Source organism: Chiloscyllium punctatum, chromosome 35, assembly GCF_047496795.1.
Source record: "Chiloscyllium punctatum isolate Juve2018m chromosome 35, sChiPun1.3, whole genome shotgun sequence".
Classification (NCBI taxonomy): domain Eukaryota; kingdom Metazoa; phylum Chordata; class Chondrichthyes; order Orectolobiformes; family Hemiscylliidae; genus Chiloscyllium; species Chiloscyllium punctatum.
Window position 1 is genome coordinate 8,229,024 of NC_092773.1, and position 55,599 is coordinate 8,284,622.

The window sequence follows — 55,599 nt, forward strand, 5'->3', positions numbered from 1 at the left end:
TCCTGGACCACTCTCCCAAACTGTCTAGATCCTTCTGCAGCCTCCCCACTTTCTCAGTACGACCTGCCTGTCCACCTAATTTCGTATCATCGGCAAACTTCGCTAGAGTGCCCCCAGTCCCTTCATCCAGATCATTAATATATAACGTGAACAGCTGCGGCCCCAACACTGAACCCTGCGGGACACCACTTGTCACCGGCTGCCATTCTGAAGAAGAACCTTTTATCCCAACTCTCTGCCTTCTGTCAGACAGCCAATCCTCAATCCATACCAGTAGCTCCCCTCGTACACCATGGGCCCTCACCTTGCTCAGCAGCCTCCCGTGTGGCACCTTATCAAAGGCGTTTTGGAAGTCTAGATAGACCACATCCACTGGGTTTCCCTCGTCTAACCTATTTGTCACCTCCTCAAAGAACTCCAACAGGTTTGTCAGACACGACCTCCCCTTACTAAATCCATGTTGACTTGTTCTAATCCGACCCTGCTCTTCCAAGAATTTAGAAACCTCATCCTTAACGATGGATTCTAGAATTTTACCAACAACCGAGGTTAGGCTAATTGGCCTATAATTTTCCAGCTTTTGTCTTGATCCTTTCTTGAACAATGGGGTTACAACAACAATCTTCCAATCATCCGGGACTTTCCCTGACTCCAGTGACTTTTGAAAGATCTCAACCAACGCCTCCGCTATTTCCTCAGCCACCTCCCTCAGAACTCTAGGATGTAGCCCATCAGGGCCAGGAGATTTGTCAATTTTAAGACCTTTTAGCTTTTCTAGCACTTTCTCTTTTGTAATGGCAACCATACTCAACTCAGCCCCTTGACTCCCTTTAATTGTTGGGATATTACTCATGTCTTCCACTGTGAAGACTGATGCAAAGTACTTAAGTTCTCCAGCTATTTCCTTATCTCCCATCACTAGCTTTCCAGCATCAGTTTGAAGTGGCCCAATGTCTACTTTTGCTTGTTGTTTATGTATTGAAAGAAACTTTTACTATCACTTCTAATATTACTGGCTAGCCTACCTTCATATTTGATCCTCTCCTTCCTTATTTCTCTCTTTGTTACCCTCTTTGTTTTTGTAGCCTTCCCAATCTTCTGATTTCCCAGTGCTCTTGGCATTTTATAGGATCTCTCTTTTTCTTTGATACATTTCCTGACTTCCTTTGTCAGCCATGGCTGTCTAATCCATCCCCGGATAACCTTTCTTTTCTTGGGGATGAACCTCTGTACTGTGTCCTCAATTATACCCACAAACTCCTGCCATTTTTGCTCTACTGTCTTCCCTGCTAGGCTCTGCTTCCAGTCGATTTTCGTCAGTTCCTCTCTCATGCCCTCATAATTACCTTTGTTTAACTGTAACACCATTACATCCGATTTTGCCTTCTCTCTTTCAAACTGCAGACTGAACTCTAGCATATTATGATCATTGCTTCCTAAGTGTTCTCTTACTTTAAGATCTTTTATCAAGTCTGGTTCATTACATAGCATAGGTCCAAAATAGCCTGCACCCTTGTGGGCTCCATGACAAGCTGTTCCAAAAAGCCATCCTGTAAGCATTCCAAGAATTCCCTTTCTTAGGATCCACTGGCAACATTATTTACCCAGTCCACCTGCATATTGAAGTCTCCCATGATCACCGTGACCTTGCCTTTCTGACATGCCTTTTTTATTTCCCGGTACATGTTGCGCCCCTGGTCCTGGCCACTGTTAGGAGGTCTGTACGTAACTCCCATTATGGTTTTTTTTGCCTTTGTGGTTCCTCAATTCCACCCACACAAACTCCACATCATCCAACCCTCTGTCATTCAGTGCCACGGATTTAATTTGTTCTTAACTAACAAGGCCACCCCACCCCCCTCTGCCCACTTCCCTGTCTTTTCAATAAATTGTAAATCCTTGGATGTTTAACTGCCAGTCCTGAACACCCTGCAACCATGTCTCTGTGATGCCTACCACATCATAATCATTCACGATGATCTGTGCCGTTAGTTCATCTACTTTGTTACGAATGCTACGAGCATTCAGGTAAAGTGCCTTAATGCTAACATTCTTATCATTAGAGATATTGGAAGTCATAAGATGTCCTAAGCTATCCTTTTTGTTGCATTCCTCATCTGCCTCAAGGTTAAATCCACCTGAATACATGCTGTCCTGCTTAGCTTTCCATTTAACTCCATACTCCCTGTCGCTTTCACTTTCCCTTCCCCCCCCAACTCAGAAATTTAAAGTCCTACTAACCACCCTCTTCGCGAGAACATTGGTACCAGATCAGTTCAGGTAGAGACCGTCCCAACGGTACAGATTCCCCCCAGTTCCAAAACTGATGCCAATGCCCCATGAAATGGAATCCCTCTTTCCCACACCAGTCCCTTAGCCACGTGTTTACTTCCCTAATTTTCTTCTCCCTATGCCAATTGGCACGTGGCTCGGGCAGTAATCCGGAGATTATGACCCTTGAGGACCTGTACTTCAATTTCCTTTCTAGTGCTTGGTAATTCCCAAACAGGTTCTCCACCCTAGCTTTGCCTATGTTGTTAGTCCCAACGTGGACCACAATAACTGGATCCTCCCTCTCCCGCTCCAATATCCTTTCAAGCTGGTCGGAGATGACCCGCACCCTGGCACCGGGCAGGCAACACACCAAGCGAGACTCCCGATCCGGCTTGCAAAGGATACTATCTGTCCCCCTAATTATAGAATCCCCTATAACAACTCCTTGTCTTTTTGCTCCCCCCTCTTGAATGGCCTTCTGCACCATGGTGCTGTGGTCAGCTGGCTCATCCTATCCAGAGCCCTTTTCCTCATCCGTATTGGGTGCAAGAATCTCATACCTGTTGAACAAGGCTGAGGCTCCTGCACTCCTGAACTCAAGTTCCCCCTGCCTGCCTCACTTCGAGTCACATTCTGATGTCCCTGATCACTAACTGAATGTGAATTACTTAATCTCCCAGGTGTGACTGCCTCCTGAAACAAAACGTCCAGGTAACTCTCCCCCTCCCCAATGTGCTGCAGTGTTTGAAGCTCAGATTCCAGATCATCAACTCTGAGCTGGAGTTCTTCCAGCAACCAACACTTGCTGCAGATGTGGTCACTGCCATTCACAATGGGATCAGCCAGCTTCCACATCATACAGCTACAGCACATCTCTCTCTCTCTCTCTCTCTCTCTCTTGCCCCCCCCCCCCCCCCCCCCGCCACCGACCCTTTGCCTGTGGGAGAAGCAATATGGTCCTTGGGGACAAGGGTGCGTTGATGTTCCTCTGTTCCAGTACAGCTCAGATGGGCTGACTGGCCTCCCAGGTGCAGGTCTGTGTCAGTGTCTCTGGGACCTGGATCAGTGATTGTGCTGAGGAAGCTTCTGCTGGCCTGTACTGCCACCTTGTGGCGAAAAGAGTCCTGCTTTGGGAGTATTCCCAGGACCATGCCCCTCACACACCACACCACCCCCCTGCCCCCACCATCCCCCCTCCCCCATCTCCCTGCAATGGGGCACAGGCTGCAAAACTTCTGACACAGAGACAAACCTGAGCTCTTGGTCAGAGGCTCTGGTGCGTGGGAATCCCCCTGTTAGAAACCCAGGGCTGCTCTCTGGGATTTACAAATATGCCAGTGTCGAATGAGGTGAAGGGCTGATCAAGTTCACTCTGGGAGGTGACCCCCCCCCCCCCGACTGCGGTTATCGCTTCCTTATTAACCCAGAGATTCCAGGTTGTGAGCTGGAAACCTGGGTATAAATCCCAACACAGCAGATGGTGGGACATCAACTCAATAAAATCCAGAATAAAGAGTCTGACTATGACCAGGAATCCATTGTCGATTCTCCGAGAAACCCATCTGATTCAGTCATGTCCTTTGGAGAAGGCAAGTGCCATCCTTCCCTGGTCTGGCCCTACATGTGACTCCAGACCTACAGCAATCGGGTTGACTCTGAACTGCCCCCTGAGCAATTCGGGACGGGTAATAAATGCTGGCCTGGTCAGTGACTCCCTTATTTTGAGTGAAACAGAGAGAGTGTGCAATGGTGAATCTCTGAGTGCACCCTGTTGTGGAAGCACTTGCTGTATTTTCTGGTGCATCTGTGTTCAATACGGCCAGCCCCGCATCCCAGAAGGATGTGTCAGGAGGGGAAGGGTGCCGACTGTAGCCTGGGTCTCGGGATATTCCCATCTGTGAGTACGTGATGGTGGAGACAGGGGAAGACAAAATCATTTCAGATCAGCCAACATCCCACCTAAGGAGCGAACACCTTCTCTAGGTCCAGATTCATTCCTGCAACCGCAGTGGAAGTCTGCAGCGTGGAGTGGGAACAGTTCCAACTGTGGACCCTCCGTCCCTTGTTGGACAGACACGTGTGTGTGTGTGTGTGTGTGTGTGTGTGCCTTCTCTGGTACACACTGGAATAGGTGAAAACTGCAGGGGCTGAGCTCTGGACTTGCTGTGGTCCCCACCCCCAGCCCCCATCATGGACTCTGCTGTTCCTCCTGACTGCAGTTGGCTCCCCCACAGCAGACTGGAGCCTCTCTCTAAATCTCCCTGTGTTTTATTCACATTCAAATTTTACACAGGAAACTGGACCCCTCGTGACAAACCTGCCCCCTTGTTGCACTGCACGGGGAACAGGAAGTGAGGGATAGGGGCTGCCGGACGGGCAGAGCGGCCTGCAGTTACAGCTCTGCTGGCTGCGCTGTCTCGGAGGTTGCGAGACCTGACTGAACAGCCTCACTGATGCACCGGGCTACGTAGGAGAGGTTCTGGCTGTTCATCAGGCTCATGTTGATCTGGCCAATGGACGTCAGGTAAATATGTCTCCTCTTCTTCAAGTACATGATCTCGGAATCTATTGGGAAGACACAAAGAACTGAGTGAGTGACAGCTGGGATCTCATGCGTGCTCTCTCTCTCTCTCTTCTCTCTCTCACACATACACAGACTCACACACACCTGGAGGGGCTCGCTTTGGGGGAGCTGGGCAAGTATAGCTCGTGGGGAAAGTAGCCATGGTGATCAATGGTTCAGGCAGAGTGAGAGCTAGAGCAGTGAGGCTGGGCAGTCTGTAGAACCGAGGAGCTGGGGTGGGGGAGATGGGAGCGTCAGCCTTTCAGGAGAGGGCTGAAGAGGTGTGTCTTTGTCGAGATCGAGAATCATGTTGGCACAGTCTGAGGCCCGTCAGCCCTTCACATTGCTGCCGGCTCGCTGCCAGTCCGCTGTCGACCGAGGCTGACAAATTGAGTTGAGGACTGTGAAGGATTAAAACAAAAAGCATAAAGTTGGCAGAGATAATGGTTGACCTGAAGATTGGGATGCTTTTAGAATGCAGGCGAGTCGGACCAGGGCACTGGGGAAAGAAAGTGACGATACAACAAGAATGCAACTGAGCAAAAGGAAACATCAAAACAGACTGTAAAAGCTTCTGCAGGTACAGAGAAGGGACACGTTAACATTAATTGTGCATGTTCATTTATCTTAATAGGAACTTATGACAGGGACAGAGGAATGGGATAGAAGCTTTGTCTGTCACTGAAGGATAGACAAAGCATCTCCCAGGTCGAGAGATCCAAGTGGCTGTGAAGAATGAGTTGTTGAAGGAAATTAGCAGGAGTCAGCAGGTTGTACCGAAGAAATGTTTGGGAGTGAAAGTTGCAGATTTCTCAGGAATTGATGGTCTACACAAACGTGGTATATATCGCCCCACTCTTTAATAAAGAGAGTGAGTGAGTGTGAGAGAGAGAGAGAGAGAGAGAGAGAGAGAGAGAGAGAGAGAGAGAAACCCTGGACCTTCTGATTGGTTCGCCAAATATCAGTCGCCAAACAAATGCAGGAGGTTACTGTTAAGGATGTGATGATCAGACACTCAGGTGTCAATGAGGTGGTAAGGCACAGTCAGCACAGATGTGGGTCACTTTGGAAGGAGCTCGGACAGACCACACTGAGAGCACCGTCTGCAGTTCTGGTTTCCTTCTCTTGGAGATCTCAGCTAAGGTGGGCATCTGGAACCCAAAGGAAGGTCAGGGGAGCGGTCCTGAGTCTGAGAAGAAGAGACAGGTTTGTTGATGGGACGGTTGTAAACTTTTAAAGTCTCTCTGGTGGAGGGCTGGGGAAACTCGCTGTGTTTAAGGTTGAGATTGTTAGATTTCTGATTGTCAGGATTGGTGTAGGGGGATGGAGAAGATGCATTGTACTGTCCCACCGGTCAGGACCATGTTCGCTGTCCAGACACACTCAATGGGCTGAATGGCCAGCACCTCTTCATTAATAAAGAACCTGCTTGATGGATCTTGCTGTTTTCAAATGGAGGGTCAGCAAGTGATTGGCCGTATTGGGAACGGAGTTTTATTTTTAAAAAGCCTTCCCTCACGGGATGTTGGCATCGCTGGTTGGGTCAGCATTTATTACCCATCCCTAATTACTCAGGGGGCAGCTGAGCATCAACCCCATTGCTATGGGTCTGGAGTCACGTGTAGGACTGACCAGGTCAGGATGGCAGTTTCCTTCCCTGAGGGACATTCGTGATTCAGATGGGGATTTCCCAGTAAGGGAATCACGGTCATCTTTGGATGAGTTTTTGTTGGTGTTGAATTAAGATTTCGCCAGGTGCTGGGGTGGGATTCAAACCCAGACTCCGAGAACACGAGCCTGGGCCAGTGCCTCCCAATGTGACCCATTGGTGTGGGACAGCGAGATGCTCTGATCTGCTGAGGCTTTCCATCCCGGATCCCGAGGGCTGTTCCCACTGGCTTCCTGATCCCTGTGGTGATCCGAAAGCCACGGCTTGGAAATTACCGGCAACCCCTGGTCCAGCCAGTGCCCCATCAATCCCCTGAATGGCACCCCCTGGGGTCCACTTGCCGCAGCTGCTTGGGAGGGAGGGCCTTGTGGGATCTTGCCATGCCAGGAGCCTCACCTTTGAAGTCGGCGAACATGTAGAGTCCGATCTGGCGTCTGATGTGGTTCAGTGGCCTGAGGGTCCCCAGAGTGCGCAGCTCCTCTGCCAACTTCTCCCTCACCAACATCAACCGCTCTGCCATGCTCCTCAGATTTGCCTGCCTGGGGGTGGACACAGAGGGAGGAAGGAAGGAAGAGCCTCTTGTTACCTGGAGGAACCACTCCCTCTTGTCATGCCCCCCACAGTCCACCCCTGCACAAACACATTGTCTCCATTTCTCAGGCTGTTGAAAAAGGATCAGAGTTCGACTCCGGTGACACACACCTATTCAGGGATTTTGTTTATGTCTCAGCTTGGGGGCAGTTTTGGAAAGGTCCCTGGACGAGAGAGGACAGACAAACAGTGGTCCTGAGAAAAAGGGGGAAAGGTTCAAGCAAGTAGTTGAGGGGCAATTGCAGTTTCGAACCGATGGAATAAAGCCCTGAACAGGCTATTTGAAGCTGAGTGTTTAAACTCCAGGGTCTGCAAGCTTGAGGAAATGTCAATGTTTCTGGCATAAGCCCTTCATCGAGACTGACATCATTCCTGATGATGAGCTTATGCCCAAAGTGTCAACTCTCCTGCTCGTGGGGTGCTGCCTGACCTGCTGTGCTTTTCCAGCATCATACTTTTTGACTCTATCACCAGCATCTGTAGTGCTCACTTACTCCTGGTTAAATGAAACGTGTTGCAGTGTTTAAGAGAGTGTGCACACACTCAAGGGGCAGTTTGTGACGAGCCTACACAATTGTTTCTGGGATCCTTAAAGGAATGTTTTGGATGAATGGGATGATATTTTACGATGTGTTTCACAACCCATTAAGTTGGGTAAATAGTTTGGCTTCTTGTATTTTATCTCTAGTGCTTTGCGTAAGAAGCTCCTGTTTTGTTGTTTAAAAGCGGGACTGTGTGTCCATCTCTCAGGGAGAGAGCATCGGTCCAAAACAAAAAAGAACGCACGATCTATCAAGCCAGATGTTTGGGTGAGCTCTGCCTTCGTGGGTGATCATATCAGCTCAGGTTACAACACTCTGTCCATTAAACAGTTCTTGTTCAACCCCTCTTCGTGAGATCTTGTTCAAACTGAGAAAATTCTCCAAGGCCAGGCGAAGGTAAATCGAGGAAGGGGTGTCCTGTGATGGGCAGGAAGTTGTGATGAGGGCAGCAGCCTGAGGGTACGGAGTAGCTCATCTCAGACTGAGGCGAGGAGAAATCTCTTCACCGAGAGAGTGAAGACCCTCAGCCATCCACCCCAAACACTGACACAAGTTGCTGGAAAAGCTCAGCAGGTCTCGCAGCATCGATGGAGAGAATTCAGTGTTAAGGTTTCAGGGCCAAGGACCCTTCGTGTGAACGGAGAACTGCACCCACAATTCTTTGGGGTTCTATTAAAGCCAAACATTGAAGGTTGCGAGGAGTCGGGTACAGATCTTAGAGCGATGGGGGATTGAAGGATCTGGGGGAGCAGGTGGGAACAGACGGGGTTGGATGGTCAACCAGGGTCATGTTGAAGGGCTGAATGGCCTTTTGCTGCTGTCAGTCTTTACCCATCACAGTAATGGCGGTGTGGGGGTGCAGGGGGAGGAGGTGGGGAGGGGGAGGACCCAGCCTGATGCAGCAGCGCCTGGACGGTGTGCGCACAGGAAGATCCCAGAGTGAGAGACAGGGAGCAGGGCAGTACTCACCACTCAGCGAAGAAGGCGGGGTTATTGAGGATGGTCGCCACAATGCGAGCACCCAGGTGGGGGGGAGTTGACCAAGTGCACCTTGCTGCTAACATCAACTGTGAACGGATCCGTATGAGGCTTGGATTATCCCGGGATACGATAGTCAGGCTTCCCACTCGTTCACCTGGGAACAGGGGCGAAGAGACCCGGTGAAATGGCTCACCCCCATCCCAATAATTCATCGGTTACTGTCTGCCCCCCCTCCCCCAGAGGATCTCTGAGAGCAGCTTTCCAGAATGTTCTCCACTCCCAGAGAGCATTCTCTCTCTCTCTCTCTCTCTCTCTCTCTCTCTCTCTCTCTCTCTCTCTCTCTCTCTCTCTCTCTCTCTGCTGATAGTTGCTCTGTGCCCCTGCTCAGGGGGGCCTCCAGGTCAGAAGGGGACACGTAATCTTCCCCAATCCAGAGAGCGCTTCCCAGGGCCCCACCTGATTCCATCGCTCGCTGACCTTCCGGAAAGTTCAGCTCATCAAACGTTCAGGGGCCTGCGCTTGACCTTGTACCAAGTCCAGTTACCACAGGCCCATCTGCACACCCCCCTTCCCCCTTCCCCCCCCCCCCCCCCCCCACCCACCCACCCACCCCCAATCTCCCTGGGGTTGGGGAAAGTCTCAGTCCTGGGAGGCCGCTCCCTGCCCACTCACCGCACAGCCCAAAGTTCTTGGAGTAGGACTGGGCACAGAGAAGCTCAAAGCGTTCAGTCACAAAGTGCCGGACGGGAAATGCATCCTTATTCAGGTCTCCAGTTGCGAGGCCTTGGGCCGTTACAAAGAAGAAAGGGAACAGTCTCTTTCTCTGCAAACAGAAGGAGATACTCATTCAGTGACGGTCGATGGAGGTGAATCCTCCTCCAATCCTACCTGGAAAATCCTGTCACCTGGAAACAGGGGGGCCGGCATTCCCGTTCCAGAGGGACAGGGGACTGTCTTGGTGCACTGGAAGGGTTTCTCCGTCAGCCTGCCTCACACACCATCCCGCCTCCGAGAGACCGGGCAGTGAACGTCTCCCTTTGTCCCTCTATACATCAACCCGGCCATGCCTGCTCCAACCGCCCCGCCCCGCCCCCCCCCCCCCCCCCCTTTCTCACACCCCGTGGCCTCTGAATCCAGCATCATCTCCAATTCCACAACCGTCCCCCATTCCTCATCCCTCTTGGATGTGGGGGATCAAATTTCAAACATAGAGAATCCTGAATGGCCTGGACAAAGTGGATGTTGGGAAGATGTTTCCGTTGGTGGGAGAGACTCTGACATGAGGGCACAGCCTTAGCGGAAAGGGAAGACTCTTTAGAACAGAGATAAGGAGAAACTTCTTCAGCCAGAGAGTGGGGGATCGATGGGATTCACTGTCACAGAAGGCTGTGGAGGGCCAGGTCATTGAGTATATTTAAGACGGAGATCAATCGGTGATAGGGGATGAAGGGTTAATGGAGAGAAAGGGCTTGAGAAACTTATCAGCCATGATTGAATGGTGGAGCAGAGTCAGTGGGCTGAATGGCCTCATTTCTGCTCCTTTGTCTTCTGGTCTTATGGAGGGGGCTTGGGGAGTATTCACTCTTCAAGAAGTAACTACAATACAACTGGAACAAAGCAAACGGGTTATTGTGGTAACGGTGAGGTAACTGCTTAGCTCAGTGAGTGACCTGGACTGAGTGTGGAGAGAGTAGAGACCAGGAGCCTGTGAATTCCAGGGGCAGGGACAGTCCTTGGGAACTGAGGTGTGGAGGAATTCCTTCAACCACCAGCTGGGTTCCATCTCTGGAACTCAGCACCACAGAAGGCCTGGAGGTCACTGCCTGTGTTTGAGAGAGAGGGAGGGTTCGAGGGTTCCAGGGGGAAGGCCAGAGAACAGGCCTGGGAAACAATACCAGCCATGATCGGATGGCCTCATTTTCCTGTGCTGTCTGTGGGTGCAATGGTCTGGAGGTTAAAGGTCCTGCTATCCCCTCAGGAACAGCCACTCGGTCTGGGCTGTAGTCAAACACGCTGACTTCACACTAACCAGCTCCTCCAACAGACAGTTCATGCTAAATCTCTGAGAGGAGGTACTGTAAAGCTGCTGAGGGAACCCCTTCACAGCAAGGCTTGGAGAACAACTGAACATTTGTGTGTATTAGATGGATGAGAGACGAGGGGACCTGTGTATCGTGTCTTTTCCGTGACCGTCTGGTACCCTCTCTCTTTCCCCTTTGTTCACTGGAGGTGGGTGTCACTGACGGGGCGAGCATTTACTGGCCATTCATCACCCAGATCGACACACACCAGGCTCAAGGTGGGCTTTAACCTCGGAGGGGAGGGGACTTGAACCTAAAAGCAGGGATTTACTTCTGAGGCGGTGTAAAGTCAGACCACAATTGGAGTATTGTGCACAGTTTTGGGCCCTGTTGGAGAGCTGAACACGTTGCTGTGGGTCTGGAGTTACATGGAGGCCATTCCCGTTCAGGATAGTTGTCCCCTTTCCCGGGGGGGGGGGGGGAGACAATAGTGAACCTGATGGTGGTTCTTCTACCATGGTCATCATGGGATTTTCCATGGAATTCCTATCCCACCATCGGCTGGGTTGGGATTCCATCCTAGCTCCACTGGGTCTCCGCTCATGATAATGCCCCCTGCCCCCACCTTGGCCATGCCCTCCCTGTTGGCATCTCCCCACCCTCCCGTGGTTGAGTGGGAGCCGGAGGGTGGCTTTGGAAGGGGGTGTCACCCCTGACCCCTGGTCCCTCACCTTCATGACCTCTGCGATCTGCCTCCACTCGGCGGGGGTTGGATCCATGGCTGTCGGCCAATGAGCTGCCACTTGCAGCACGATGATGGAATATTCCGGAGCGTTCTGGAAGGAGCACAGAGACAGAGAGAGAGATGTCGACTAAATCACCACCACTCTCCCCTCCCTGAATTAACGTCTCGGGACGGGTCACCCATCTTCCTTCCTGCACCCGTCTCCCCCTCCCCCACCCTCATCAGAATGGGGAAAGGAAGGGGGTTCATCTCCTCTCCCATCCCCCTCCTCCCAGCATCTCCCACCCAAAACCTTGAGCCTTTCCCCCTCCTGGTCACCGGCCTTTCCCGATGCCTTGCGGCCAGTCCACGCTGAGTTGGGGTTGTGTTGGGTGGGGGCTGGTCCACGCTGGGTTGGGTTGGGTTGGGGTGGGTAGGGGGAAGGCCCTGAGGTGGGAACACGAGGTTGACAGGCCGTGGAGGGAGATGCTGACGCTGCACTGGGGCGGGGGTGGGGGAAAGAGGGTGAGGGGGCTGGGGAAGTGGGCCAGGGTGGGCAGCGAGTTGATGGAAGGTGCCGGAAGCAGCGTGGTCAGGGGCGTCGAGGAAGTGCCCACTGCCTCATGGGTCCAGGGGGGCTGACTCGCCAGTTAGGGCTGGTATTTAACATCGTAAGGAGGCACTGACCAGGTTTGTCACACACTAAGGGAGCCATTAAACGCTGCCTGTGATGAGGGTTTCGGTTTTAACAGGGAAACCTTCTTACATCTCTGTCTTACTGCTCCTTTCCTGACCCACTCTCTGCACTCCCTGGTTGTTGGGATGTTATGGTGAGTTTGTACAGGAGGTTAATAAGGTCTCGACTGGAGAACTGGGTGCAGTCACCCTGCTTTGGGAAGGATATTATTCAACTGGAGAGGGTTCAGAAGAGAGAGACCAGGATATTGCCAGGGATTGAGCTGTAAGAAGAGGCAGAATAGGCTGGGACATTTTTCACTGGAGGGTCAGATGTTGAGGGGTGACCCTCGGGGTTGGGGGGGGGTTGGTAAAAGCGAGAGGAGTACAGGTAGAGTTTGAAAATAGGTTTCTTTTCACCATCATGTGGGATTGGAAGACAAGGGGGGCATATTTTGAAGGTGAGAGGACAGACATTTAAAAAAAGACAAGGGGGGAGAGTGTTTGAGACCAAGGCTGGATCACGTGTGTACTGAACTACCTGAGGACGTGCTGGATGTGGTTATAATTACAACGTTGAAAAGACATTTGGATCAGGACATGAATGGGAAGGGTTTAGAGGAATATTGGTCAGATGAAGTTAGTTTGGGATTATGTTCGAATGGTCTGTTTCCGTGTTGTGTGACTTTGTGTTCTCTGTTTGATTAAATGTCCCATTCTCCAGCCTTGTTGCCTGTCATTGGGTCTGTGTGTGTGTGTGTGTGTGTGTGTGTGTGGTCACCAGTCTGCCCCATCTCCCCAGCCTCCCATCTCGGTGACCGGCCCGAGCAGGAATCTGGTACCTCCATGTCCTCCAGCCACTGTGGGATGGCCAGGCACAGCTTTTCGTGATCCCAGTAAAGATAACGGCGGATATCACTGAAGCCAGCTCCTTGGAAGGTGAACACGTGTGTCTCTGCCAGGGAACACGAGCAGACAGACAGAGAGAGAGAGGTTATTCCCACCTGGGGACCACTGATCCTGAAGGGGTCTCTGTCTGGTCAGCCCCCACCACAGGAACACCCCTCTCTGGGCACCAGCCTACCATGACCCTGGGACCACTCTCCACAGGCCAGAGTACCACTGTTTGGTTTGGGAGTGGGATTGTTGTGGGAGATGTTATGTGTGGGGTGTGTGCACAGCAAGACTCCAGTGGGGGCAGAAATGTGTCTGTGTCTGTGCAGGATCGGGTGCGACTCAGTGTGTTACCCTGTTATGGGAAGGATGTTATTAAACTGCGAAAAGTGCAGAGGAAATTTCCCCGGATGTTGCCTGGACTCAAGGGTCTGAGTTGTCGGAAGAGGTTGAACAAGCTCGGACATTTTTATTCAGAGACTGAGGGGGGAAGACCTTTATAGAGGTGTAGAAGATTGTGAGAGGCATGGATAGGGTGAATGCACTCAGTGTTTTCCCCGGGGTTGGGGGGTATGGGTATTGAGGACTAGAGGAGGTCAGTTTGAGGTTAGAGGGGAAAGAATAAAAAGGGAACCTGAGGGGTAATGCTTTTACACAGAGGATGGTACGGATATGGAATGAGCTGCCAGTGGAAGTGGTTGAGGTGGGCACATTGACAATGTGCACAGCAGTTGGCGGCGGAGGTGGGAGGTGGGGGGGACAGGATGACTCACCCCAGCAGGGCTCCGAGATGTAGACAGCAGGAGATGAGGGGTCAGTAATGGTGAACCATCGCTTGAGAAACTGCGCGGCCATGAACAGAGCTCCGTTTCCTCCGGGGACCTGGATACTGTCGGCCTGGGGGTGGGGGAGAGAGAGAGAGAGAGAGAGAGAGAGGGTGGGGGGGTGGGGATTGGCATCGGTCAGCAGAGGACTCTTCGTATATCCCAGAGCGACACTCCCTCCCTCCCCCACAACCTTCCCCCAACCCCTATTTAAGAAAAAGTTGGATAGAGCTCTCAAGGATAGTGGAGTCAAGGGTTATGGAGATAAGACAGGAACAGGATACTGATTAAGGATGATCAGCCACGATCATATTGAATGGTGGTGCTGGCTCGAAGGGCAGAATGGCCTACTCCTGCACCTATTGTCTATTGTCTTCCCCATCATGGAGGTCCATGTGCCCTGCAGGGGCTGGGGAGGGCCAAGGGGTGAGCACTGTGCCCCCACCCTCCATCCCACTCTACCCCCCCCCTCCACCCCACCCTACCCCCCCCCCCCCCCCCGCCCCCGCCTCTGCCCAGTGTGGATGAGGTGCTTCCACACTGAGCCCTGTTTACCCGTGCCCCAGGGGCAGACCGTGTGAAGTAGTGAGAACACCCCAGCAGTGCCCACCACACCTGCACTGGAATGGCGCCCAGATGTGGTCCCTCCAGCAGAGTCCCTGACCCGTAGCTGCTGATGGTGTGGAACACTGGGACACAGGGTGACCTGTTTTGACCTCTGTGCTGACCCCCATGCCGTGCGAAGCAGATTGAGAACCCAGTCAGGATCCCCCTGCGGGTGGGAGAGCAGTGAGGTGACCCATATCTCTGGGACGTTGGGCATGGGTCCATGTTCAGTATGGCCTCACCCAGAGCCAGGGAGACCAGCCCTGCTCATGCCCACCACAGTGACTGCCGATGGGGTTGAAACCCACCAGCACCCCTCTTCCCCCACCCTACCCCCCCATCCCCCAAAGACTCACCCTCTTCTCCACGATAGCAATGCTCTCACTGCCCAGGATGAGGGCTGTCGATGCCCTGTTAAACTCCGACTGCCCCAGCACTGATGTGTCATCATGGCAGAGTGTCGGGTCGTTTAGGATCTGCCTGTGAACCTTCCTGACCACGGGCAGCGTCCACACCTCTCCGTCCTCGGCAAAGTACTCTGCAAACAACAGCCACAGTGTGGAGTCAGTCTCTCCACCTGACTGCCACTCCTCCAGCTCTGAGTAAGACGCACTGTGCTCTCTGGGCATACAGTGGTCAAGTCACCCCATTGGTGTAGTGGCTGGCTGGGAGGGGGGGCAACTATCACACAATGGTTGTCCTGCTCAATGTCCTGGAGTCCATTATCCCTGCACAAACCCTACCCTATCTCCTGCTGCTTTCCCCTTCCCCTTCCCCACGATTTCCATCCACCAAAGACCTCAGGAAGGCCTCTGTGCAGTCTGTCCTCATTACCTTTCCAGGGATAGAGTGAGCAGACTTGGCTAACATCTGTTGGATTCCCGGATAGTGAGGGATGATCTGATTGAAGAGCCTGACGGATAAGTCCGCAAGAAATGGCAACAGGATGAGGCCATTCAGTCCCCAGTCCTGCTCTGCCAATCAATAGCATCATGGCAGATGCTGGAGATTCGAGTGGTGCTGGAAAAGCACAGCAGGTCAGGCAGCATCCGAGGAGCAGGAAAGTCAACGTTTCGGCCATTCCTCATTCCTGATGAAGGGCTTTTGCCTGTAACGTCGATGTTCCTGCCCCTTGGATGCGGCCAGACTTGCTGTGCTTTTCCAGCACCACTCAAACCTTGACTTGCGTCACATCATGGCATATCCAATTTTGCTTGTGTTCACGTTCCTCCCTTTTCCCTTTACCCTCCACTCCCTGAACTGATCAACAATCTATCAATCTTTGAATCCCCTCTCCCCGATTGAGTGAGGACCTCTCTCTCTCTCTCTTTCTCTGCCTAAAATGTACGCAAGTGCTCTGCCCTGACACCTCTCTGTGGCAAGGAGTTCCCCAAAGACCCTCCACTGTGTGAGAGAGGCAATTCCTCCTCATCCCAGTCTGCAGTTGGTGCCCCTTTATTCTGAGAGTGTGCACTCTGCTCCTGAACTCTCCCAGGACGGGGGAGTGGGGGGATCATCTCCTCAGCATTGACCCCATCCAACCCCTTCAATCAGATCGCCTGTCCTGCCTCGAGTCCAATCCCAACCTGGTTAACATTTGCTGCAAAGACAATCCCTCCACAGCACGGACCAGCCAAGTAAATCTTCTCAGTCCTGCCTCCCATGAAGTGAGAGCTGCAGGTTGACAGGATGGGGAGGTGGGGGAGTGTGGGACGAGGGCTAACAGGAGGACTGAGAGGAAGAGAAGGCTTTCCGAACAGGCAGGTGAAGCTGTGTCCATGCCCACGCACAGGGCCGTGCAGCACTGTGAACGGACAATGGTCATCCCCCTGAACCCAGGGGACAGGCACCAGGTGCAGATGTTCTGTTCAGTTTGCCTTCTGACAACATACCAAGCAAAGTTAAAATCCAATCCCAACTGTGGACCAAGTGTGTGTGTGAACTGAGCTGTTCCCCACCTGGATTCATTCACCAGTATGCTTGATGACCCACACCCAAGAACCACTGTCTCATTTTGTCAGTATTGCACAGAAAGAGATTCTGAACTCGTCCGAAGGATTGGAACAATGGGCTGAGGAATGGCAGATGGAGTTTAATTCAGATAAATGTGAGGTGCTGAATTTTGGGAAAGGCAAATCTTAGCAGGATTTATACAGTTAATGGTAAGGTCCTAGGGAGTGTTGCTGAACAAAGAGACCTTGGAGTGCAGGTTCATAGCTCCTTGAAAGTGGAGTCGCAGGTAGATAGGATAGTGAAGAAGGCGTTTGGTATGCTTTCCTTTATCGGTCAGATCATTGAGTACAGGAGTTGGGAGGTCATGTTGCAGCTGTACAGGACATTGGTTAGGCCACTGTTGGAATATTGCGTGCAATTCTGGTCTCCTTCCTATCGGAAAGATGTTGTGAAACTTGAAAGGGTTCAGAAAAGATTTTCAAGGATGTTGCCAGGGTTGGAGGATTTGAGCTACAGGGAGGGGCTGAACAGGCTGGGGCTGTTTTCCCTGGAGCATCGGAGGCTTAGGGGTGACCTTATAGAGGTTTATAAAATCATGAGGGGCATGGATAGGGTAAATAGACAAGGTCTTTTCCCTGGGGTCAGGGAGGCCAGAACTAGAGGGCATAGGTTTAGGGTGAGAGGGGAAAGATATAAAAGAGACTTAAGGGGCAACTTTTTCACCCAGAGGATGGTACGTGTCAGGAATGATCTGCCAGAGGATGTGGTGGAGGCTGGTACAATTGCAACATTTAAGAGGCATTTGGATGGGTATATGAATAGGGAAGGGTTTGGAGAGATATGGGCTGGGTGCTGGCAGGTGGGACTAGATTGGGTTGGGATATCTGGTTAGCATGGACGGGTTGGACCGAAGGGTCTGTTTCTGTGCTGTATGTTGCTCTGAATGGAAGTGCAGTTGATGGTGTGAAGAGTCCAGCCCGGCTCAGACAGAGGGACACAGCAGTGAGCCACACCTCTCTCCTTTCTGTCAATAACTCCGAGGCGTGGAGGCTTTGAAGAAACCCACACTTCCCCGATACATTTCCTGCCCTCCTGCCCCAGAGATGCCAAGCAGTGATGCCACCCCACTGGTGCCCATAGTGTGTCTGAGTGCTCTGGGGTACCAGCCGTCCACTCAAACCTCCCCCCTCACCCCTGCCCACCCTCACCAGGGCTGGCTGCATTTCCAGGTCTCCCCCAACAACACCCCCCCCCCACGCCGCCATCGTCCTGAGTGGGCACTCCCAAACCATGGGCAGCTTACCCCCCCCCCCACACTGTGGGCACTGTAAGCCCTCCCAGGGGCTGGGGGTGAAGCCCCCTACTCAGTTGACACAGACCCCCTGCCTCCATCCCAGTAGACCTCCAGCTTGCCCTCTCTGGAGAGGTGGGGAGGCAACGATCCATCCTCTCTCTGGGGTAAGGAGGAGGGGGACAGATCAATTCAGAAGGACTTCCTTCAACAGAGAGCGGTGAGGGTGGGGGTGGGGGGAAGAGGTGGTATTGAGAAAGAGGGAGGGGGGGAACATTAAAGGGGGCAGCAAGGTCGAAGCGACAGCAGGGAAGTGGGGTCAGAAATATAAACACCAGGAGGAGACACACAGACTGGACACCTCTGACACAGGAGGAACTCAATGACAGTCAGTCCTGAGGGAGTGCTGCACTGTCAGAGGGTCAGTGCTGAGGGAGTGGGCACTGTCAGAGGGTCAGTACTGAGGGAGTGCTGCACTGTTGGAGGGTCAGTGCTGAGGGAGTGCTGCACTGTCAGAGGGTCAGTGCTGAGGGAGTGCACTGTCGGAGGGTCAGTACTGAGGGAGTGCTGCACTGTCGGAGGGTCAGTACTGAGGGAGTGCTGCACTGTCGGAGGGTCAGTACTGAGGGAGTGCTGCACTGTCGGAGGGTCAGTGCTGAGGGAGTGGGCACTGTCAGAGGGTCAGTGCTGAGGGAGTGGGCACTGTCAGAGGGTCAGTGCTGAGGGAGTGGGCACTGTCGGAGGGTCAGTGCTGAGGGAGTACTGCACTGTCAGAGGGTCAGTACTGAGGGAGTGGGTACTGTCAGAGGGTCAGTGCTGAGGGAGTGGGCACTGTCAGAGGGTCAGTGCTGAGGGAGTGGGCACTGTCAGAGGGTCAGTGCTGAGGGAGTACTGCACTGTCGGAGGGTCAGTACTGAGGGAGTGGGCACTGTCGGAGGGTCAGTACTGAGGGAGTGGGCACTGTCGGAGGGTCAGTGCTGAAGGAGCACCGTGTAAGCAATGATATCTTATTCTGCCCCATCAGACTGTCTGGTTTCTCACAGCTGCCCCCCCCCCCCGGGGTATAGAGCAGGACGGGTAGCCTCTGAAACAGCCTCGGTTTTGAGCTGCTGAATGGTGTGAAGTTTGTGAAAATATCAGTGACCCTTCCCCTCCTGCTGCTGGCCTTACAGGTTTGGGCTCTGTCACTCCCCCACCCAGCCCACTCCCTCCCTCACTCACTCACCCCGCGAGCCCAGGTACATCTTCTCAGGGTTGGGGTCCCTGTTGTATTCATCATTGTAGACCCGCTGGCGGGACATAAGGCGCAGGGGAGTTTCCTGGAACACCGACAGGGAAGCTGTTCTGTTGACACACTGGCTTTTTGGAGTGATCTCCATGGTAACTGTAAACAAACAAGAACCAGAGAGTGGAGCCAGGCTCAGGGCCTGGCACCTTTGAAACTCAGCCCCAGAGTGTGGCTGGTCCCTGGATTGGGTGGGGGGGAGAGGCAGACTCCCTGTCTCAGTCTGTCCCTCTCCCAGTCCAAAGGCTTCCTCCTTGAGCTTCCCTCACCAAAGCACCCTCTCCCACTGGCTGCCCTTGGCCCTGCCCCCTTTCACACCCTCACACTCTGATTGGCTGACCCATGCTCCGCCCCCATCCTGCCCAAACCCAAGCCTCAGCCTCCCATTGGCTAGCTTCCCCAGCCCCCTCCACCAGCCTGGTTCACCCCCACTGACCTTCCCCAATCTCCAACTCCCATTGGTTGCGCTTCATCCCCCATTTCAGTTTTCTGTGTTTGACTGTCTCTGCCAGTTGTTGTAGTAGTAAGGGTGGGGTGTGGGTGAGGAGAGAGGAAGGTGGGGAGGGTGTTTCCTCAGCACTACCATCTGTCCAGGATACTAGAGGGACCGATTGGCTTCACTGTCTCAGGGTGTCCTTGAGATGTGAGTTCCTGCTGGGTTCTCAGCAACAGTTGTGATCATCTTTGTGAAGGTGTATAGCTTTGAGTCCCAGGGAGGAGGCTGTTTCTGGTTTAGTCCTGTCATTCCACCCCCCCCTCCCCACCTCACTCTGTCCCCCTTACCCCAGCAATCCGACATGCCTCTGTCTCTGTGTGTTGGATGGGGAACACTCTGCTCCTTCTACCGAGGCATCATTGGAAGTGGCTGGGTCTGATGTTGATCCCTTGGTCATGTTATTCCCCCCCCTGGTGGGGAGGCTGTGGGCTTGCAGGGCAGGAAGTGAGTCTGGGGTCCAGGTAAAAGGCCTGACTCTGAGCTGAACCGGGTCAGTCGCACCTTGGCCTGGTCCCACCACCAGACTCTGGGCCCAGCCAGGCCTGGTCGCTCAGTCCCGGTGTCCTTCCCACATCCACATGGGTTCCTCTGGGGAATTGGCACAGACTCTCTGGCCTCCTCCTGACCTGCCTCTGATCGACGTGGAGTGTTCCAGGCAGTTACAAACGCTGCTCCCATCGCCATCAAAAGTGCCCCGGCCCATTGTTGCTGATTTGACGCCAGCACATCACCGCCTCCTGCTGGTGCAGTGGACTACTGCAGCCCAGGTGCAGTGGCCATCACAGAGCAGTGAGTGATTGGCCCTCCTTCCCCCCTCCCCCTCCATCGGCAGTGTCAGTGCAGAGATGCCGTCTGTCTGTTTTCTCTATCGGAGTGTGTGATGGTGTTGTTGATTCTCTGTAGGTGACTGGCTGACTGCTTTCTGATGAATCGTTCCAGCCCAGGGAGACAATGAGGTTGCACCAATCCCAGAGTGGGTCATGCGTACTGCTGACCAGGAGTTCCCCTCTCCACAGGTAACACAGCCTGTTCATTCGATCTATTGTGTGTTCGCTATGTTGAGGGGCAGCCCATGTGCCCTGACCTCTGGGATTCCCTTCCTCCACACCCTTCCCCGAGCTCCATCTTCCTTGAATGCCCTGGCCCCCCCCCTTGCTCCCAGCCCCCCCAGGCTCCCTGACCCCTCTCTCCCCTTTCTCCCCCACTGCCGCTCTCTGCCAGTTCAGAAGTGCACAGACCTGGAGATTTGAGCCAGGTGCCTGGTGTGGGTGTTTTGATGTGGGTTTGCCCGTGATGCTATATAATCTCTGAGTCTGTGCCCATGCTGTGTGGGTACACACTGTCGCAGGGAGTGCTGTTGGTTATCTCTGAGTCGTCAGCACGAGTCACTGTTCACCAAGATGTTTCTGTCCCCATTTCACACTCTCTCACCTTCTCCCTTCGGAGCTGGGAGTGTGGAGACTGTTCCTTCTCTTTTTCTCCCCCGTGTTCCCGTTACTGATTCCGGAGTGATGGGCTGGCTCAGGGAGAGATGGATTGATTGAGAGTTGTTGTGTCTGCCCAGGGGAGTGAGGAACCACCCAGGCCTGAGTTTTTCAAGCTGTGGTGAACCCCTGTGCTGTGGATACAGAATTGCAGAAAGCAGTGTTCACTGTTCTTCTGCCCACAAGGTGGTGTCAGATAGCAGCAGGATCCGATCAGAGAGAGTCAGAGATTTTTATCTTTGGGTGTGAGAGGGGGTGACACAATGTGATTGATGGTTTTCGGACAGAAACATAACACACCCAGGCACTGGGAGAAATGTTCATGCTGCTACTGCTGTGCCCGTTTCTTGAGCAGTTAGTGCTGAGGGAGTGCCACTCTGTCAGAGGGACCGTCTCCCAGACACACTCTCCCACTGTCATTCAGACACACTCAGGGAAGAGTGTCTCTCCTCACTGGGACATCTCAGACACTAAGATATGAAATGTTCTCTTTGGACCTCGTATGCGGTACTCAGAACACACAGACAAACAATATACACACAATGTCACAGTGATGTACAGCATGGAAACAGACCCTTTGGTCCAACCCATCCATGCTGCCCAGATTTCCAAAATTAATCTAGTCCCATTTGCCAGCACTTGGCCCATATCCCTCCAAACCCTTTCCTATTCATATACCCATCCAGATACCTTTAAAATGCTGTAATTGTCCCAGCCTCCACCACTTCCTCTGGCAGCTCATTCCATACACGTACCACCCTCTGTGGGAAAAAGTTACCCCTCAGGTCCCTTTTATATCTTTCCCTTCTCACCCTGAACCTATACCCTCTAGTTCTGGACTCCCCCATGCCAGGGAAAAGACTTTGCCTATTTATCCTATCCATGCCCCTCATAATTTTGTAAACCTCTATAAGGTTACCCCTCAGCCTCCGACACTCCAGGGAAAACAGCCCCAGCCTGTTCAGCCTCTCCCTGTAGCTCAGATCTTCCAATCCTGGCAACATTCTTGTAAATCTTTTCAGAACCCTTTCAAGTTGCTGTGGGGCTGGAGAACTGAGGAAGCAGGGTACATTTCCCCATCTAAGTGGCATGAGTGAACCAGTTGGGGTTTCTTTCCCAACAGTTATTGCTGCTGTCATAGTCAGGGTGACTGAGAGAGGTGGAGGATGTTGCACATTTACAGATGGGTTTTAGATTCCCCTGATCTGCGAGGTTCTGGCCTTTGATCATGCCCAGTCTAGGGAGGTTATACCCCACCATCTCAGTGACTCCTTCCCCTGTCTCTGTATTGCCAGGAGGCTGAGAGAGCAAGGCTCCCAGGATATCAGGACATTTTCAGTGAGCGTGCTAACTCTCTCCTTAACACCTGACTCTGTCAAACTTAACCCTTTACGCTACAGTCACCAATCTGACAGGAAGTCCGACCCATGCTGACAGAAATAGCCCTGACCCTCCATCTCCCTTCTCCCCCTCCCTGCACAATTGGTGTGGAGGTTCAGGGCAGAGTGAACACTGAGAACTCTTTGGAGGGAAGGTTTCTGGTTCGGTTCCAGGGTGAGGTTCCAGTTCACTGGGATGTTGTGGAGTTGCAGAACTCCCCAGGGCTCATCAGGAAGCTTCTGTATCTGGCTTGGGAGCATTCTGTGAAAGCAACTGTGCTGAAGCCAGCTTAATGCCAAGATCTCTGTGTCATGAACTGCTTTGGAAATGGGGGAGGCTGATGTGACCTGGGACAGCAAGCTACCTGACTGTGGGAGAGAGGAGCAGAGGGGAGGGGCGGGGGACAATTTGAGCAAGAAGCTGTTCATGTCTCTCGGGCTGTGTCTTTGGGGGTGTGGGTGAGAGGGAGTGGGAGTGGGGATTGACTGAAGCTGTCTTCTCTGACTTCACAACGTCCCCCTTTGGTTTCTATTGTCCTTCAAACACTTAGGACAGTCACTTACCCAGAAAACTTTGTATGAAACTCAACAGATTAACTGTGCAGAGATCAAGCTGACATCTTGGGTGGAGTTGATAGAACCAGCCCTTGGTTGGTATGTTGAAGGTGGATGTAATATCTGCAGGCAAGATTGGAAAGGTTTGGAGCAAGCTTTCAGGTTTTTCTTCACTGGCAATTTCTGAGTGAGCGCAGAATCGAGGGCACTGAAGGAACTGTCAGTGTGGTGTGACCATTGACTGGACACAAGCCTTTCAAAACCCTGGCAAAGAACACTCTCTCACTCTCATCCCCTCTCTCTCTCACTCTCTCTCATCCCCTCTCTCTCTCACACCCTCTCTCATGCCCACTCTCTCTCTCCCTCACACACTCTCTCTCTCTCGCACACTCACTCTCTTACACACACACACACACGGGTGGGCACGCATGTACACATAGGTGTGTGTGCACACAGATATAGCCATAGCCACACAATAACACATACACTCTCTCTCTGTCACTCACTCACACACACACACAGACACACAGATGAGCTCAGGCACACTGACAAACCCAGCAGACAGTGGCTGCCCAGTTGAATTGTTTTCACAATAACACTTTGTGAGTATGGGTCTCCCAGTGTGAAATCACTGATTGTGTTCCCCATCCCTGAGGACAGGATCGGACAGGTCTTGGAAACCAGCCCGGACATTGTTTGGGCTCTGTTGGAAGCACTGTTCAGTCGTGGTGTTTAGCAGGGCTCTGGGTACATGTGTGTTTGGCTTGTCACTGTGCAGGGAGAGAGGGGCAGTGAAGGAGCTGAGCCATTGTTGCTGCAAGGACACAGAAGGACAGATGGTTCATCCAACCCCACCACAGCCCCCCCTCCCACCAGCAGCTTCCCTGCTCCATCCTCCAGGCTGCCTGGGATTGGTCTGTGCATGTTGGCTCGGGTTTGGGATCCCCCTTCGAGGTGTTTGTGGGGCTGAGAGACTTCCCCCATGGAGAGAGGGATTCAGGCAAATTGTCCCATTGGTAATGTGCTGGGGGAGGGGAGAGTGAAATGGGGTGCTTCCCAGGGACAGAGAGGTGGCGTCCTGGGATGGAATGTGTTGCTGGTCATCGTAGTGAGGTTCCTGGGACAGTTACAGTGAGGGATGCCCCACGGACTCAGACCGTCGGAGGGTGTGCAGGGAGATTGACCGAGGGTGCTTGGGGCTGGGGGAGGAGTTTGTGTGTGTGTGTGTGTGTGTGTGTGTGTGTCTGTGTGAGAGTCCTCAGGCTGGGGGTTGGGAAGCTGTTCCCTTTGCCTCTCAAGGTGTGAACCGCCGTCCCTATAATCGGAGGAGACTGAGGCAATTGTTCCCATCCCTCACCAGCTCTTGGAACTGAGAGGGGGATGGGGGGGGGTAAGGGTGCCCCCTCCTAAACACAGTGGGAAGAGCAAGTGAAAGGGGGAGAGGTTGCGGAGTTGGTGGGGGGGGGGGGGGGGGGATGGGTTGGTCGTAGTGATGATAAGCCAGCCAGGGCAGGAACAGTGGGCACGTGGTGCATGCCCTGCCTGGAACCCCTTGCATAAAGCAAGAAGGCTATGTTTGTGACTGACTAGGTCTCATATCCAGCACTGCCCCCCTCACTCACTCACTGTCAGTACTGAGGGGGTGCCGCCCTGTCGGAGGGGCAGTGCTGAGGGAGTGCCGCACTGTTGCCGATGCTGTATATTGGATGTCCTGCCTGAGGACCTATCACCATGAAAGCAGGGAGATGTGTATCAGTAGATCTGGTTTGAATGTTAAGAGGAGCATCGATTTCGGAATGGACATCGAGGCAGCTCTCTCAATTGGGTCAGGCTGTGACTGGAGCTGCAGGTGAGTGTGGGAGTGCAGGGGCGAGTCCTGGTCCTGAGACAGGACTCTGCAGCACCGACAGGGCCCCAGAGAGAGTCAACCCCAGAGCTGGGATTGTTCATTCCCTCGGCAGTCAGTGTGTGTGTGGTGTAGCAACCCCTGCGGACAAATCCTGATGATGGAGTGGGGGATAGGGGAAGGTCAAGTTAGCGGAACAATTTCAGTGTTTTCATCCCAACTGTGTCCAAGTGGCCCTGAGCCCCCTTTTGAGGTGCGGCTGAAACCACTCCCCACCTACACCCAGTTACCCCAGCTCCCCCACAGGACACTGTCCAATTCCTATTTGCCCCACTCCCCTCCCCCCCCAGGAGGAAACACAGAGCTGACCAAGAACTACTGGAAAAATAGCTTTAATGTTGTACATTTACAGGAGTGACATTATTGTTTAAAAAAAATAAGTTATTTACGTGCGTAATGTCCCAGCCAGACCAGCGACGTGCCAATGGGCACCCTCTCCATGGAGATCTGGAAAGGGTGTGAGATTTAATGTCTCTCTCCGTCTCAGTCTGGGGTTCAAACGGAGGTCAGGGCTAAGGATGTGAGCCATCGATGTGTTCTGTTCATAATTCTTCATTATAATGCCCACTCACCCCCCCCCCCACCCTGAATATACCCTGTCCCCAATGCAGAATCCCTATTCTCTCTCTCTGTCCCTTGTCCCAAAGCAAACCCACCCCCTCCCCCCTCAGTGGACAGGGCTGGGGTTGGGGGAGGGAGACAGGGAGCACTGGTGGTGAAGGCATGTTCTTGTGTCCACCTCCCACCACCCACTCTCTGTGCAGGAAACAACAGCCCCTTTTCCCTGGGCCCGGGGGGAGTGGGGGGGTGCGTGGGAGAGCGCTGTGGGGGCTGGAGGGCATCCTGCTGCAGGCCATGGTCTTATCCAACCCTCACCCCAGCCCATACCCTGCCTAGACCCTACCTCCACCTCAATACCCCCTCTTGCCCCCCCTGCCCAACCCTCCCCCCCCCCCCCCCCCCCCCATTGCTGTACCCCAACCCTGGCAGCTTGCTGCACCTGGGCACCTCTCTCTGGTCTCTGAGTCTGTCCTGCTCACCCCACCGGGCTGGGAGGGTCCTCACCCTCTCCTGCACCCCCTATCCACCACAGTTTGGTCAGGGGATGGAGGGGGGGGGGGAAGTGTGTGATGGGGAGTGGCATTGAACTGGGCACAGTGCTCTCCCCCCCGGGCAGTGTCACCCACCCACTCCCCTATCATTATCCCCCCCTCCCCCAGCCCCCTGCAGGCTACTTGCTCTGTCGCTCAGCTGCTGGCTCCCTGGGTGGTGTGTGCTGGCGGCAGGGCTGTGGCTGCCTCTCGGGCCCTGGAGGACAGGGAGAAGGTGGACGGCGGTGGCAGCAGCAGCAGCAGCAGCTCCCGGAAGGCCTGCCTGTAGTCCGGACTGCGGCAGTAAATAAGTGGGTTGAGTGCCGAGTTGATGTAGCCCAGCCAGTTGGAGCAGAGCAGGAGCCAGCGGGGTGGGCGCTGGGACCCCAGTGCGTGAGCCATGTTCACCAGGAAGAAGGGAGCCCAGCAGCTGGTGAAGGCGCCCATGATCAGCCCCAAGGTCTTGAGAGCTCGGTGTTCCCGCACTGGGAGGAGGTGACTGGGACGGCGGCGTGAGGAGGTCCGCGCTTTCCTGCTCTGCCTGCTGGCCTCCAGGAACACCCTGGAGTACAGCAGCACCATGACCCCCAGGGGCAGGTAGAAGGAGACCAAGGAGGACACTGCCGCGTAGGTCCGGTTGGTCAGAAAGTCACAGCAGTCCGGCCGCCGGTAACAGCGCTGAGCAGCCGGGTCGTCCGCTTCCCACCAGCGGTTCATGATGGGGGGGAAGGAGAGCAAAGCAGCGACCAGCCACAGCGCACACACCATCAGGCGGCAGCGGCCTTTGCTCAGGAAGCGGTGGTAACGCAGGGGACAGCAGACTGCCACGTACCGGTCCACGGCGATCACACACAGGGTATCGATGCTCGCCGTCACACTCAGGACATCCAGGGAGCTCCAGAGCTCACAGGCGGGCGAGCCGAGCGGCCAGCTCCCCCGCAGCACCAGCACAGCTCCCAGGGGCGCCACCAGCAAACCCATCAACAGGTCAGCGCAGGCCAGCGAGCTCACCAGCACGTTGGGCACGGTCTGCAGCCGCGGCTTGCGGGCGATCGCCACAATCACCAGCAGGTTGCCCAGCACCGTGCCCAGGACCAGGGCAGTGAAGAGGAGGGCGAGGAGCCACCACTGCACCGAGCCCAGGGGCTCCTGCTCCTGCTCACTCTCTGAGCTGTTCATGCTGGGCTGCAAGAGCACATCCAGCCTGTTCTCATTCCCCCAGCTCCCTCTCTCCTCTCTCTGTCTCTCTGTGTCTGTGAGAGAGCTGGGAGCCCGCTCTCCCTTAAATAGCCTCACGTCAGCAGAGCCAGTCCGAATCACAGCTCCCTCTCCCTCTCCCTCCCCCTGCCCCAGAGCTGAAACTGCCCTGGCCGGGATACCCTCACCCTGTCCCTATCCCGGAGACTCTGTGTGTGTGTGTCTGCACTCTCTCCCTCCCTCTGTGTGCTTTTAGAGCTGTCAGTATTCCTGTCTCTGTCTGTCTGTCTCTCTGCATCTCTTTCTGGGTGTCTGTCTGAGATTGAGTGTTTCTGTGACTGTGTGTGAGAGTGTGAGGAGGGGGGGGCTATGGGGGGGGGGAAGGGGGGGGGGTGGGGGGGATCGTGTCTTCCCCACCCTCCATTTCCCTGAGCAATTGGACAACCGCCTTGCAGCAACTGCAGGCCATTCCGCCCACATTCTTTCCAACTGTGCTATCCCGTCTAGAAGCGGAACCCGGAGTGAGGGGTGGGGGGGGTGGGGGGTGAGGCGGATACAGGTTCACCCGGGAGGGGTGAATGTGTGAAACAGCACAGGGGCCAGGGGCGAGCAGAGCTCCATGCCCCGGGAAGGCACGGTGCGCTGAGACTGTGTGTAAGGGTAATACTGCAACAACAACACCGAGACCAGGCTCCCCAAACACACCACCCCCCCCAACACATACCCACACACACACAGGACGTGGAGCAGGGAACAACAAACAAAAACCCCGTCAAAAACAAGGGCCAACGACGCGGCAGAAAGGGGCGAAGCAGAGTTGCGTTTACGTTGCGCCTGTCTTTCCCTGAGGTTGTCCCAGTGACGGATTTGGCCTCCGAGTGAGAGCGGGGGAAGGGGGAGCAAGTCCATATTTATTGATGGCGCCTCCCGATCGGGAAGAACACGGGACGAATTCCAGCATAGCAAGATCCCACGGACAGCTGTGCGGTCCCAGGGTTAACAGAAGCGGGAGGAAGTTGGCCTGCTCCCTCTGGTTCCCTCTGAGTCAGGGTTTGGCCCACAGTCAGGGAGCTGAGATTTGTAGACACACACACACACACACACCGATACAGCAAGTGATGTTTCAGTGAGTGACTGAGGAAGCCCACAGCTGCTTCTCTCTCTCTCTCTCTCTCTCTCTGTAGACAGACCCCTTCCCAGTTCTGTCTGAGAGAAGGGAACAGCCCAGGGTATGGATTGCAGAGACAATTACCCACTGATCTGCTGTAGTTTGGCCCAAGTGGAACTGAGTACAGGTTAGCACTGCAGCAAGGCCAGATCCACCTGAGCTAGGGGGGTAGTGGGGGGGTGGGGGGTGGGGAAAGGCGGGGGGGGGGTGGGGAGAGACATTTCCACGACCTCCACCCTCGAAGACTGTGAGCAGCTCACATCTCCTGCACATACAGCGGCTGTCATACAATGCTCAGGTTAGCAGACCAGGCAAAAGGCTGCTGATGCCTGTGGGATCTTGCTGTGCACGGGCTGGCTGCTGCATTACTTGACCGTGAACACTGAGCACACCTTGTTCATTGTGAACGACACTGCAGTCCGGTACAGGAGAGCCTCAGTCAATAATACACACTCTCACCCCCACCCCCACAGACACAACACCCCTTCCTCGTGAAGGGGTTGTACCTGCTCCTCGGATGCCGCCTGACCTGCTGTGCTTTTCCAGCACCACACACTCAACCAACACATGGTTTGGTCATTATCCCAAGGCGCTGAGCTCTGGACAGGTTGAGTCTGTTTTTTCTCTCTCTGATAGTTTCTGCCAGACCTGCTGAGTTTCTCCAGCAAGTTCTGTTTTTGCTTAATACATCCAGCATTACCAGGGTGATATTTTTACTGACACGTAGTTGTTTGTGGGATCATGCTGTGTAGAAATCGCACAACAAATGGCCAGACTTGGTGTTATTCATTCCTGAGATTTCTGGTATTTATTATCACAGGCTGGGCCCAGTATTTATTGCCCTGTCCCTAGTTGCCCCTTGAGAAGGTGGGGGGTGAGCTGCCTTCTTGAACCGCTGCCGCCCATGTGCTGTGGGTAGGCCCACAATGCCCTTAGGGAGGGAATTCCAGGATTCTGACCCAGTGACAGTGAAGGAATGGTGAGAGATTTCCAAGTCAGGATGGGGAGGGGCTCGGAGGGGAACTTGCAGGGGGTGGTTTTACCATGTATCTGCTGCCCCTTGTCCTTCCAGATGGAAGTGGTCATGGGTTTGGAAGGTGCTGTCTGAGGGAAGGTGGAGATGCAGTCAGTGGATGGGCGGTTGGCTTGCGTGATGGTCTGGGCTGTGTTCACAACTTTCTGCAGTTTCTTGCGGTTCTGAGCAGAACAGTTGTTGTACCAAGCCGTGATGCATCCAGATAGAATGCTTTCTGTGGTGCATCTGTAAAAGCTGATGAGGATTTTTATGGACATGGCAAATTTCCTTAGCCTCTTGAGGAATCAGAGGTGTTCTTGTGACATCTTGACCGTCAAATCTATCTGGGTGATTAGGTTTTCATGGGTTTTGTTTTCATCCTCACTAATAGGATGGATGGTATCATTGGGTCATAACGTCACCCCTCTCTCTTTGTGCTGTTCTGTAATGTGTCTGGACGCAGAATGAGCAGATAGGGTCAGCATCTTCAATAATAACTTTCCAGCAAATCTAAAACAACAGCACACAAGGCAAGTAATTGTTTCCTGTACACCGCAGTCTCTCTATATTAGAACACGACAGTCAGCAAATCATCAGAAGAGTTTATTTCAAAACAATTGCGACCGCCTCCTACGAAGAAAGGTCATCGTCTCAAACACACCTCCACAGATTGGAGAGGTCACCTCTGATGTGTTTACAGAGCAGCGCTGGAACATTTTAACTGGACAATTACAACACTTTGCTCTGCATCTCAATCTCTGATTTCATCTCAACAACAGACACCTGTTGATCCAATCACTCATATTTTATTGAGTATATATTCCAAGCTCAACTGACTCACCTTTAAATGAGAGATTCCACGTATATTTGCAAACATTTCATGACCTGCAATGATTTCATCTTTTCTCAGCTGTCACTTCCCTGAGCATCCCATTTGTTACAGTTCTCTGTTCACAGCATCATTCCTGTCAGCTGCTGCACCTTGGTACCACTGGTGATGACACCCTCCAACACTTTACTGATGTTCGACAGGAGACCGATGGGACGGGAATTGGCCAGGTTAGATTGGTCCTGCTTTTTGTGTGCAGGACATAGCTGGGCAGTTTCCCACACTGCTGGGTAGGGAACAACTTGGCTAGGGGAGGTGTAGTTGTGAATTACAAGCCTTCAGTCATAGTGCTGAGGTGTATTCAGGACCCATAGCCGAAACAACAGTGACACCATTTCAGCAAGTCCTTGATTGGTTGTGATGATGGGATATCTGAACGTCAGCAGTTTGATTGTAAATTTCTCTATCCCTTGGTCAGTGCAGTTTCCTGTCTTCTGTCTCAGTAATGAAACCACATTTTGCCCTTGTTCATGTACTCCTGCACAGTTTTAACCCTCTTAAATCTGGCATTCACTTCAACAACTTCTCAAACCTCCTATCCATCCCCTTCCCTGCTCTGCCCACCTCCCTCTCTCTCTCTCTCTCTCTTTGCCCCTCCACTTCCCCTCTCTCAGTCTCTCTGCTCCTCCACAACCTCTCTACCTCTCTCTCTCTCTCTCACACACACACACACACACACACACACACACACACACACACACTCCCCCCTCTCTCTGCCCCTCCCACCCTCTCTCTTAGTCCAAGTGTTTTGCTTCACTGTCAGTCCCTGTCCCAAAGCAGAGATGCATTCCAACTCTGCAAACACTAAGTGTGATTTGAGGTCCAAAAACCATTAGCAACTGAACACATTCAGACTGACTAAGAAGTTCAACACTGTCACATAGCAATTATTCTACTGACGTGGAGAGTGTGGTGCTGGAAAAGCGCAGCAGGTCAGGCAGCATCTGAGGGTGCAGGAGAATAGACATTTCAGGCAAAAGCCCTTCATCAGGAATCAGGAGCTCCTGATGAAGGGCTAATGTCTGCAACTTTGATTCTCCTGCTCCTCAGATGCTGCCTGACCTGCTGTGCTTTTCCAGCACCTGAAGGCTTCCCTTTTTCCTAATCATTCTACTGACACAGACCCTCACTCACAGAGACCCTCACTTGTGCACACATACATGCACACAATTGTGTACACGTGCACACGCGCTCTCTCTCTCTCACACACACTTCTTTCTCTCTCTCTCTCTCACACACACACATTCTCATGTCCACACTCTCTCTCACACACACACACGCACACACACTCTCTCTCTCTCATGTACACACTCTCACACACACACTCACACACACTCTCTCTCATGTACACACTCTCACACACACAGACATTGCACATCACAGTTAAGGAAGCTCTGTTGTTTAAGAAATGAGTTGAAAGTGAAACATGTTGTTTTGTGATTTGGAAGTTGATGAGGTATGGTTCAGTGCTGAAAGATGGACAGAGGTGGATCAGACTGTGTCAGAGAGATGTCTGTGTGATCCACGTGTACACACTGTCCCTCCCTGTGTCAGTCTGCAAAAGAGCTGTCCTCTGATGTAGATTGACTTTGACCTGGAATGGATTGAGGAAACAGGATTTCAGTTTGGACAAACTTCAGAGTTCTTGTGCTCCTCCTCCTGCTAGTTGTTCAGAATAGTGAATGCTATGGAATGTTTATTCTTTAACAAGGATAAGGTTATACTGTCTGGTCAATAACCACCCACGCCTTACAAAGCACACAGTCAGTAACTCATTCATCACTTGATACTGGCCTCAGGCAAGTTTTCTATCTTTATTTGGTCTCCTCTGGACATTGCCCTCACTCAACAGTCCATCCACATTGTCAGTGTCTGTAAATAATGGCAGAGACAAAACCAGTAACCTTGGAGCAACAACAGGAACAATGCCCCAGGAGTAACAACAGGGACGTTCCCCTGGGAGTAACAACAGGAACACTCCCCCGGGAGTAACAACAGGGACATTCACCCAGGAGTAACAGCAGGGACGTTCACCCGGGAGTAACAACAGGGACGTTCACCCGGGAGTAACAACAGGAGCCCTCCCCCGGGAGTAATAACAGGAGCACTCCCCCGGGAGTAACAACAGGGACATTCCCTTTAAGAGTAATAACAGGGACATGTTGTGAACATGGGCAATATGGCCATTCAGCCCATCCACCAGCGACCTGCCCGAGTTGAGCATAGCCTGGGTTATATGAGTGTCAGGGAGGTGTAATGGCAATGAGTATTGGGAATGATCGAGGAGCATGGACCAGAGAGTGGGCTCTCGGGAATGAGTACACTGCCCTTCATCATCCACACTGCAGGACCATGTACCCCTCACCCCAATTCACACCCCTGCCCCCCCTCGCCCCAGCCCTGATTCCTTCCTCTGGCCCAATGGCCACGGTATTGTGAACATTTGGGAGCACCGCTTTGTTGGAAGGATGAGCATACGCTGGGGAGAATACAGAAACGATTCACACGGATCAATCCAGGGATGAGAAACTCCAGCGACGAGGATAGATTGAAGAGGTTGGGAATGTTCTCCCGGGAGAAGGGAAGGCTAAGAGAGAGATCTGATTGTGGTTTTCACAGTCAGGAGTGGGCTGGACAGAGTAAACAGGGAGAGACTGTTCCCACTTGGAAAAGGAACAAGAACGGGAGGGGAATGGATTTAAAGTGAGGTGGAACCGAAGTGAGGGTGATGGGAGATAGACCCTTTCCCTAGGTCTGGAACAACTGCTTGGACATGGACTGGAGGCTGGTTCATTGCAGACCCTCCAGGGGTCCACAGGGTGGGTATTTGAGGTCGAGATGATGTGCAGGGAGATGGAGGCTGGCACTCAGTAATGATGCTGACCTGAAAACTGCACAATGAGCCAATTGGTCTCTCACACCCAAACAACGCTGCGGTTTTAGGAAGCCAGGGCATTGAGGAAACCTGCTTAACCAATGGTCTCTTCTCCTAAAGCATGGGGCAGGAAGGGATCCGGGGGAAGTTAATCTGACTCGGACCATCTCAAGTGGGTGGAGAATGAGGGGGAGGCACTGAACAGAGTTGGCCATCAGGGTCGTGGCTCAGAATGGACAGGGCAGGACGGCCTGTGGTGTGTTTGAAACAATGACCAAGCCCTCAGAGCTGTATTGGTGAGAGCTCCCCAGGGTCAGGGTTCATCCATTAGAGAGCACCTTCACAGTCAGCCATGAACCCCCACCACCAAGCGTTTCCAGACAGTTCCCGATCTCAGAGACTTGACCGAGCCCTGAACTGCACTAACTCATTGCTAACTCATTAACTTGACTTCTTAATTTGATCGCTCCGACCTTTGAGTCACAATGTCATGTTGAGGTTATACATCCTTTGGTAAGACTTCTTCTGGAGAACGGTCTGCAGTTATAGAGTTATAGAGATGTACAGCATGGAAACAGACCCTTCGGTCCAACCCGTCCATGCCGACCAGATATCCCAACCCAATCTAGTCCCACCTGCCAGCACCCGGCCCATATCCCTCCAAACCCTTCCTATTCATATACCCATCCAAATGCCTCTTAAATGTTGCAATTGTACCAGCCTCCACCACATCCTCTGGCAGCTCATTCCATACACATACCACCCTCTGAGAGAAAAAGTTGCCCCTTAGGTCTCTTTTATATCTTTCCGCTCTCACCCTAAACCTATGCCCTCTAGTTCTGGACTACCCCACCCTAGGAAAAAGACTTTGCCTATTTACCCTATCCATGCCCCTCATAATTTTGTAAACCTCTATAAGGTCACCTCTCAGCCTCCGACGCTCCAGGGAAAACAGCCCCAGCCTGTTCAGCCTCTTCCTATAGCTCAAATCCTCCAACCCTGGCAACATCCTTGTAAATCTTTTCTGAACCCTTTCAAGTTTCACAACATCTTACCGATAGGAAGGAGACCAGAATTGCATGCAATATTCCAACAGTGGCCGAACAATGTCTGCAACATGACCTCCCAACTCCTGTACTCAATACTCTGACCAATAAAGGAAAACATACCAAACGCCCTCTTCACTATCCTATCTACCTGTGACTCCACTTTCAAGGAGCTATGAACCTGCACTCCAAGGTCTCTTTGTTCAGCAACACTCCCTAGGACCTTACCATTAAGTGTATCAGTCCTGCCTTGATTTGTTTTCCCAAAATGCAGGCCCTCACATTTATCTAAATTAAACTCCATCTGCCACTTCTCAGCCCATTGGCCCATCTGGTCCAGATCCTGTTGTAGTCTGAGGTAACCCTCTTCGCTGTCCACTACACCTCCAACTTTGATGTCTTATTGGAAGGATATTATGAAGCTGCAGAGGTTTTGGAAGAGATTTACCTGGATGTTCCTGGGAATGGAGGGTTCGAGGTCCTCAGCAAAGGCTGGAGCACACAAGGCTAGTGTATGATCTTTCATGTGTTTATAAAATCGTGAGGGGGCAGATAAGGAGAATGGCAGATGTATTTTCTTGAGAGTGGGGGAGTTCCAAACTCGGGGGTATTGGCAACAGGAGAGAGATTTAAAAAGGACACCAAGGGCAACATTTTTACCCAGAGTGTTGTTGGTGTGTGAAATGAACTTCCAGAGGAAGTGGTGGATGTGTGTACAGTTAAAACATTTCAAAAACATTTGGATCAGTCCATGAACAGGAAAGGTTTGGAGAGATGTGGGCCAGGAGCATGCAGGTGGGACCAGCTTATAGTCAGGATGGACTCGTGGATTGAAGGGTCTGTTTGTGTGCTGTGTGAGTCTGTGGCTCATGTAACCACAGCACACGCCAGTCAGGTACACCCCCTTTGACTTGGTTTATTAAAACCGGGCTGGCCACTGGAAACTCTGTTCCAAGTTTATTTGTTCCAACACAGTGTGAAATTGGAAAAGCGAGTTGCCTTATTTCCGAGAGTATTTATGTGATTACATTACACGGTTGGACACATTACTGCAAATTCCAAAGAGACCAAACCATTGAGCCAAGCAGCATTACAACTCACTCACACACTCAGATGAAAAGAGCACAGTTCCAAATATTTGGAATGCTCCCAGTCAACATCTTTGTTTGGAATGAGTATTCCCTGGATTTGACAAGGTCAAGAGGGGTTGGGGGAGGTTTGATGGAAGCTTTTAGGTTCTTATGCAGGGAAGATGGAGTGGGTCAGGAGTGAGACGGCTGTCCCCTGGTTTGGGAAACTCGGAATGATATGCAGTGGGAGCCACTGAGTGGATTGATTTTCCCTGACCAGGTTAAGTGTGAAGGGAGTCAAGGCAGCGTGGTTAACATGGGGGCAGCTTCCCCAGTCAGATTAACAGGAGCCCTTCCCATGATGTTTCAGGATGGATTCTCACCCAGAGTCCTGGCCCCCTCCGCTGATGATGGTGTGGCTGGAGTATTTAACATACCTCTCAGTGATGGGCACTGTTAGAACCGACATCCCAGCATCAGCTGAGTGTTCCCCATTAGCACAGATGCTCATGATGTACTGGACCCTTGTATCAGGTATCCCCAGTGTGAGCCCAGCTCGTACTCTCAGTCTCAACAGGTAATCGCAGGGAACAGCGAGGACTCAGCTGCTGAGCTGTTTCACACAAACATTATTCACCTTCTCTGCGGGAGATTGAGAAAATTCTTCCTGCTTTGCAGCTGTCTGAGCAAACCGACCCAAATCCGAGTCAGGAATTCCCTCGGCACCTTTCAGCTATGGAATTTAAAGAGGAGACTGTACAGATTTTGTTTCTCTGGAATCTGTTGGAACAGGCCTGGTGAATGGGAATTGTGTTGGGATGCTTGTGACCAGGCGTGAGCCGAGCGTTGCCCTCGAAACGGGAATGTCAGGGATATGTAGACAACCAGAAGGTTGCTTTTAATTTCAGGGGCTGTGTGAGTTGGCCTGCAATGTCAGAGTTGTTCTCTGGTTGGGTTTTGGGATGAGGCTCCATCTTTAACACTGTCAGCTCCCCCATCTCGGAGTGGAGTCTGACCCTGTCAAAGCAGTGCTGCACCATCTCAGGTACTGGACACGAGCTTCTATCGCACTATGCTGGCAGGAGTCCTGGTGAGCTCTCCAGGAGCCTGGGGTCGACGTCATCATAGGCTGCAGATAACCAGGGTGTTGTGGGAGAGTGAGGGGAATCACACCGAGCTGGGCACTGGGGACAGACCTCTGACAGGGAGAGGCTGGAAATGAGAACTATTTCTTGTTGGCGAAAGCGAGGACTGCAGATGCTGGAGATCAGAGTCAAGGTTAGGGTGGTGCTGGAAAAGCACAGCAGGTCAGGCAGCGTCCGAGGAGCAGGAGAGTCGACATTTTGGTCAAAAGCCCTTCATCAGGAACTATTTCTTGTTGTTCACTGACGGAGCCCCTGTGAGCCAAGTGTGAAACACAATCTTTAGGGCGGTCAGGTCAGGTCAGACGGTGTGGTGTCACTGCATCGACCACCTTCAAGGGAAGGAGAGCTGAGGCATGGCAGCACAGCTCGCCCCTGTGGAATAGCCATGTGTTTGGAGGTGGGATGTGAAGGAGGCTGCTGGTCACCTGCATGGTCACGTGGAGCTTCCGGGAGTTGGGCTCTGGCCTCTCGGAGTCTGAGCAGCCTGAGCTGGGGTCACGGTGCTGGGTCGTGGAGGTTGGTTCCGATTGGACGGGTGGTCACCACACAGAGGACAAGCCCAGAGGTCGGCGGGAGAAACAACCCAAAAGGAGGCGCGTGCTGTGCGCGTGTTCCCGGGATCCCACTCTCTGATCCATTTTCTGGTTCAGAGCCTGGAGCGGGGGGACGCGACTGTCTCAGAGGGGAGGATAGGGGTCTTGGGCTGGACAGGAGGGGACCGAGAGGTGGTGAGAGCAGTCATCCAAGTGGGCCTGTTCATCGGGAAGGAGACTGGCGTGGGTCTGTTCTCTCCCTGGGGCCAGGCTGAAGGACCGTTCTGGGAGGGGGAGGGGGCTGAACAGACAGAGGCTGTGGTCCCTGTGAGGGGAAAGGTCAATCAAGTGCTAAAAGCAGTTTCAGGGCAATGGGAACATCAGCATGGGGAAAGCAGGAACCCCAGGATGATGGCCAGTCCCTCGTGTCAGGGAGAACTCCAACGGAGAAGCTGCAGGAGGGAGGGAGCGAGGGACAGGGATTAATCCTGGGGCAGGGAGAACCACAAACACCTGCACAAGAGCAAGGTCAATACCATGGCACAGAGATGGGCTCCACAGAGCTTCAGGGCAGATGTGAAAGCAGATCGGCATGGTTGGGGGTGGAAACCTGAAGAGAGAAGGGGATCAGGAAAGGGCTGAAGGGTGGGGTGCGCAGGGTCAGACTTGACCAAGTGACTCTGAAGGGCAAAGGAAACCGAGAGGTTTGTCAGTGACAATGAGTGTGCTGGTCAGGGGAAGGAGTCTACAAAATAAAGGCAGCAGAGTCAGATACGAGACAGCAGGAGGTGATTGTCCTCATGGAAATTCAGCTTAAACAGGGGCAAGGTGGGGGGGGTGGGCTCAACAGGGCAGCGAGACGCGTCATTGGTTAAAGAATTCACGGCACTTGTGAAACGCAAAAACTGGAAAAGCTGGAGAAACCCAGCACCTCCAACAGGGAGAAAGCAGAGGGAATGTTTCAGATCCAGTGACCCTTCTCCCATACTCAGGATGACTCCGAACAGACGTGAGGCATCAGGTGAAGTCATATTGTGCTGAAAAATAACACATGGGCAATGACACTGCTCTCAGTTGGGGGGGAGAGAGAGAGATTGAGGAGAAACATAGACAGTGATCTGGGTGCAAAGCCCACAGCTGGGTGGCAAGAGAGGGGGACATTAATTCCCCACCTCCCCACTGGGATACAATGCGAAATACACAGGGGGGAGCAAACCCTCCAGCTGTGTTCAAGAGAATCTTTCCAGCCAGCACATAACACGCCCAAGGAGATGGGGCACTATTTTGGATTGAGTCCTTCAAAAGGAAGTTGGTGAAATGGAGATAGTGATCATAACGATAGTTAGGGTGAGCATCGTGCTGGAACAAGGCAGTGATCAGCTGTAAATCGGGGGAGAAGGTACATTGTGCAGAGCTGAGAGCTGACCCTGGGCTGGATGCAGCTTCCAGAAGGGGGAGATCAGAGGGACGTAGGCAAGAGGGAGGTAGGCATGCTGCTGAGATGGGTGTACCTGCTCCATGTGGAGCCATGCCCCAACCCCTGGTCTCCAGAGCTCTCACGGTAAGCTGGAGCAGACAAACCAAACTCTGGGCAGTTCAAGAAAGAGAGGGTAATCCTGGAGAAAGACGAGAACTCCCAGCGGTGAATGTGAAACAGGAATTGAGAAAGTGTAGACAGGATAAGAGGTACATACCAGGCGAGGGGAATGAAGGGACATGGGTTTCTCAGGACACAAGGGCTGAGAGGGTGTTGAGGGAAAGGGTTGGCATGGTGGTCAGAGATAGACATGGTGACCCACGTGTATGCTTTCGATAACTTGGGCAAGCTTTGCGGGAGGGGGTTGTGTCTTCACAGTGGAGTGGGGATGATTGGCGCAATGTGTTGAAGAATCGGAGTGGGAAATCTTCAATGCAGTGAGGAACAGATCTCCTTCAAGGTGGCTAAACCACCAGGACCAGACGGATTATATCACAGGATGTTACGGGAAGCTCGGAGACAGTGGATGAACTGGTAAGCATTTTCCAATCCTCACGTGGTAACAGTGGATGTACCTGTGGATGGGAATCGATTCCGAGAGAAGGGATCAACTGCTGAGAAGGGCACGGATGAATCAGGAATACTCAGCAAAACTTTGTTCAGGGAAGGTCATGTTTAATTAAATCAATTCAATTTTTCAAGAAAGTCACAAGGAGGATAGATGAGGGCAGTGGTGGGAATGTCATCCACCTGGATTTTAACACAGAATTCCAGAGGATCTCACATGCTGGAATGGTCAGCCAAGTCAAATACCATGGGATACAGGGAAACTTGGCTAATTGGATCTGAAATGAGCTCAATGATGGGAAGGTAAGGCGAATGGTTAATGGATGATACTGTCGTTGGAAAGTGGTCCCTGTGGTGTTCCACTGGACTTGGGATTGGTTCCTGTGCTGTTGGTGGGGTTTCTCATGGATTGAGATTGTCTTTGTGGGATCGGGACCCAATGTGGGTGACATTGGAGAAGGTGGCCAGTGATTGCCGAATCCTGTTGATGGTCTGAGGGAGGGGGTGGGGGAGAGGTGGCAACGATCACATGCTCCAGGAGACTCTGAAGGATCTGCAACATGGCCACAGGGAGCCAGGGAGCGTGCAAGGCCATGTGCTGGTAACCTTGAACAGCTCGGGTCCTGTGCACGGCTCAGGGACTGGGTCAAAACAGTGAGCATCTCCGACCCTCTTCCTGTGTGTACCCTCTCTCCCCTCACACTGTCTCCGACCCTCTCCCTGTGTGTACCCTCTCTCCCCTCACACTCTCTCCGACCCTCTCGCTGTTTGTACCCTCTCTCCCCTCACACTGTCTCCGACCCTCTCGCTGTTTGTACCCTCTCTCCCCTCACACTGTCTCCGACCCTCTCCCTGTGTGTACCCTCTCTCCCCTCACACTGTCTCCAACCCTCTCCCTGTGTGTACCCTCTCTCCCCTCACACTGTCTCCGACCCTCTCCCTGTGTGTACCCTCTCTCCCCTCACACTGTCTCCGACCCTCTCCCTGTGTGTACCCTCTCTCCCCTCACACTGTCTCCGACCCTCTCCCTGTGTGTACCCTCTCTTCCCTCACACTGTCTCCGACCCTCTCCCTGTGTGTACCCTCTCTCCCCTCACACTGTCTCCAACCCTCTCCCTGTGTGTACCCTCTCTTCCCTCACAGTGTCTCCGACCCTCTCCCTGTGTGTACCCTCACTCCCCTCACACTGTCTCCGACCCTCTCCCTGTGTGTACCCTCTCTCCCCTCACACTGTCTCCGACCCTCTCCCTGTGTGTACCCTCTCTCCCCTCACACTGTCTCCAACCCTCTCCCTGTGTGTACCCTCTCTTCCCTCACACTGTCTCCGACCCTCTCCCTGTGTGTACCCTCTCCCCTCACACTGTCTCCAACCCTCTCCCTGTGTGTACCCTCACTCCCCTCACACTGTCTCCGACCCTCTCCCTGTGTGTACCCTCTCTCCCCTCACATTGTCTCCGACCCTCTCGCTGTGTGTACCCTCTCTCCCCTCACACTGTCTCCGACCCTCTCCCTGTGTGTACCCTCTCTCCCCTCACACTGTCTCCAACCCTCTCCCTGTGTGTACCCTCTCTTCGCTCACACTGTCTCCGACCCTCTCCCTGTGTGTACCCTCTCTCCCCTCACACTGTCTCCAACCCTCTCCCTGTGTGTACCCTCTCTTCGCTCACACTGTCTCCGACCCTCTCCCTGTGTGTATCCTCTCTCCCCTCACACTCTCTTCGACCCTCTCCCTGTTTGTACCCTCTCTCCCCTCACACTGTCTCCGACCCTCTCCCTGTGTGTACCCTCACTCCCCTCACACTGTCTCCGACCCTCTCCCTGTGTGTACCCTCTCTCCCCTCACACCGTCTCCGACCCTCTCCCTGTGTGTACCCTCTCTCCCCTCACACCGTCTCCGACCCTCTCCCTGTGTGTACCCTCTCTCCCCTCACACCGTCTCCGACCCTCTCCCTGTGTGTACCCTCTCTCCCCTCACACCGTCTCCGACCCTCTCCCTGTGTGTACCCTCTCTCCCCTCTCACTGTCTCCGACCCTCTCCCTGTGTGTACCCTCTCTCCCCTCACAAACTCTCCGACCCTCTCCCTGTGTGTACCCTCTCTCCGATCCCACTGTCTCTGACCCTCTCCCTGTGTGTACCCTCTCTCCCCTCACACTGTCCCCGACCCTCTCCCTGCGTGTACCCTCTCTCCCCTCACACTGTCTCCGACCCTCTCCCTGTGTGTACCCTCTCTCCCCTCACACTGTCCCCGACCCTCTCCCTGCGTGTACCATCTCTCCCCTCATATTGTCTCCCACCCTCTCCCTGCCTGTACCCTCTCTCCCCTCACACTGTCTCCGACCCTCTCCCTGTGTGTACCCTCTCTCCCCTCACACCGTCTCCGACCCTCTCCCTGTGTGTACCCTCTCTCCCCTCACACTGTCTCCGACCCTCTCCGTGTGTGTACCCTCTCTCCCCTCCCACTGTCTCCGACCCTCTCCCTGTGTGTACCCTCTCTCCCCTCACACTGTCCCCGACCCTCTCCCTGTGTGTACCCTCTCTCCCCTCACACTGTCTCCGACCCTCTCCCTGTGTGTACCCTCTCTCCCTTCACACTGTCTCCGACCCTCTCCCTGTGTGTACCCTCTCTCCCCTCACACTGTCTCCGACCCTCTCCCTGTGTGTACCCTCTCTCCCCTCCCACTGTCTCCGACCCTCTCCCTGTGTGTACCCTCTCTCCCATCCCACTGTCTCCGACCCTCTCCCTGTGTGTACCCTCTCTCCCCTCACACTGTCTCCTACCCTCTCCCTGTGTGTACCCTCTCTCCCCTCACACTGTCTCCGACCATCTCCCTGTGTGTACCCTCTCTCCCCTCACACTGTCTACGACCCTCTCGCTGTGTGTACCCTCTCTCCCCTCACACTGTCTCCGACCCTCTCCCTGTGTGTACCCTCTCTCCCCTCACACTGTCTCCAACCCTCTCCCTGTGTGTACCCTCTCTTCGCTCACACTGTCTCCGACCCTCTCCCTGTGTGTATCCTCTCTCCCCTCACACTCTCTTCGACCCTCTCCCTGTTTGTACCCTCTCTCCCCTCACACTGTCTCCGACCCTCTCCCTGTGTGTACCCTCTCTCCCCTCACACTGTCTCCGACCCTCTCGCTGTGTGTACCCTCTCTCCCCTCACACTGTCTCCGACCCTCTCCTTGTGTGTACCCTCTCTCCCCTCACACTGTCTCCGACCCTCTCCCTGTGTGTACCCTCTCTTCCCTCACACTGACTCCGACCCTCTCCCTGTGTGTATCCTCTCTCCCCTCACACTGTCTCCGACCCTCTCCCTGTGTGTACCCTCTCTCCCCTCACACTGTCTCCGACCCTCTCCGTGTGTGTACCCTCTCTCCCCTCACACCGTCTCCGACCCACTCCCTGTGTGTACCCTCTCTCCCCTCCCACTGTCTCCGACCCTCTCCCTGTGTGTACCCTCTCTCCCCTCACACTGTCTCCGACCCTCTCCCTGTGTGTACCCTCTCTCCCCTCTCACTGTCTCCGACCCTCTCCCTGTGTGTACCCTCTCTCCCCTCTCACTGTCTCCGACCCTCTCCCTGTGTGTACCCTCTCTCCCCTCACAAACTCTCCGACCCTCTCCCTGTGTGTACCCTCTCTCCCATCCCACTGTCTCTGACCCTCTCCCTGTGTGTACCCTCTCTCCCCTCACACTGTCCCCGACCCTCTCCCTGCGTGTACCCTCTCTCCCCTCACACTGTCTCCGACCCTCTCCCTGTGTGTACCCTCTCTCCCCTCACACTGTCTCCGACCCTCTCCCTGCGTGTACCCTCTCTCCCCTCACATTGTCTCCCACCCTCTCCCTGCCTGTACCCTCTCTCCCCTCACACTGTCTCCGACCCTCTCCCTGTGTGTACCCTCTCTCCCCTCACACCGTCTCCGACCCTCTCCCTGTGTGTACCCTCTCTCCCCTCACACTGTCTCCGACCCTCTCCGTGTGTGTACCCTCTCTCCCCTCCCACTGTCTCCGACCCTCTCCCTGTGTGTACCCTCTCTCCCCTCCCACTGTCTCCGACCCTCTCCCTGTGTGTACCCTCTCTCCCCTCACACTGTCTCCGACCCTCTCCCTGCGTGTACCCTCTCTCCCCTCCCACTGTCTCCGACCCTCTCCCTGTGTGTACCCTCTCTCCCCTCACATTGTCTCCCACCCTCTCCCTGCCTGTACCCTCTCTCCCCTCACACTGTCTCCGACCCTCTCCCTGTGTGTACCCTCTCTCCCCTCACACCGTCTCCGACCCTCTCCCTGTGTGTACCCTCTCTCCCCTCACACTGTCTCCGACCCTCTCCGTGTGTGTACCCTCTCTCCCCTCCCACTGTCTCCGACCCTCTCCCTGTGTGTACCCTCTCCCCTCACACTGTCTCCAACCCTCTCCCTGTGTGTACCCTCACTCCCCTCACAATGTCTCCGACCCTCTCCCTGTGTGTACCCTCTCTCCCCTCACATTGTCTCCGACCCTCTCGCTGTGTGTACCCTCTCTCCCCTCACACTGTCTCCGACCCTCTCCCTGTGTGTACCCTCTCTCCCCTCACACTGTCTCCAACCCTCTCCCTGTGTGTACCCTCTCTTCGCTCACACTGTCTCCGACCCTCTCCCTGTGTGTACCCTCTCTCCCCTCACACTGTCTCCGACCCTCTCCCTGTTTGTACCCTCTCTTTGCTCACACTGTCTCCGACCCTCTCCCTGTGTGTATCCTCTCTCCCCTCACACTCTCTTCGACCCTCTCCCTGTTTGTACCCTCTCTCCCCTCACACTGTCTCCGACCCTCTCCCTGTGTGTACCCTCTCTCCCCTCACACTGTCTCCGACCCTCTCGCTGTGTGTACCCTCTCTCCCCTCACACTGTCTCCGACCCTCTCCCTGTGTGTACCCTCTCTCCCCTCATACCGTCTCCGACCCTCTCCCTGTGTGTACCCTCTCTCCCCTCACACCGTCTCCGACCCTCTCCCTGTGTGTACCCTCTCTCCCCTCACACCGTCTCCGACCCTCTCCCTGTGTGTACCCTCTCTCCCCTCACACCGTCTCCGACCCTCTCCCTGTGTGTACCCTCTCTCCCCTCTCACTGTCTCCGACCCTCTCCCTGTGTGTACCCTCTCTCCCCTCCCACTGTCTCCGACCCTCTCCCTGTGTGTACCCTCTCTCCCCTCACACTGTCTCCGACCCTCTCCCTGTGTGTACCCTCTCTCCCCTCACAAACTCTCCAACCCTCTCCCTGTGTGTACCCTCTCTCCCATCCCACTGTCTCTGACCCTCTCCCTGTGTGTACCCTCTCTCCCCTCACACTGTCCCCGACCCTCTCCCTGCGTGTACCCTCTCTCCCCTCACACTGTCTCCGACCCTCTCCCTGTGTGTACCCTCTCTCCCCTCACACTGTTCCCGACCCTCTCCCTGCGTGTACCATCTCTCCCCTCATATTGTCTCCCACCCTCTCCCTGCCTGTACCCTCTCTCCCCTCACACTGTCTCCGACCCTCTCCCTGTGTGTACCCTCTCTCCCCTCACACCGTCTCCGACCCTCTCCCTGTGTGTACCCTCTCTCCCCTCCCACTGTCTCCGACCCTCTCCCTGTGTGTACCCTCTCTCCCCTCACACTGTCCCTGACCCTCTCCCTGTGTGTACCCTCTCTCCCCTCACACTGTCTCCGACCCTCTCCCTGTGTGTACCCTCTCTCCCTTCACACTGTCTCCGACCCTCTCCCTGTGTGTACCCTCTCTCCCCTCACACTGTCTCCGACCCTCTCCCTGTGTGTACCCTCTCTCCCCTCCCACTGTCTCCGACCCTCTCCCTGTGTTTACCCTCTCTCCCATCCCACTGTCTCCGACCCTCTCCCTGTGTGTACCCTCTCTCCCCTCACACTGTCTCCTACCCTCTCCCTGTGTGTACCCTCTCTCCCCTCACACTGTCTCCGACCCTCTCCCTGTGTGTACCCTCTCTCCCCTCACACTGTCTCCGACCCTCTCGCTGTGTGTACCCTCTCTCCCCTCACACTGTCTCCGACCCTCTCCCTGTGTGTACCCTCTCTCCCCTCACACTGTCTCCAACCCTCTCCCTGTGTGTACCCTCTCTTCGCTCACACTGTCTCCGACCCTCTCCCTGTGTGTATCCTCTCTCCCCTCACACTCTCTTCGACCCTCTCCCTGTTTGTACCCTCTCTCCCCTCACACTGTCTCCGACCCTCTCCCTGTGTGTACCCTCTCTCCCCTCACACTGTCTCCGACCCTCTCGCTGTGTGTACCCTCTCTCCCCTCACACTGTCTCCGACCCTCTCCTTGTGTGTACCCTCTCTCCCCTCACACTGTCTCCGACCCTCTCCCTGTGTGTACCCTCTCTTCCCTCACACTGTCTCCGACCCTCTCCCTGTGTGTATCCTCTCTCCCCTCACACTGTCTCCGACCCTCTCCCTGTGTGTACCCTCTCTCCCCTCACACTGTCTCCGACCCTCTCCGTGTGTGTACCCTCTCTCCCCTCACACCGTCTCCGACCCACTCCCTGTGTGTACCCTCTCTCCCCTCACACTGTCTCCGACCCTCTCCCTGTGTGTACCCTCTCTCCCCTCACACTGTCTCCGACCCTCTCCGTGTGTGTACCCTCTCTCCCCTCTCACTGTCTCCGACCCTCTCCCTGTGTGTACCCTCTCTCCCCCTCACTGTCTCCGACCCTCTCCCTGTGTGTACCCTCTCTCCCCTCACAAACTCTCCGACCCTCTCCCTGTGTGTACCCTCTCTCCCATCCCACTGTCTCTGACCCTCTCCCTGTGTGTACCCTCTCTCCCCTCACACTGTCCCCGACCCTCTCCCTGCGTGTACCCTCTCTCCCCTCACACTGTCTCCGACCCTCTCCCTGTGTGTACCCTCTCTCCCCTCACACTGTCCCCGACCCTCTCCCTGCGTGTACCCTCTCTCCCCTCACATTGTCTCCCACCCTCTCCCTGCCTGTACCCTCTCTCCCCTCACACTGTCTCCGACCCTCTCCCTGTGTGTACCCTCTCTCCCCTCACACCGTCTCCGACCCTCTCCCTGTGTGTACCCTCTCTCCCCTCACACTGTCTCCGACCCTCTCCGTGTGTGTACCCTCTCTCCCCTCCCACTGTCTCCGACCCTCTCCCTGTGTGTACCCTCTCTCCCCTCACACTGTCTCCGACCCTCTCCCTGCGTGTACCCTCTCTCCCCTCACACTGTCTCCCACCCTCTCCCTGCCTGTACCCTCTCTCCCCTCACACTGTCTCCGACCCTCTCCCCGTGTGTACCCTCTCTCCCCTCACACTGTCTCCGACCCTCTCCCTGTGTGTACCCTCTCTCCCCTCACACTGTCTCCGACCCTCTCCCTGTGTGTACCCTCTCTCCCCTCACACTGTCTCCGACCCTCTCCCTGTGTGTACCCTCTCTCCCCTCACACTGTCTCCGACCCTCTCCCTGTGTGTACCCTCTCTCCCCTCACACCGTCTCCGACCCTCTCCCTGCGTGTATCCTCTCTCCCCTCACACCGTCTCCGACCTTCTCCCTGTGTGTACCCTCTCTCCCCTCACACTGTCTCCGACCCTCTCCGTGTGTGTACCCTCTCTCCCCTCACACTGTCTCCGACCCTCTCCCTGTGTGTACCCTCTCTCCCCTCCCACTGTCTCCGACCCTCTCCCTGTGTGTACCCTCTCTCCCATCCCACTGTCTCCGACCCTCTCCCTGTGTGTACCCTCTCTCCCCTCACACTGTCTCCGACCCTCTCCCTGTGTGTACCCTCTCTCCCCTCACACTGTCTCCGACCCACTCCCTGTGTGTACCCTCTCTCCCCTCACACTGTCTCCCACCCTCTCCCTGTGTGTACGCTCTCACCCCTCACACTGTCTCCGACCCTCTCCCTGTGTGTACCCTCTCTCCCCTCACACTGTCTCCGACCCTCTCCCTGTGTGTACCCTCTCTCCCCTCACACTGTCTCCGACCCTCTCCCTGTGTGTACCCTCTCTCCCCTCACACTGTCTCCGACCCTCTCCCTGTGTGTACCCTCTCTCCCCTCACACTGTCTCCGACCCTCTCCCTGTGTGTACCCTCTCTCCCCTCCCACTGTCTCCGACCCTCTCGCTGTGTGTACCCTCCCTCCCCTCACACTGTCTCCGACCCTCTCCCTGTGTGTACCCTCTCTCCCCTCACACTGTCTCCGACCCTCTCCCTGTGTGTACCCTCTCTCCCCTCACACTGTCTCCTACCCTCTCCCTGTGTGTACCCTCTCTCCCCTCACACTGTCTCCGACCCTCTCCCTGTGTGTACCCTCTCTCCCCTCACACCGTCTCCGACCCTCTCCCTGTGTGTACCCTCTCTCCCCTCACACTGTCTCCGACCCTCTCCCTGTGTGTACCCTCTCTCCCCTCACACTGTCTCCGACCCTCTCCCTGTGTGTACCCTCTCTCCCCTCACACTGTCTCCGACCCTCTCCGTGTGTGTACCCTCTCTCCCCTCACACTGTCTCCGACCCTCTCCCTGTGTGTACCCTCTCTCCCCTCACACTGTCTCCGACCCTCTCCCTGTGTGTACCCTCTCTCCCCTCACACTGTCCCCGACCCTCTCCCTGCGTGTACCCTCTCTCCCCTCACATTGTCTCCCACCCTCTCCCTGCCTGTACCCTCTCTCCCCTCACACTGTCTCCGACCCTCTCCGTGTGTGTACCCTCTCTCCCCTCACACTGTCTCCGACCCTCTCCCTGTGTGTACCCTCTCTCCCCTCACACTGTCTCCGACCCTCTCCCTGTGTGTACCCTCTCTCCCCTCACACTGTCTCCGACCCTCTCCCTGTGTGTACCCTCTCTCCCCTCACACTGTCCCCGACCCTCTCCCTGCGTGTACCCTCTCTCCCCTCACATTGTCTCCCACCCTCTCCCTGCCTGTACCCTCTCTCCCCTCACACTGTCTCCGACCCTCTCCCTGTGTGTACCCTCTCTCCCCTCACACTGTCTCCGACCCTCTCCGTGCGTGTACCCTCTCTCCCCTCACACTGTCTCCGACCCTCTCCCTGCGTGTACCCTCTCTCCCCTCACACTGTCTCCGACCCTCTCGCTGTGTGTACCCTCTCTCCCCTCACACTGTCTCCGACCCTCTCCCTGCGTGTACCCTCTCTCCCCTCACACTGTCTCCGACCCTCTCCCTGCGTGTACCCTCTCTCCCCTCACACTGTCTCCGACCCTCTCCCTGTGTGTACCCTCTCTCCCCTCACACTGTCTCCGACCCTCTCCCTGTGTGTACCCTCCCTCCCCTCACACTGTCTCCGACCCTCTCGCTATGTGTACCCTCTCTCCCCTCACACTGTCTCCGACCCTCTCCCTGTGTGTACCCTCTCTCCCCTCTCACTGTCTCCGACCCTCTCCCTGTGTGTACCCTCTCTCCCCTCACACTGTCTCCGACCCTCTCCCTGTGTGTACCCTCTCTCACCTCACACTGTCTCCGACCCTCTCCCTGCGTGTACCCTCTCTCCCCTCACACTGTCTCCGACCCTCTCCCTGCGTGTACCCTCTCTCCCCTCACACTGTCTCCGACCCTCTCGCTGTGTGTACCCTCTCTCCCCTCACACTGTCTCCGACCCTCTCCCTGTGTGTACCCTCTCTCCCCTCACACTGTCTCCGACCCTCTCCCTGCGTGTACCCTCTCTCCCCTCACACTGTCTCCGACCCTCTCCCTGTGTGTACCCTCTCTCCCCTCACACTGTCTCCGACCCTCTCCCTGTGTGTACCCTCTCTCCCCTCACACTGTCTCCGACCCTCTCCGTGCGTGTACCCTCTCTCCCCTCACACTGTCTCCGACCCTCTCCCTGCGTGTACCCTCTCTCCCCTCACACTGTCTCCGACCCTCTCGCTGTGTGTACCCTCTCTCCCCTCACACTGTCTCCGACCCTCTCCCTGTGTGTACCCTCTCTCCCCTCACACTGTCTCCGACCCTCTCCCTGCGTGTACCCTCTCTCCCCTCACACTGTCTCCGACCCTCTCCCTGTGTGTACCCTCTCTCCCCTCACACTGTCTCCGACCCTCTCCCTGTGTGTACCCTCTCTCCCCTCACACTGTCTCCGACCCTCTCCCTGTGTGTACCCTCTCTCCCCTCACACTGTCTCCGACCCTCTCCCTGTGTGTATCCTCTCTCCCCTCACACTGTCTCCGACCCTCTCCCTGTGTGTACCCTCCCTCCCCTCACACTGTCTCCGACCCTCTCCCTGTGTGTACCCTCTCTCCCCTCACACTGTCTCCGACCCTCTCCCTGTGTGTACCCTCTCTCCCCTCACACTGTCTCTGATCCTCTCCCTGTGTGTACCCTCTCTCTCCTCACACTGTCTCCGACCCTCTCCCTGTGTTTACCCTCTCTCCCCTCATACTGTCTCCGACCCTCTCCCTGTGTGTATCCTCTCTCCCCTCACACTGTCTCCGACCCTCTCCCTGTGTTTACCCTCTCTCCCCTCACAGTGTCTCCGACCCTCTCCCTGTGTGTATCCTCTCTCCCCTCACACTGTGTCCGACCCTCACCCTGTGTGTACCCTCTATCCCCTCACCCTGTCTCCGACCCTCTCCCTGTGTGTACCCTCTCTCCCCTCACACTGTCTCCGACCCTCTCCCTGTGTGTACCCTCTCTCCCCTCACACTGTCTCCGACCCTCTCCCTGTGTGTACCCTCTCTCCCCTCACACTGTCTCCGAACCTCTCCCTGTGTGTACCCTGTCTCCCCTCACACTGTCTCCGACCCTCTCCCTGTGTGTACCCTCTCTCCCCTCACACTGTCTCCGACCCTCTCCCTGTGTGTACCCTCTCTCCCCTCACACTGTCTCCGAACCTCTCCCTGTGTGTACCCTGTCTCCCCTCACACTGTCTCCGACCCTCTCCCTGTGTGTACCCTCTCTCCCCTCACACTGTCTCCGACCCTCTCTCTGCCTGTACCCTCACTCCTGGCTTTCCAACACTCCCTGGAGTGAGAATTCACAGCCTCTCTCCTCTCACACCATTGATCCTCAGCATCTCCTCTGAGACACAATACAATAGAGCCTTCTCCTGTTGTTGGAATCATATGGCAATCTGAATCTCACTGTGGCGACTCTTCAAGAATCCTGCTCCTCTGTCCAAGTGCAGTGCAACCTTCCCAACGCGTAGCCGCTACATTGTTTTCCTGCTGCCTGGCCTGTTTTTGTGTTCCAGTTTTGCTGCTAATTTGCAGGAGTGTTACCACATGTAGGAATTTGGCCCTTGTTTGGCAGCGATCAGTCCCTGGAGAGTCTTGGTTAAACACACGGTACAATTTTAACCTTTAGGGAGCAGTTGATGATGAATAATTCAGTTATTGGTTGTGCAGACACAGCCAGGATCCAGGAGCTAACTGTTTCAGTGCCGTCAGAGTGTTGTGCTAGTTTCTGCAGTGTTCTCAGCTTGTCTGGGTGGGTGTGACCCTGGAAGAGGGCACTGCCCTCTGAACTGAACGTTTGGGGCTGATGCCGTACACAGGGGTCTGCAATGCCCTGAGTGTTTCTGCAGTTAGAGGGGAGTGGGCGCTTTCTCCTCAGACCCCAGCCTATCCCAGACAGCGTCTCACAGCTCACAGGGTGGGATAGCACCTGAACTGAATATGTCAGTGATGTCCCAGTGTCACAGTGTCTCTGAAGGAAGCTGCTCTGGCTGGGTGCTGACAGAACTCCGATCTGCAGCCCCCTCTCGTCATGTGTGTAGGGACACTCCTCATCCCCTGTGCGTCCTTCCACATTCCCAATCCGTGTGTGGGGCTGCGGTTAGTCAGGCTGTGAGTGAAGGAGGTGCCAACATAATCTTGTTTGTGGGATCTTGCTGTGTGCACATTGGCTGCTGAGTTTTTTCAGTAATTCACAGGCATGGGTGTGATTGGCTGGGCCCAGCATTTATTGCCCTGTCCCTCGTTGCCCCTTGTGAAGGTGGGGTGAGCTGGTGTCTTGAACCGCTGCAGCCCATGTGCTGTGGGCTGACCCACAATGCCCTTAGGGAGGGAATTCCAGGATTTGGACCCAGTGACAGTGAAGGAACAGTGATATATTTCCAATTCAGGATGGTGAGGGGCTCGGAGGGGAACTTTTAAGGGGTGGTGTTCCCATGTATCTGCTGCCCCTTGTCCTTCTAGATGGAAGTGGTCATGGGTTTGGAAGGTGGTGCCTGAGGATCTCAGGGGAATCTCTGGAGTGTATCTTGTAGATGGTACACACTGCTGGTACTGAGCGTCGATAGTGGAGGGAGGGGATGTTTGTGGATGTGGGGCCAATCGAGTGGGGGCTGCTTTGTCCCTGGATGGTGTCCAGCTTCTTGAGTGTTGTTGGAGCTGCCCCCATCCAGGGGCAAGTGGGGAGTATTCCATCCCACTCCTGACTTGGGCCTTGGGGATGATGGACAGGTGTTTGGGGAGAGAGGATATGTGTTCCTCACCACAGTATTCCTTAATTCTGACCTGCTGACGTAACCACTGTGTTTATAGGATGAGTCCAGATTGTCCAAAGTGCTGAGAGTCACATTCCGACAGGAGAATGTTAACCACATTTTCCAAAAACACCATTGACTGTGAAATGCTTTCGGACTGTCTGGGGTTCTGTCTCAGATCATAAAAGTGTACTTTTTACATGAGTGTTCAGAATTGGATTCTGTATCCTCTGACGTTGTATTTTGTGTTATGGACCAGATCAGACCCCCTCTGAATATACAAACAAGGCAGCCTCACCCCAAACATTTGCTTATTGGAAAGGTGCTGGGTTCCAGTGCAATTCAATTGGTCAAACGGCTCGACAAAACACCATCTATTTAAACACAATAGTTAAAATACCAGCAAAAGACAGAACAACTTTGAATAACTGAACTTGATTGGAAAACTTAACAGATTAACAGATACAGTAACTAATACTAAGGAACTGTTCCAATACAGTAACATCCCAGAAACAGACCCCTCGGCAAATTCCGAAAAACAGATCTTGTCTCCTCTGCAATTCAACAACCCCAGGAAAGGAACTCCCATGATTTGGCTGAAATTCAGAGAGGGGGAAAATACCTTCAACACACCAACAGCAACAGCTGAAAGCTACACTAAACTGAGTGGGAGCTTGAACACACCCGTGCAAGCTGCTTCTATTGTTCCAGTTTTAAAATAAACACAGCCAAGGCTTCACAAGTTGGTTCTCTTGTAATCGACTGCTCAGCACCTGTCCCTTCAATCTCTGTCTGTCCAAAAGAGTCCAGGGCAAAACACAGCTCTGAAAGCCCCGTCACAATTGAGAGGAATCTCTTTCAGAAATGACTCTCGGTTTGCTCTTCCCAAAGCCATTCCGGTCGCAATCCCTGCAGAGAAACAGGAGCCGGAAAGTTGCCTGTGTCACAGAATCTGAGTGGAGAGTGTCACTATCAGATATCATTCCCCTCTCCAGCAGCTGGGAAATAGCCTCCTCATTTTGACCCACTTGGATTTGTCATTTCAAGAAACGAGTCAGATGAGGTGTTAGTAAGGTTGCAGATGACACCAAAATGGATGCTAAGGTGGACTGTGAAGAAGGTTATCGAAGCTTACAAAGTGATCTTGACATTGGGTCAATGGGCTGCAGAGTGGCAAATGCAGTTTAATCTGGATCAGTGTGAGCTGTTGTATTTTGGTCAAACAAATGAGGGCAGGACTTGTACAATTTAAGATAGGGTTGTCTTGTCAAACACACAGACTGAGGGCTCAGGAACGTAATTCTTTGAAATTTGCATCACATACAGATAAGGTGGTTTACAAAGCATTCAACACATTTGCCTTCATTGTTCAGACCTTAGAGTATCTGAGTTGGAATATTTTGCTGAGGTTGTACAGGATGTTAGTGAGGCCCCTTCTGGAACACTGTGTCCAGTTCTGGTCACCCTATTACAGGAAGGATATTACTAAACTGTCGAGGGTTCAGAGAGATTTACCAGGATATTGCTGGGAATGGAGGGTGAGAGTTATAACAGAGGGGCTGGATAGCCTGGGACCTGTTTCACTGGAACATCGGAGGTTGAAGGGTGACCTTACAGAGGTTTACAAAATAGCGAGGGGCTTGGATAAGGTGACTGGCAGATATCTTTTCCCTGGGGTGAGGGATATCCAGACTAGGGGACACAAGGTTAGGGTGAGAGGGGAAATATCTTAAATAAGGACGTGAGGGACACTTACTTTATTGAGACAGTGGTTAGTGTGTGGAATGAACTTACAGAGGAAGTGGTACCATTACAACCTTTAAAAAAACATTTGGAGCAGCACACAGATCTGAAAGGTTTGGAGAGATATGGGCCAAGCATAGGCAGGTGGGACTAGTGGGGTTTGGGATGGGCTGGATGGGCCGAAGGGTCTGTTTCCCTGCTGTCTGACTCTGTGTAGGTGGCTCTTGCAGGATAGATGTCTGATGGAAAACATGGTGTGCGTGCGTTTGGAAACGAACATGAGAGAGAGCATCTCTGCACGATCAGCCTCTCGCTCCCGAGTCTACAATGGGAAATGTAAATGGCCATCAGGAGAGAAACCCTGATCAGAACAGACACAAGAATCTCATCCACGCCACAGGGGTTGGACGTCATATCCTTGTTGTTGAGCACTGCCAGATGTTATTGGAATGGGAGCCTGCTTTTATGTTTCAACAAAAGCCTCCTCCTCCCTGATTCTTCGCCCCCGGCCCCAAATCCTCCTTGGCAGCAATTTCCCACATGCGCAATCTTCGACCTCTGATGTGAGAGCTGGAAACATTATGTTGAGGTGGTTGAGAATGTTGGTGTGCTGGAGAGCTGTCTGCAGTTCGGGTCACCCTGTTGGAGGAAGGGTTTTCTTAAACTGGAGAGGGTTCAGAGGGAGATTTACCAGGATGTTGCTGGGAATGGAGGGTGAGAGTTATAAGGAGGGGTTGGACAGGCCGGGACATTTTTCACTGGAGTGCTGGAGGCTGAGGGTTAACCTTCGAACCATAGTCATAGAGATGTACAGTACAGAAACAGACCCTTCAGTCCAACCCGTCCATGCCGACCAGATATCCCAATCCATTCTCGTCCCACCTGCCAGCACCCGGCCCATATCCCTCCAAACCCTTCCTATTCATATACCCATCCAGATGCCTTTTAAATATTGCAATTGTACCGGCCTCCACCACTTCCTCTGGCAGCTCATTCCATACACGCACCACCCTCTGCGTGAAAAAGTTGCCCCTTAGGTCTTTTTTAATATCTTTCTCCTCTCACCCTAAACCTATGCCCTCTAGTTCTGGACTCCCCTATCCCAGGGCAAAGACTTGCCTATTTACCCTATCCATACCCCTCATGATTTTATAAACCTCTATAAGGTCACCCTTCAGCCTCTGACGCTCCAGGGAAAACAGCCCCAGCCTCTTCAGCCTCTCCCTGTAGCTCAAATCCTCCGACCCTGGCAACATCCTAGTAAATCTTTTCTGAATCCTTTCAAGTTTCACGTCTTTCTGACAGGAAGGAGACCAGAATTGCACACAGTTTTATAACATCATGAGGGACATAGATAAGCTGAAAGCCAGGTGTGTTTTCCCTGGGGTCTTTTCCAGAATAGGGGCATATTTTTTAAGGTGTCAGGTGGAAGAACTAAAAAAGATACAGGGGTGGGGGTGGTGGGGGGGGGGGGGGGCACTTTTTTTACCCAGAGGGTGGTTCCCATGTGGAATGAACTTCCAGAGGAAGTGGTGGATGTGGGGACAGTGACAACGTTGAAAAGGCATTAGATGAGTATTTCAGATAACTAATTCCTTGGTAATTAGATAGTCCCATGAATGGGAAATGTTTGTAGGGATATGAGTCAGGAGCAGACAGGTGGGACAAGTTTAGTTTGGGATTACGATCAGCATGGACTGGATGGGCCAAAGGGTCTGTTTGCGTGCTGTATGACTGCATGACTTGTCTGCTCAAGGAAGAGTCCAGGCTCCTAACGACCACACCCCCTAAAAGCCAGACCCGCAAACATGTTCCTGACATTCACAATAACAGACTGACACAAAAGTCTCACAGCACTGAAGCAAGCACATACTGCAGGTGTATTCCACATGTGAATCAATTCACCCTCACTCTTTATAACACACATTCTCTATTTGGCACACACTCTCACTCTCACATGCACACAAACACACACTGTCTCTCACATGGAGACAGACAGGCTAAAACAGCAGGACTGCTGTCAGAGAAACACAAGGCTACTGAAACTGCTGAAGGCAGTGTGTTCTTGGGGCTTGTACTTGGCTGTCGAATGAGTGTATATGGACGTGGTTGTGCTGATTGTGGAGAGGGGTCTGTGTACAGCACTCTGAAGCTGTGTGGGCTGAAAGGAAGGGGAATATTAATGGCCACTTCAAGTCCCCCCCATTGAGGAAAGCTCTCTCACCACTCTTGATTTCACTGTGAGGAAGGACTCGTTTGTTTGAAAGAGTGCACTCCATTTCCTCAGGAATGAAGCTTCATAAACAGACTGCGACCAGTGCTAATTAACGTGTGAAACCTTGGGAAAGGGAAGGGATTAGCTGTGTGCTCCATGGGAAAGGGAGCCCAGTAATAGTGTGAAATGGCTGAACACTAATTGCCTCTCTGCTGCGTTTGGCTTGATGTGGGATTGTTTAAACATTGGTGCAGATTGCCAAGATGACTCTGAGCAGCACTGCGTGTTACTGGGGAGGTTTCTGAGGAGGACATGACTGGGATTGTGGATACAGAGAGTGTGTCCTCAGGTACCAGGGTGATGCGTGTGAAAGGTCGGGGTGCAGGTTTTCCTTCACTCTGGCCTGTATTCACAACAGCAACAACAGGCTC

General features: G+C 53.9%; 2 protein-coding genes across 2 annotated transcripts; both read right to left on the reverse strand.

The window, feature by feature from the left end:
• Positions 1–4,572: 4,572 nt before the first annotated feature.
• LOC140459611 (aspartate aminotransferase, cytoplasmic-like) lies at positions 4,573–19,070 on the reverse strand. Its single transcript, XM_072553896.1, has 9 exons — positions 18,834–19,070; positions 14,721–14,902; positions 13,708–13,831; positions 12,883–12,995; positions 11,373–11,477; positions 9,293–9,443; positions 8,609–8,774; positions 6,903–7,045; positions 4,573–4,839 (listed from the first exon to the last, which is right to left on the reverse strand). The coding sequence occupies exons 1-9, from the start codon at positions 18,985–18,987 to the stop codon at positions 4,667–4,669; spliced, it is 1,311 nt and encodes a 436-aa protein (XP_072409997.1). The 5' UTR covers positions 18,988–19,070; the 3' UTR covers positions 4,573–4,666.
• A 6,857-nt stretch (positions 19,071–25,927) lies between these two features.
• LOC140459612 (beta-4C adrenergic receptor-like) lies at positions 25,928–27,031 on the reverse strand. The gene has a single exon (XM_072553898.1). The coding sequence runs from the start codon at positions 26,981–26,983 to the stop codon at positions 25,961–25,963; it is 1,023 nt and encodes a 340-aa protein (XP_072409999.1). The 5' UTR covers positions 26,984–27,031; the 3' UTR covers positions 25,928–25,960.
• Positions 27,032–55,599: the final 28,568 nt, after the last annotated feature.

What these genes read in the sequence shown, in the direction of transcription:
- LOC140459612 (XM_072553898.1), bottom strand. Translation starts at nt 26,983, where the DNA reads ATGAACAGCTCAGAGAGTGAGCAGGAGCAGGAGCCCCTGGGCTCGGTG.
- LOC140459611 (XM_072553896.1), bottom strand. Translation starts at nt 18,987, where the DNA reads ATGGAGATCACTCCAAAAAGCCAGTGTGTCAACAGAACAGCTTCCCTG. An exon ending in AGTGGCTGGAGGACATGGAG is followed by an intron (nt 11,478 to 12,882) that starts GTACCAGATTCC and finishes TGCTCCTTCCAG; the next exon opens with AACGCTCCGGAATATTCCAT. An exon ending in CCCGCCTTCTTCGCTGAGTG is followed by an intron (nt 7,046 to 8,608) that starts GTGAGTACTGCC and finishes GTCCACCCCCAG; the next exon opens with GCAGGCAAATCTGAGGAGCA.